The sequence below is a fragment of the Acinonyx jubatus genome, chromosome B1 (assembly GCF_027475565.1).
Source record: "Acinonyx jubatus isolate Ajub_Pintada_27869175 chromosome B1, VMU_Ajub_asm_v1.0, whole genome shotgun sequence".
Taxonomy (NCBI): domain Eukaryota; kingdom Metazoa; phylum Chordata; class Mammalia; order Carnivora; family Felidae; genus Acinonyx; species Acinonyx jubatus.
Genome location: NC_069382.1, coordinates 43,749,821 through 43,821,520, shown reverse-complemented (window position 1 = coordinate 43,821,520; position 71,700 = coordinate 43,749,821). Strand labels below are relative to the sequence as shown.

The window sequence follows — 71,700 nt, the reverse complement described above, 5'->3', positions numbered from 1 at the left end:
CATTGCACTGGATTCTTACCTTTAGTCAGGACTGTATACAGGCAGTCCATAATACTGTACTGGAGCAGCACTATTATTTTTAGTAGATCTGTTATTACGACAGAAAGAACTGAAGTCCAAATTTCTAGGATGCTCGTATGGTTGACTTCTCTTTACAAAGGAGAAACCCTTATCTCCATTCACATTCATCTTAACTTCATGAACATAATTAGTTACCAAGCCTAAAGATTTTCTCTCTTTTTTTTTTCTGGCAAAACCTTTCACAGACTGACAATATATATTATGCCTATTATCTTTTGCTTTAATCAGTTTCAAAAAAACTATCCCCCAAGCTCTATTTCTATTGTATTTTCCTCAGGGCTTTGAAGAGGAAAAAAGCGAAGCAAAACAGAACTCCGTGGCCCTGCAGACTGTTTCTGCAGGGTCATGGAGTTGAATACGAATGAATATTCATATTTACTGACTAGGAACGGGCAGGAGGACTTCTTTCCTAAAAGCTGTCAAACCCGGCGTCTTCGATCCCTACTGTGTGAAAGCACCGAATCAGGACACACACAGTAAGCCTTTGTTGTACGGAGCATACTGTTCAACAGACATCAGTACCGGGCAGGACGGTTTCCTGAACCTCTACGAAGAGGAAATCACTCTGCTATGCACACCCGTAGTAATAGGAATATGTACGCTTCTCTGTCTCTCTGTCTCTCTGTACTGTCTCTTTCTGTCCCTTGTCCTCTGACCACAGACCAGTTGCTCCCGACGAAAGGCTGCCGGGTCATATCTCATAAGCGCCTGGGGCAATAGCCTGAGGTTTACAAAGTCTCATAATAATGTGGTTCCCAAGAGGAATAAACATCATCCTCCCTCTCCCCGCCTCCCAGCCTCCAGGCACCCCACTCCCAGGAGGCAAACACAAGCCGGATTGCCCCCAAGAAAACAACTCCCCTAAGATGACAACATTTTCAATTTGCAATCTGATTTTTTTTTCTTTAATATGTGCGTTGTGTGCTTTTTCCTTTGTCAAAAGAGCACAAGCCTTTCATTTTGCCTTTTATTTGTCTTGCTGCCGGTACAGTGAAAATGTATTGGCTTTTCAGTTAGTGATTACACATCATCACATACCCAATTTATAACACCATGCCCCAAAGAACAGATGTAATAAAGCAAGGGCAGGAAGTAGCAACCTTATAAAACAGAGCTGCCGACTCAAAGGTCTTTGCATGTGTGCAGGAAAGAAAACAGGGCCGACACCAGGCCTGGGAACTTGTATTTTGCAAGTGATTACAGATGTTATGGACTCAGGTCCAGCGAGTGGGTGGGACAGGAAGCGAAGAAATCAGGAGATCCAGTTTCCTGGCCCAAGGACAGAAGACTAGAGCCCCAGTGCAGTGCAGGGAAGAACAATGCTAACTTTGTAGCTATGTCCATCCCAACCAAACCAAAATGTGCAGGACCAGCCTCCTGACATTAAGGAATCCTTGGCTGGGAGGTCAGTCCACCTCTCTAGCGGTGTGAGGTTTTATTCAGTTGTTTCAAGAGGTTCTATGGGATTAGGGTCTTGAATAGGGCTTTTTGGTGGGCACCTGCTAGTGAGACCTCCCCCGGGTCCTTCACAGAGACCCCCAGACTGCAAAGAGGATCTACCACAAAGATCCCAGGAAATACTCCCTTGGTTCAGTGACCATACGAACTGAAATTCTTTCAGTGGTGTCTAATGTAATTCTTTTTTAATGAAGACAATTAATGAAATATATAGCTATATGGAATTTATTTGCATGTCTGGAGTAAATCAGAAAGTCCTGTCACAGGAAGGGGCCCTAGTTTGTGGTCCAGAAACCATGGTCCCTCCAATGGCTAACAGGAGGTTAATGGGCCCCATGGTGGCGCCATTCCAACAGTGGCCTCTTGGCTTCCGTCAGGGTGGCCTCAGACCTCACCTGCAGAGCAAGGTGTGGAATCCAATCTGCCTCTAGGCCCAGACTCACCTGATGGAGGTGCTTAGCCCTCAGACCCAGAAGTCTGGTTGCCTGCTGAAAACTGGCCACCAGCCTACCTGGGCACTATGTCAGAGAAAACCATGGATGCAAATGCCCTCCACACTTGTGCACACTCAGTTCTCTTCCTTCCCTCTTACCTCCAGAGTGAGCACCCTCACCTTGTATCTCAGCCAGAGTCTGAGCCATTCCTCAACTCCTCTGCTGCTCTAAGTTTGGGGTTCCCTGGGTGCCATTCTCTCTCTCTCTCTCTCTCTCTCTTTCCCTCTCTCTCCATTCCTGTCCTTCCTCTTCTCCTTTCAGGGGAGACCAGGGAGGTCCTATGCTCTTCTCTAGCACAGGACCCCTATGCTTAGTTACTTACTGTCACACACGCCCAGACACTCACACATGCACACTCATGCTCCCAGGCTCACTCACATATACACACTCGTTCGCTCACACACACATGCACACACTCACTCACTCACACATAATCACACATACACACGTAGAGAATCGTTTTCCGACTGCTCCACACACACTGATTTCGGAATTTAAACTGTGTGCCACAGTGTCTACTCCATTATTGTATAAATGTTTTATGTGTGGCAGCCATACATTACATCCCCCTAACTCTGTCCCGAAACTCCATGAAGGCAAGCCAAAGGCATAGGCTTCCTCCAGCCCTCGCTCCACAGTTTTTAGCAAAGAACTGGACTTAAGGCAAAAGCTCAGCAAAATTTTTAAATCACTGAGCTGAGAGAGGTCCTGGATACCACCAAGTCTCCCATTTCCCCACTCCAGACTAGATATGGGGATGGATGGATGGGTGCAGGGATGCAGGGATGCAGGGATGGATGGATGGAGGGAGGGATGGATGGAAGCATGCATGCATGCATGCATTGATTGATCCATTCATTGACTAGCAGGACTGAAATGATCCAGACTCCAGAGTCATGCTGGGGTTTTGGTTGTGTACTTGGTGTTTGGGTGGAGTACTGGGCTCTAGGGACCTGCCCTGGATACCCTATTCTGTCCCCCACCTAGAGGAAGTCATTGAAGTCATAGTAAGAATTCTGACCTGGCCTCAGACCAGCCTGGGTTCCAAGGCTGTCTCTGTCACTCCCTTTGTGACCATCAGCAAGTTCCTCTAAACCTCAGTTCTTCAGCATGAAATGGAAATATTGATAGGATCTATTTCATTGAGCTGCTGTGAGCATTGGTGGCTCAGTTAAGCGTCTGACTCCTGGTTTCATTCAGGTCATGATCTCAAGGTTCATGAGCTGAAGCCCCACATTGGGCTCTGCTCTCAGCACAGAGCCTGCTTGGGATTCTCTCTCTCTCCCTCTTTGTCTGCCCTTCCCTTGCTCGCTCTCTCTCTCTCTCTCTCTCTCAAAATATATAAATAAAACAATTTTAAAAAGAGAGAGATAAAGTAGGAAAAGCATTCCACACAGGGCCTGGCACGTAGGAAAGACCTAATACACAACTGTTACCTGATTATTAAAAATAAAAAGTTAAATAAAATAAAAGTTAATAAAATAAAAGTTAAAAATAAAAAGGAGGGGTGGTTTTGAGTCCTGGACCATCATCAGTTACCCTTGAATATCACTTTAACCCCCCTAAGCTGGCTTCCACATTTTGTTGGAGGGTTAGCAAAATGAAGATGATAAAATCTGCTTCACCGGGCTATTGTGAAAGGTATATGAAATTTCAGGTGCGCAGCACCTACTACGTCTCAACTGCGTGCACACCTAGCGTGCAGGAGGTACTGGAACCAAGTAGTGGCTGGCATTATCTGTAAAGCAGTGGTGCTTACCTTGGTGGTTCCTGAAGTCCCCTCCAGCTGTGGCCGCCTCTGTCCCTACTGGCCCTCCCCTGCCCCATGTCCCACTGACAGACCCCTTCCAGGACAGAGTCCTCAGAAATGCCCTCCCCAGCCAGGGTTGCTGGAGACAAGCTTCCTCTTGGAGATCTCAAAGTACTTTTAAAGTCTGGTGCCACTCGCTTCCCCCACGTTTTTATAAACCAGATCCCACTTGGCCCTATAACTGCAGACCTGGAGTCTCATCCTCTTCCACGACTGGGAGAAACAGCCATCCTGGGCTTCACACAACCTGAAGACAGTTGGGGGGGCTCTTCCAAGGGTCTGCGGGGAGGCCTCAGCCAAGGGCTAACTGGGGAGGGGTCGTCTAAGAAGCCCTTGATTGCAAATGTTTCAAATACCCTCATGTATGCAGGGCAGGAGGTTGGGAATTGAGAACCAAGAATAGATGTGTGAGGGAAATTCCAGAACAGATTTGGGTCACATTTCGAGAATCTGAGTAAAGAGCTTATTCGTTTGTATTTTAATTGTAAACTTTTTGCTGGATTATTAAAGTAATCACAGAAAATAGCAAAAGGCAAATATATGTGTAACTAGTATGCATGTGTGTATGACTACTGTTAATAGTTTTTACTTCTTTATTTTAGCATAGTTGAGATCAGGGTGCCTGGGTGCCTCAGTCAGGTAAGTGTCCAACTCTTGATTTCAGCCCAGGTCATGATCTCACAGTTTGTGAGTTCAAGCCCCGCATGGGGCTCTGCACTGACAGCACGGAGCCTGCTTGGGATTCTCTCTCTCTCTCTCTCTCTCTCTCTTTCTCTCTCTCTGCCCCTCACCCACTCTGTCTCTCTGTCTCTCTCTCAAAATAAATCAATAAACTTTAAAAATAAAAACAAACATCGTTGCGATATACCTACAAAAAACATTTTACATCTGTTTTCCAGTTAATGTTACATATTATTATACAATTAATTTCCCATATCATTAAAAGCTTCTTTAATGACATCATCTTTAACGACTCCATAAATACTCCCTCATTTGGAGACTACTAATTTATTTAACCATTCTACTCTTGGCCGCTTGGGTCGTAACCACTGCTAAACCCCAACAACCTCTGAAGCGTGAGGTACACAGCCCGTGCTCAGAGGTGAGGAACCTACAGCCTGGGGCCTCGGGGCCCCCCTCCCCTCCCCAGCTTCACAACGGAGCCCTGCGATAATTACAGGGTGAATATCCAGAAGATGTCTCCATGCTGCCTCTTTGCCCACATATCCAGAATTAACATTTTAATGGCTAAAGAGCAGCGCTGTTATTCTCACAGACATAATTCCAGTCGATAAGATAGGCGATCTAAATTGTAGAGGAATCCATTTTTTACTAGAATTCTATAAAGTTTATTGAACGAAATACAAACCCATAAATCTTTTCTTTTCTTTTCGTCTTACCTTTGATCTGGACTATCTCAGTCCAAACTCTTTTGATTGCAAGGATCAGAAACCACTCAAATGAGCTCAAATAAAAGGTTAGGGTTATTACAAGGGTACACAGAGGCCCTGAGGGGAACCAGGAGGCATCGAATCAGGCCTCAAGAAGGACAGAAACCGGGGATTTGCTCTTTGTCTTTACTCTCACATGATTTCTCTGCTCTTCTCTGGGCCCCCACTCCCTCCCCCTCTCCCTCCTGGCTTCTTTGAGTCTCAGTTCCTTATACATTTGGCAAGTGCGTAGCCCCAAAATGGCTCCCCTTGTCTCATCTCTACGCGGCCTTTCAGCACGTGTGCCCAGCATCAGCCCACAACATCCTTCTGAATCCCTGGTTCAGATTCCGCCAAGAGAGAATCTTACTGGCTTGGAAGAACATGTGTCCCAGTTCACATAAGCCATTGATTATTCTCTGCCCAGCCCACAGTCAGGCTCCCCTATCAACATCTGGCCCACTCGGCTGTGACAAGGGAAGCAGGGTCACACGGGCCCTGCTTACTCAGCAAGGCCTTGGGAGGACAGTAGGTTCCCCGACAAGGGAGTCTGGGCCAACAAGAAACTCCTGTGTCTGATACCCAGACCAAGGACTATAAGCCTATTCAGAGATTTCTTTTTCCACAAAGGTTCTAAAAACACAGTCTTCAGGAAAGTGCCAAGTAACGCTGTCTCTTCCCATAATCACGTGAACAAATAACGTGGTCCCTGGAAATCATAAGCCCCGGGTACCCTTAACTGAGCCCCTGATTTCAGTCCGGAGCCTTGATCTGCCAGCAGGTTCTTCAAATCAGCCTGAACCTGTTTTACCACAAGCTCAGGGATGTTCCACGAGCATCTCGAGCATCTCGAGCATCTCGGGACTGAACTGAAGGTGTCCTGGCAGGCAGGCTGCTACCACGAGTCTTCCCCAGGCTGCTCGTCTCACACCCCAAAGATTTCATCAGTACAACAGAAATCGAGGCGCTAACAATAAGAGAAAATGTTGACATATGAAACTATGTCAAAATTAAAAACGTCTGTTTGTGATAATATAATAGGAAGAGGGTGAAAAGGCAAGCCACAGAACAGGACAAGGTTATGTGCGGTAAATACACCCAATAATACATTGCAATTAAAATATAATAAGAACTCTTACAAATTTCTTTGAAGGCAATTGAAAATGGCCAAAGGACTTAAACAAGCACTTCACAAAAGAGGATTTTCAAATGGCTTGTGAATGTACGCAAATGGGCTTAACCTCAGCAGCCACCAGGGAAATGCTAAGGGAAAACACAATGGGACAACGCAGTGCTTCCTCAGAACGGCAAAACGAAATGGAAATGGCGGGGAGGGGGGGACCCGCTCACATACGGCTAAGTGGGAGTGGAAATTAACACGCCCATTTTGTAAACCTGCACGACAAGATCATTAGAGCAGAGTCATAGACTTTCTCTTTTTTTAATGCTTTTTTTTTTAACATTTATTTATTTATTTTGGGAGAGAGTGCAAGTTGGAGAGAGGCAGAGACAGAAGGAGAGAGAGAATCCCAAGCAGGCTCCATGCTATCAGCGCAGAGCCGGAGGCGGGGCTCGAACCCACAACCGTGAGACCATGACCTGAGCCGAAATCAAGAGTCGGGGCTGCTTAACCGACAGAGCCCCCCAGGCGCCCCTGCAGCAGAGCCGTATACTTTTTTCTATAGGACTTGGCATTAGATATATGCGCAACAGAAATACAGGCAGCATAACACCAGGTGAAAGGGCCAAAAAACGAGAAGCCACCCAAATCGCCATCTACAGCAGCATGGATCCGCTGGTCTGTAATCATACCATGAGATAGTATGTGGCAATACAAATAAATAAACTACTGCTACCTGAGGCAAAACCGATAAATCTAACAAAAAGAAGACAGACACCAAGAAAAGTATACATTGTCTGATTTCATTTTATAAATTCCAAAAACAGGCAAAACTAATCTATGGTGTTAAGAGATCGGATCACGGTCCTTTTGGAGAAGGAGGGCTGGGGAGTGGCAGGGAGCGGGGCAAAGAGGGGATCCTGGGGTTCCGGTGATATTACAGTTCTTCATCTGGGTGGCGGTTACATGAGTGAGTTCACTCTGGGATAATTCATCAAGTTCTATACTTACGATTTGGGCAGTTTTCCGAATGTATGTTACACGTCAATGTTTTTAATACTCATTGTTTACAAAGGTGATTACTGTACATTGTGATACATGTAACTGTCCCCAAACATTATTATATTCCATATATGTGTATGTGTCCTGTGGACCAGAGAGGTTAAGTGATTTTCACAAAGTCACACAGGTAGTTAGTGTTGTGCCAAGTCTACCTAGGTTGTAAGACTCCAAGGCCAGTACTCTTTGTACTATGCCCCGATGCTTCCATCTATCTGTCAAAGCCTCAGCCCTACCCCCTTTCCTGGCAAGACTGATAAAATACGCCTACACCTCACAGAAAGAAGAAACAATTGATATTCAAGACATCTTTTGAGTCATGAACTAACCTTGATGTAATGACAGCTCTCTAGTGGGCATTAGCCAAACTCAACACTCAATTCTTTCGCCTTGCGTATATAAGTCATTCCTGCAGAAACACCTCATCAAGAAGGCACCAAACCCAGGTGGCCCCCCTTCCAGCGGCCTCGCCAGACAGCTGCTGGGCTGCTGACTTCATGTCTGATACTGCGGCTTTGGCGAGAACGCCACCGTACTGCTCTTCCAGAGCCACTGTTGCTTTAAGGATCTCTTTGGTTCAACTTAAAACAAAAATTAAGGGGAGAGAGAGAGAGAGAGACGATGTAAAATTGCACCAAATCAAAAAAAGGACAGAGCGTCAGCTCACAGGGGCACACCTGGACTCCATGCACTCTTGAGTTTGTGGTGTCTCGTGGGAAAAAAGGAGGGAGAGCTTTGTCCCAGGAAGAGTTTAACATCACAGAATTCACCGTCGAAAGAAACTTTTAAAGTTCATCTTCTAAGAGCAGAGGATAATAAAGACAACACTTGGAGAGTATTTTGACAGGTTCCAAGGGCTTTTCAAATGTCTCTCTTGATTCTCCAGACAATCATTTCAGGTAAGGTAACATTATCCCCCTTTTAGAGACAAGGAAATCAAAACTCGGGCCATTTGCAGAGGTACTAAGTGGTGGCCTCCCATTACTGGCCTCAGGTTGGTGGAGTCCAGACCCCAAGCCCTTTCCACCCCACCACCGTCCACGCTATAAACCATACCTTGCTCCGTGGCAACGCCTGAAATTTGCGATCACTACTTCTCAAGAAGCCTTGGGGCCAGAGAGCAATGAGATCCAAGAAAGCCAACTAAAGAACATGGGATCCCAAGTCTGGCTGCTTCCATGCTGAACGTCTGTGGATTTTTACAGAGATGCCCATGCATCTGTAACACGCTGCATTATACGGTGTCCTTCGGTCAGCCCTCTGAGCCACTCTGGTTTCTTGTGGGGGCTTTTCGATGTGTCTTTGTATTTGAGAGAGAGCATGAACGCGAGTGGGGGAGGGGCAGAGAGAGAGGGAGACAGGGGATCCAAAGCGGGCTCCATGCTGACAGCAGCAAGCGTGATGTGGGGTTTGCACCCACGAACTGCGAGATCATGACCTGAGCCGAAGTCGGACGCTCAACCGACTGAGCCGCCCAGGCGCCCAAGTCAATAAGGCTTAACCGCGTCAGGAGCCTTATCCATTTTGGTTGGTTGCTCCCCGGTTGGCATTAAGACCAATACAAAGTTATGGAGAGCAAGTGGAATCAGCATAAAGGATGCAACACTACCGTCCTTTGTAATTTGTCTCCGTAGATGCAAATGCTGCCCCCGGAGTGGCCAAGATCTGCGCTTAACAAAGGACCCACTCTGCTCCTGAGCTGACTCCTGCAAAGCCACAGAGCGTACCAGTTGGAAGGCATGTCCCTGAAGATGGGCAGTGAGCACACAGCACCCACAGGAAAGGGATGGGAAGGCCCCATGAATCCCCCGCTTCTCCCCAGAGCACCTCAGAGCTTCCCAAGGATGAGCCCACTAAGAAGCACCTCAGACCAGAAAGTCCTCTACCCAGATTTCTCCCCGCAGTGGAAGCAAAACCACCAGGAGCCCATTAGGAGATCCTTCGCTTCCCACGTCCGCCCACCATCCTGGGGAGGGAGCCTGTGCTGGGACGAGGGAGGCCTCCACAGTATTTATAACACGGGGTGTGTGGATCAATGCAAAAACCAATTGCATTGTAACAGTGAGCTCTCTTGTTCACGGTCTAGCCCTAAACAACAACAAAGGTGAAAGAGACTGCTGTTGACAGACATGAGGAAGGAAAACTCAGAAGAACACCCTCCCTTGTGTTACCAAGCCAGCTGCCATAAAGAACACCCTGTTTTCAGAACTACCTTTCGTGGCTCACACGTTCCGCTTGCCTGTAACAAACTTTCTCCACTGGGGCATATCGGAGACAAGCAATGTTTTCAATATTGCTGCTGCTGCTTCTGTGCTGCCACCACGACTTTTAAAAGTGTGCCCGCAGAGCCAGTTTGGTGGGCATGGCCGGCCGGCTGGAGGCAGTTCAGGCCAGGAGCCAAACCCCAAGTAGCCCACTCATTGCCTTTTCCTCCCCGAGTTTCCTGAAGCTCCGCTGATTGCGCCCAAGAGGCCCCCAGCTCTTCCTGGACGTAGCATGAACTCACACAGCAGCCCTGGGCAGGCCACGGGCTTGGCACAAGGGGCTCTGAACCAGTGGACCTGTTCCCATGGCCAGGAGAACTGTGCCAGGCTGGTTTTCCAAGGAGCCAATCCGCAGAGCTTGGGTTCCAACCCTTTGAAAGTCTTCCCGATAGTAACACGACTATGGGCTGCTGATTCCCCTGCCTGCCACTGCCTCTGCGATCGAAAGAAAAATCAGGGCCTGGAAAAGTAGTTGCCGTGGGCTAGAGCCCAGCACACAACGGCAGACACCCAGACATCTGTCAAGAACAAGTATTGACATTTATTGACTGCCTGCAGACAGCGGTTGCATCAGGAGCTCCAGGGGTCACCAAGGATCAGTCTCAAAGGAAGGCCCAGAAATACCTCATTACCTGTGCAGCACATTCTTCAAACCCCAGCCCTGTGCCAGGGGCTTGGCCTAAACACTGCAGTCACACCAGACACAACACCAACCCAACATAAACGCATACCAGCATCAAGTAAGCGTCCCCTCGTCCAGTGCTCTCAATCAGGGCAGCACCCCCCCCCCAAGGGCCATTTGGAAATTCAGGGAGTGGAGTCAGCTTGTCAGAGCACCTGGAGGGTGCTCCTGGACTTTAGACAGTAAGAGCCAGGGATGCCAAGCCTCCAGAAATGCAGGAGACAATCCTGCACTAAGAACTGCCCTGCCCAGAAGGCGGACACCTCCCATCCCTCAGCCCTAATTCCCAGCCTGCTTTGTCTTGTCTCCCTTGAATAAGCATCACAGTCTCATGTAGTGCCCTGCAGTTTGGGGGACTCACTAGCATCCACGGAAAGGCTGTTTCTTCAGGCGTGGTGCCAGCCAGCACGAGGAGCTGTGTGGTACAACGTCATCAGCGTGGGCTCGGGTGAGTCCTCGCGGCTGAGTGCTGCCTGTGTGACCGCAGTCAGCATCGCATCTGTACGTGTGGGTGACACCTTGCTCTTCCTTTATATACTTGTTATAAGCGTTCAGTGAGATAATGTGGATAATGTGTTTACAGGCTGTGCTCAATAAGTATAGTGGTTACTATTTAAGAACTGTCACGGGCACCTGGGGGGCTCAGCCCATTAAGTGTCCAACCCTTGATCTCAGCTCAGGTCTTGATCTCAGGGCTGTGAGTTCCAGCCCTGCTTTGGGCTCTCCGTGCCGGGTGTGGAGTCTCCTTAAAAAAGGAGAAAAAGAAGAAGACGAACTGTTAGCCCAAGACTCTAGATTTGAATTGGTCAGTAGCAGACACAGTGGGGTCGAATGGAATGAAGATTGATTGAAATTTAGAAAATCTGTCAAGTCCCAGATCTACTTTTCTAGCCATAATGTCTTTCGGCCAGTCAGTTGACCTATTCAGAGCTCCATCTTTTCACACCTGAAAACATTCATACAACCGTAAATCCTTCGCAGGGAGACTGTCAGGATTAGCTGAAATTAGGAACCGAGAGTGGTCTCCCTGCTGTAAAGAGCAGGACTAAGTAAACATCACATATCTCGTCTCTGGAGAAGCATCTAAAGCTAGACTATCACGCCCATAGCTGGGTGTTTTCTCCTTCACTTAGGATGACATCATTTCCTCCGTGATGAAAAGTAATCAATGCAAAAACATCCAGAAAGATGCTCAAGCTCGCTAATAATAAAAGGTGCATATTAAAATATCAAGACACCATTTTTCACATAACACACTGGCAGAGATTCAAAAGAGAGATGATGTTCAGTGTCGGTGAGGGAAACAGGCTTCTTATATATGAACACTGTGGGTGGAAATATTAATTGATACAATATTTCTAGAAGACAATATGGCAAGACAGACCAAAAATTATATACATGTATACGTATATACACACACATACAGTATATATATAAAGGAAATAATTCATACTTACAGAATACTGTACAAAAATGTTTATTGCTGCACTCCTTAAAATGGATAAAAATTGGGAATAGCCTAAACGTTCTTTAACTGGAGGCCAGCTAAATAAATAATGCCATGTCCATTTATTAGGATATAGGCAGTCATTACAAAACATGAAATAGAGCTACATGCAGTCTCGTGGAAAGATGTTTGGATTAAATTACTAAGTGATAAACAGAAAATTATTGGACAGTAGTAACTATGGTACATTCCCATTGTGGCAAAAAAATGAAAAGAGTTTATAGCTACCTGTCATGAGTCTGATAGAAAATATGCTAGATTCACCGGTTATCTACGAGAAAGAGACTAAGGGTTGGGGAAGAAAAGATTTTCAATTTATATCTAGAAGTGCATTATATTTTTTAAGATTTTATTGTTAAGTAGTCTCTACACTCAATGTGGGGCTCGAACTCACAACCCCGAGATCAAGAGTCTCATGCTCCACCGACTAAGCCAGCCAGTAGAGGTGCATTATGTTTAGAGATACGTTCCACCTGAATTCTGAGAGGTCAAGGGTTAAAATTCAGTCAAAAAGGAGGCCAAACCCTATACACAATTTTCTATTAAAACTTTATCACAATTTTGGGGCGTCTGGGTAGCTCAGACAGTTAAGCGCCTGACTCTTGATCTCAGCTCAGGTCTTGATCTCCAGGTCATGAGTTTGGGCACCACATTGGGCTCGGCGCTGGGCATGGAGCCTACTTAATTAAAAAAAAAAAATTATTAAACCAGAGTGAAATTTCGAGGGCTGCCATTGCGTGCAGAAACCCTTCTTCTGGACCATCAGCTCAGAGGGATGCCCACTGCCCCATCACTGGCCATTCATGTCGCTGAGATGGTCACTTTCAACCAAGGTAGGAGAGAAGCAGCATAGTCTGAAGGGAGTGTCTGATTTTTCTCTTTTTCTTTGTTCTCGTATTCTCTGTCATGTCTGAGTCAAGGATCATTTATCGTAGATGCTGTATGTGATTCTGGAGCGTTTCCTCCTTTTTGAAACGCTAAGGTGGTAAAGTTGACATCCTGTCTTTTGTTCATCCTCACAAGATGTGAAGCCTTCTCAGATGAGGCTTTTTCTTGAAAGACTCGTGGCCTAAATAGAAGTAAACATTTCAAAGTTAAAACCCGCTCTGAAAGATTGTTTTGTTTAATGTCATGAATGTTATTACAACAAATAATTCTGAAAAATGAGACTTAATGACAATCTAATTATCGTCATCAACTGCTATCACAAATTACCATAGACTTAAACAACAAACGTTTCTTTCTCACGTTCTGCAGACTGGAAGTCCAAGAGCAAGATGCCAGAAGATTCCACGTCTTGTAAGTCCCTCTTCCTGGCTTGCAGAAAGTGCCTTCTTGCTGTGTCCTCACTCAGCAGAAGGAGAGAGCTGGGTCGCTGGTCTCTTACAAGGGTAGTCATCCCAACATGGGGCCCCACCCTCATGACCCTAGGGACCCCCAAAGACCTAACCTGTAAATACCATCACGTCAGGGCTGAGGGTCTCAAAGTGGGGGAATACAAACATTCAGGTCATAGCATTATTCTACTTTTTTGGTCTTGTTATTTTTCAGGATTCCATCAAACTGTTGATTCCTGAAAAGGATGTGGGGATATAATGTTTTCTTCCCAAAGTTGTCTAGCCAGCATAATGTTTCCCACCATTCATATTGTCAGCTAGCCCCCTATTTATTTAACAATTCCAAAGTTCATAAATGTGCGCTTAGAATGAACGGCTTTCATTCTCGTGGTTCCATAGCACATCGCTCTTACGATAATAAATGCACATTTGTACTTCAGCTGATTGATAACATTTTCAACATATAAACCACAACAGGGATTCCTGCTCCAAGTTACATCTAGAGGGCTTGCCTCTATTTCAAAATGGATGTTTAGCTATTAATAAATGTGAATGCCATGTCTTGTGCAGATCACCGCCATCGCTGTGATCGGATTCGATGCAATCCCACCACCGTGGATCACACACAGGTTCGGGGATGCCGGAAATGATGTTGAAGTCGGCATCGACTATCTGGCCTTCCAAAGGCCAAGCCCAAAGCTGAAGCAAAATATCAGATTTGCGCCAAATACCAAGGCCGAAGTTGGCGTTCAGCGCATCTCAAACTTATTCTAATCTACATTGTTTGATTTCCTTACACACACCAAATAAACGAGCACCCCATCCCTGAAAAAAAAAAAAAGTATGAGTAGGAACACTGCATTGGACCTCTCAAGAGTTCCCAACCTCTTTGAATAGCGCTTGTTTGATTATTATTTGGTTGTGGGTACAATCTTAGGGTTCACAGCCTCCTCTGAGATCACCATGACCCAATGTGCCTCCCACTCAAAAGTCCCTCGCCGGGGCAGCTCTTTGCCCATCACCACTGTCCCTCACTCCCACACGCTGCAGAGGCAGCTGGCTCAACACAGATCCGACTACGTCCAGCCCACGCAAAACTTTCTAGGACTTCTTTCACTGACAGAGTGAAACCTACTCCTTAGGGTGACAGCATCTCCCAAAAGATGACCCCACCTTACCTTTTCCAGGCCACCCTTCCCTCACAAACCATGCTCCTGGCACCCTGGACTGTGATTCTCCTGTTCTCTTCCCCTCAGTACTGTCTCTGGTGAATTTTTACTTGACCTTCAAGATCCAGTGTCGTCATCACCCCACCCATGAAGTCCTTTTCTGCCATCTGCCAGCAGAACTCGTCTGTCGTAGCTGCCAGCGTGGACAGAGTGCCCGCGCCACTAATCTGAAAACAGGGGCCACATCATGGCCACCTTCAAGCCCCAGCCTCCTGCAGAACTGGAGCAAATAAGTCCTTCCAGCAAATAGAAGGATCTCAGCAAATGGGGAGAGAAAGGATGAATGAATAAGCACATAAAATTAGTCCCAAATCTTTCTGTGAATTTTACACCCACTCCTTCATATTAATGTGAATGTTCTGAAGAGATTGCCAAAGCCAGAGTTGGAAATCACTGGACCATGGATTTTTAGACCTCATTCTCTAGAGACCTCAAGTTCACAGCAGAGATTAAGGGCCACTGTGGTTTCAGGAGAAGCAGGTGCCCTACTCATCCCCACTGTGCACAGAGCAGAACCTCTGGGCTCGGTACATCCAGGTTCCCAGTGATGATGTGTTGGCAAGGGTGGGGGGGGGTGGAATTTTGTGCTACCAGAAAGGGGCTGAGAACCACTCCGGTGAGCAGGCGCAGTCTGAGAAGTTCACCTATAACATGAGAATGTCATCGAAATAAAAGGTATTGGCTTGACAGTGGAACTAGACAGTGAAACCGACTGTGTGCCCTTGGATAAGCTTCTGCCTCAGTCTCCCCACCTATAAAGCAAGGCTCTGAAGCAATGCCTGGCTGTGTGCAACTCTGAGTGGGGGTCAGGGGGAAATGTTGAGGTATTACAAATACGAAGTTTGTAAACTGCACTAACCTTAAACTTACAGTGATGGATTTTACTTATGCATATGCCGTATAATCTCCACTCAAATCAAGGTATAGAGCCATTCATTTCTAGCACACTGCAGGACTCCCGTGTTCCTTTCCGCTATGTCTACACACACACACACACACACACACACACACACACACTCTGACAAAGGTCAGCACTATTCCAACTTCTTTCCCCATAGATCAGTTTCGCCTGCATTTTTTTTAATGTTTATTATTTCTAAGAGAGCGCAAGTGGGGGAGGGGCAGACAGAGGGGGACGGAGGATCTGCAGCATACTCTGCGTTGACAAGCTGACAGCAGCGAGCCCCATGCAGGGCTCGAACTCACGACCCGCTGGATCATGACCTGAGCGGAAGTCGGACGCTCAACCGACTGAGCCACCCGGGCGCCCCACGGTTTTGCCTGTTTTGAAACTTCATGGAAGTTGAATCCTATGGCATGTATTCTTTTGTGTCTGTCTCCTTTTATTTAACATAGTATCTGGAGTTTGAATCCATGCAGTTGTAGGTTTTCTTTAGTTGTCGAAGCAGCCAAATAAAATAGCAAAGAAGAAAAGAATTTAGGAAGCATAAAATACAAAAATATGCAAAGTGTAGTATTATTAGCTGAGTTTCAGACAGTCTGTAGACTGTAAGCTCCTTGAGAGTGAAAATGTCTTCTCCACTGTTTATACTTCCAGCCTTTAAAATTATGCCCAGCTCATAACAGGGGCCGGATAAATTTTGCTTGAATTGAAAATTGTTATTATTGCATGGACCATCTGGCCTTTTATATGCTGTGGGTTTTTTTACCCACAGCCCAATCCACTCCCCTCACTGGACTCTGCCTTTCGTCTTTCCTCTGTGGCCTGTGTGCAGAGTATGTCCTGTTTTCGGTTCAGTTGCTTTCCTCTCCAGACACTAGCATGAGTCACCGCGTGGAGAGAGGGAGCTGGGTGGGAGTGGGGATAAGTGGCTGAAAGATCTAGACAGAAAACTGTCAGGAGACGCTCTCTGGCCAGGCCAGGAACAGAGCTGGAAGCACAAGCCTGCATGCCGTGGTTAGACAGGAGACAGAGGCAGACCCAGAGGGGCCCCCGCCTGGGCTCGAGCCCCCGGAGCCACGGAGGCCCCTGGTCTCCCTCTGAGGCCCACGACCTTCTCTCCTCCATGTGCGCACCGTGGCCAAGTTCAGAGCTCACCCCAGCTGTCGGGGCACACTGTCACTCCAGCTGTTACTGAGCAATGGATTCCTGTTGCCAAGATATGGATTTGGTTTTAATAACAGTTAGTGCAAACACTGTAAATTTACTGCTGCGAGAGAGAGTTTTTGAAAACGTCCACTCTGGCTATAATTTTTCAGCCGCCCAGCTGTTTGTACTCAGCTCATACCTGACATGGTGCTTTGAAATAGCAATCACTGTATTTATAAGAAGGCAAGGACTCATAAATATGTCACAAGTGGAATATACAACGCCATATTTCACCATTTTCTATTTTAAAATTGTGAGTTATGGCTGCAGAAATGCACACCCATTAAAGGTGATATGATGTATTTTCTGCCCTGTTCAGGAGTCCATCCATCATCGAGACAATAAAGAAAACCGCACTTACTTTTTTCCTGTCGTCTGTAATTTATGATCCCCAAAAAGCTGTAACCTTTTGGCAGGCTTTGCAGAAACCACTGCACTGTTAGCAACTAAATAACCTTTTATAAGGTTTTAAATGTGTTGCTACAGTCTCAATGCACTTGCTGTATTGATCCAGAAGATCTTGGGGAAAGAAAAAAAAAAAGAAAGAAAGGTAGGGGAGGGATGGAAGATGATCTATAACAAGATCGATAACGGCATATAGATTGTTGAAAGATGCTTCTAATGATTTTTGCCAGCCATCATCTTTCAGCACGCCACGCCCTATCTCTTAGGCTTTGGTCTTGACTAGAATTGATTGACCTTGCTTTCCTGCTGCCTCCTCCCTCCCTCCCTTCTGTCGAGCAGCCAGACGGGGAGAAACAGAATGTATTGGCCACCACAGGCTATTTGCAGAAAAGCTCTGAGAATCACAGAGCTGGAAGGTGCCGGCAAGACTACCTCAGTGCACAGATGAGAAAACTGAGGCCCAGCAAGCATCTGTGACTTGCCCAAGGTCAAAAGGCAATTTGGGGGCAGAGCTCAGACTCAGATTCCTGGTTTTTGGTGCACACCGTCCCCCAGTCTACCGCTCCACATCCCATGTTTGCCCCGAAGGAAGAGGGTATGCACCAACCCAGTGGATGCATTTCTGATGAGCTTTGCAGACCCAATAAATCTGCCTTGCAGTGAGGCGTGGCGGGAAGATGACAAGCTTGGGAATCAGATGGAACGACGCTGAATCTGGACCTCCCCCTTCCCACCCCCGTGGGCAGTAACTAACCTGTCTGGATCTCTGCTACTTCACCTGTAAGATGGCTATCAAAATCCACCTTGTAAGGTGAAGAAGATTACATCTGGTGTCTGGGTGACACAAAGCGCAGAGAGCAATTGGCTGCCATTCCGCCCCATTGCTAGCATTTTCTGGATTCTTCCTCGCCCTTTGCCTTCCCCTCCTGCCCCCTACCCTCCAGGACAACAGCAGTGGGAACTTTCAGCAAGAGCCAGCTATGGAGGAAAGTAGGACAGTGTTTTCAGCCACAAAATCTTTGGTGCAGAAGGCAGCTAAGGTGGATGCAATTATTTCCCTTTCTGGACGCATAGGCTGAGCCAAGCTCTGGGAGGTGTAGAGACCAGGCCAGTGCAATTCCCTTTGGGGGTGCCCACAGGAGGCCATGGCTAATTGAGCTTTTAACACTATATTCTTGTTAGGGAAAATTTGCAGGTAAAAAAAAAAAAAATGTCCTTGTGAAACAACCAGACTGTGGTTCCGTAGATGTGTCTCGGGGGACTTTCCTCCCAGACAGCCCTCCGTACTTAAATTCAGTGCTCTTAGCCCTGGGAACATGCCGCTTTGAGGCAGGAGTTGACAAGTTACGACCTGCCGGACAAACCCAGCCACAACCTGTGTTTGTAAATAAAGTGTCGTTGGAACATAGCCACACCCACTCGACTGTGTACCGTCAGTGGCTGCCTTCAGCTACACCTGCACAGGTGAGTCTTTCTGACAGAGACCGTGAGGCGCGCCAAGCCTAAAATCATTACTAACCGGCCCTTTCCCAAAAAAGTCACAAACCCCTTCTCTAGAGTCTACCCAACAACGCCACGTGCCAGAGAGGACTTCTCGGTAGAAAGCCATCAATAATTATGATATGTATGACAGCTCGTAGTGCACAAAATCTTTCACAAACATGACCTTGGGTACATCACCCAGCCAATCCTGTGAGATGGAGAGTCTGATTTGCCCAGTGATCCAGAGGAGCATCCTGAGACTCAGAGAAGCAAACTAATTTGCCCAGGGTCACACAGTCAGAGACAGGGCTGGGAACGGAGCCCAGGCTGGACAGATCTAAGAGGCCAAGCTTCCCCACAATCCCACCCTGAAGTGGGAGTGCTATGCCCCCACCCCCGTGCTATAGCTCACCAGCCGGTCACCTGGGAAGGTCACCTGGCCCCTCTGAACTTCTTTTTCTCCTATCCAGAACGAGGAGTCACTAAAACACTCATTTGGAAAGACGCTAAGGGACTTTCCAGCAACACAGGTGCCCTATAAAACATTTCCTGGGGGCAAAACCACTGTTTCCTTCCCCCAACCTGGCACCCATTCCACCCACGGACAGGCCATAGGAAATGCTAGGGAGGCGCATCTGAGGTGGGAAGGAGGAGGAGCCTACTGTGTGAACGGGCCCTCCTAGAGCCCACCAAATGCCCCGGGAGCCCACATGCCACTTCAGAGTGTGGAGACAGTGACAGCAGGCCCAGAGAGACTGCCCGACACATGCGGGACTCCTCTCTGGCTCCTGGCCATTCGGCCCCCAGAGAAAGAACAGTGGGCAAGCCCAAAAAAGCCGCGCTGCCTGGGGTGGGGATTGGCAGGGGGGGGGGGGGTTGCCCTTCACACCTGTTAGGTGGGTGGGCAGGGGCAGGATAATAGGGCTGAGAGCAGTCATCCCTCAGCCCCATGTCATGTCCTGCCATCTCTGTGTCAAAGTCCCTTTCTCTCTCTCTTGATCTCTCCCTCTCTTTCCTGCACTCTCCCAGAGCACCCCCCCAATCATTATTAACATTATAAATAACAACGAGAGGCAAGTTATTAAATGTAAAATATGCAGTTCCTCCCAGAACTCGCCGGGCAGTTCATAAACGTGACGGCTTAATTTTGCTGCTGATCCAGGCAGCTGATGAAGCATCTGCAGCTCATGGGCTAATTGAAGCTGTTAACGAGGTGGAGGCAACAGGGAGAGTGGGTGGCTTCTGTCCTGCCTCCCGGGGATCAGAAGAGCGGCCATGGACGCAGATGGAGCCCACAGCCTCCACCATGTCACAGCCATCCACACCAGGGACCTAGGAATTCCCAACAGGGGAGCCCGCTCACTGCATTCACACCTCTGCTCCTCAGCTGAGCTCTCAGAATCTCCACCTAGCCCGGGTTAAGAGCCAAGGGGAGTTCTTCCTTCTCACCTGGAGAAAAGTCTTTTCAAATAGAGACTGGGATAGGAGCCAGATAAGGTTGATTTTTCGAGCAACCAGAGTGATTCTGGCTCTAGGGGCCCTTGCCCTCAAAACCCAGGCTGAGCGGCAACCATCCAAATGGCCATCAACAGACAAATGGATGAATAAATTGTGGTATATCCATACAATGGAATATTATTCAGGCATAAAAAGGAATAAAATACTGACACATACTACAACACGGATAATTTGAAAACATTGTGCTAAATGAATGAAGCCCAACACGAAGTCACATACTGTGTGACTTCACATATATGAAAAATCCAGAAGTAAATCCATAGAGTCAGAAAGGAGATATATACAGGTTTTATTTGAGAGTGATGAAAACGTTTTGGAATTAGATAGAAGTGGTAATTGCACAATACTGTGAATTCCTAAATGCTGTAGAATTGGGAGTTTTTAAAAGATTGATGTTATGGTATACGAATTCTACCTCAATTTTAAAAATGGGGGAGGGAGGGGCGCCTGGGTGGCTCAGTCGGTTAGGCAACGAACTCTTGATTTCAGCTCCCCAAGTCAGGCTCAGGGCACAGCCTGCTTGGGATTCTTTCTCTCTGCCTTTCCCCCGCTCATGCTCACTTGCACTCTCTCTCTGAGTAAATAAACTTCAAAACTAAACTAAACTAAACTAAACTAAAATAAAATAAAATAAAAATGGAAAAAGAAAGCAAACTCAGGCTGGGTTTAACTGGATGGTTCGAGATCATGAAATTGGCTCCTCTCCATGGGTTTCAGATTTTTAAATCCAGAAACTGAGTCAAGACCCAGCTCCACGATCCTGGCTCCCTGTATGAAAAGGGTGAGCAGAAGGCCTTGGGGTTCCAGCTCTTCAACCCACCCAAGCATCAAAATCAACAGTCACCCTTTTGTCCCAGGAAGGCATTGTAGGGCAGGAGCAAGGGAGCCTATGGGAGAAAGAGCTTGGTATAGCAGACAGGACCAAGAGTCTGAAGTCAAAAGAACTTTACCACAGTTCTGATTCTGCCGTGGCCTCGCTTGAACACCCTTAAATTCCCTGACCCTCCACTTCCTCATCTATAAAACAGGGCTGATGATGTGGGCCTTGCCTTCTCCACAGAGCTGTTGTGAGCATCCCATGAGATAGTTTGTATTATTATTGGTAACTCCTTAAAAACCAATGTATCAACGAACAAAGTATGTATTAAACAACTCCCAGACTCCCAGCAGTGAGCTAAGTAATGTGCAAGAAACAGGGGAAGTGAGTTGGGCGGGAACCAGATGGGGTAGAGAACAGGTGTAAGAAACAGCCCCCGCCCTCCATGTAGGAAGGCCAAACCAACACAAATGACAACCTTGGAAAGCAAAGAACAGCGATACACAATCATTAGATCATCCCCGAAGGAAACATTGAGAGCCCGGAGCCCTCATTTCTAGGCACGCTCTGCTTCCGACCCTTTGGGCCATTGGAGAATCACTTACATATTTTGGTTTTCGTTTCCTAGTTTTTAAGATGAGAATTAAAACCCTCAAAGATATGGCTTTCGAGTTCTGATACTAAGCAAAATTAAAGACAAAACACACACAAGAAATATACTTTTAGTACCTATGTCAGAAGATGGATGCTCTTAATATGTAAAGGGGCTTTACAAAATCAATAAGAAAAGATGAATACCCCAAAAGGAAAAGCAAAAAATAAGCAAATAACACACAACTTTGTACAGAGATTTTCCCGTTAATTATAACGGAGAAAAATTGGAAACAGTCTAAATCCAAAGCAATTATGACTAGTTTTCATTTTAATCGTGGTACAGTCATATTATAAGTCACTGGCAATCATATTTTTCATAATATATGATGATAAAGTATTCAAAATAAAAGAGGAAAAAGGAATTAAGCTCTCAGGATGCCAATTTAATGTTTTGTTTTTTCCAGGAAAAAAAAAAGACACTTGTAGATAGATGACAAATAGGCTAGAAGAGCATACACCAAAAGGGTAACGGTAGTTATCTCTGAGTATAGGTTAATAATTTTATTTCTCCTTTATACTTTTATGTTTTTCTGAATTTCTATAATGAGCACATTATTTTCTAATTTCAAAAAAATACGTTTAATCTATGATGCAACAGAATAGCAAATTCAGGGGTTTATATTCAGCTCCATTAAAATTTTATTCTAGCACCAACGTGATAAAACCTTCACTAAAATAAATTTTCAAAGGTTAATAAAAACGGCCTTTATTATTCTGCGACTGTTTTTCTGTAACAGCATCTATCTTACTTAATTGTTGATTAACCTACCTATATTCTCCACTATTCATAAAATTTCTTGAGGACAGAAACCTAGTCAAATTTATTCATAGCACCAAATACTATATTAGGTGCTCAATAAATGTGTGTTGAATAAAGACTAAGAAAAATTGAGAGCTCATTGGTCTGGAAGAAATCGGGCAAGAGGCAACAGAAAGTGAGGTGGGACTTAAAGAATGGAAACAAGATTATTTATAAATCTGTCCATCTATTCAGTGAGCCCGCTGGGCCCCAAGTACTGTGCTGGACACAGAGCCTCTCTGGAAGGAACTCACAGCTTAGGGATAGAGGCAGATGCATGAAACAAAAAAAAAAAAAAAAGATGGCAATAAAAATAATAAAGTTAGAACAGGAGGCACAAAGGAAGAAGCTGTCCATGCTGCTGGTGCTGAAGGACACGGGGAGAAGAGACAAGGCTGTGAGGACAGTGTTTGAGGGACAGGGAGAAGGAGGACAGCCATCAAGACCAAGGCTGGGATGCTGGGGACAGGAGCAGGTGTGAGAGACAGCACACTTCAGAACACCTCCTAACTCCGCATCCTCCCCTGTCACCCACGTCCACACGAAGTTCACAGGTGGGAAGCCAAGGCATTAGACACACGCACACCTTCTCAGGAGGGCTTGCCCACGTATCTGGACCCGGGGTGGTGTCCCAGGGACCCAACCCAGGGAGCTCTTCCTGTGACTAACTCTGCAGGAATCCTGTTTCCCCACATGCTGGTCTAGGGATATGGGTCCAACTCTATGTGGAAAATGATTTTAACTTTGAGAAGGGGCAGTCTTTAAACCGGGGAGCCCATAGCCACACTGTCTGCATCACAATGCCATCACTTTATGGAGGGAGAAAGGAGGGTAGGAGGATCTTTCTTTCATGGCTGGCTCCCTGGTCCTAAATGGGTTTACCCAACCAGGTGAGCTGGAGGAACAGTCCCCTGCACACAGGAAGGCGGGTTCTTCCAGCCAGGACATGCCTACCTCAGTGTCTGATCTGAGGCTGTATCTGTAATGCATGGTCTGAACACAGGCAAATGGAAATTAATGTAGTCTTCAAGCTGGGCTTCTCAGCAAGGTAACAAAATGTTGACATCAGCCTGAAAGTCAAATTAGGCCTTGCATTATGTGGTGTGACCTGAGGTGTTGACACCCTGGCCGTCTGCCTTCCGTGCTTCAGGAAGGCATGTGATCGGGAACAGAGCTCATGACTTCAACTGCTTCCCAGAACGCCCCTAGACGGTGAAGAATCCTTGGTGAGCAAACCTGTGATGTTGCTTCAGCCTCTTCCAGGAAATGTGCATCATGCATTTAGTCATTCTTCACACCATTAGGGAATGTCTACTATGTGTCTGATACTGTGATAGGTACTGGGGGGCAGCACATGACCTCCAGAGGTAGAACAGATACAGATCCAGCCCACAAAATCTTCCCAGGACCATGATGCTCTCTAGCTACCACCCCATAGCTCTCCTCCCCTTCCTGGCCAAGTTGGTTTTCCCATGTGTCCTCCCGGCCCCACCCCCAACCACCCTTCCATCCACCTCGGGCTGCCTGTGCCCCCACCTGTCTGTGAAAACTGCTCCCACTAAAGACATCATAAATCTCCTCACTGTCACACCCACTGATGGGACTCTTTCCTCGGGTCACCCGACCTCTTTTGAATGTTCACTGTTGACACACCACGCCTTTTTGAAATTCTTCCCTCTCTTGTCTTGTGTGTCACTGCTCCCTTATGGTTTTCCTACGACCCTTCGGACATAATTCTCCTTAAGCCCTCGAAACTCTCCCCATCTCCTATAACTATAGAACCCATGCTTGGTGGTAGAATACCTCTTGTGCTCCAGCTGCTGTCGGCTTCTCCAGACTCGTCTCCACCTTGCTCACCCTTTTTCCCCATCCCCAATGCTACAGCAACCCAAGACCACACATGATAGCCCTCCCAGCCTCATGCTGCCTCCTGCTGCATGTAGGATGAGTGCCTCCCGCCCCGGGGAAGTCTTTCTCCTCCCCACGTAGCCATCCACCCAAGGAACCTGGGCCGTTCTTCAGACCCTAACCATTGACCACTTCCTCGGTGAGGTCTTCCCTGACCAGCCCCCACCCCCATTTGCTCAAGAAAGAGTCAACTACCCCCTCTCTGGACCACCTCAGCTCCCTGCACTCATTTCCACTATCGTGCTTGTCCCGTTGTATTGTCACTGTTTCCGTGTCTGTCTTACCCACGGTTTCCAAAGTTCCTGAGGGTAGAGATTATATCTCACTCCTCTCTGCCTCTCTAGTTCCTTGCACACTGCCTGGCATTTAATTGAATTTTGAGAAATATTCAAGGAGCAACTTTAAGGAGCTTTTTGTATAAGGGAAAAGATGCCCTTAGAGCTGCATTTTTGAAGGATTTGGATTTTAGACATGAAGGAAATGGGGGATCCAAGTGCTGTAGCCAGAGAGAAAAGCAAGGAGAAAAGTACAGAGGCTTGAGGTCCTGAGAACAGATGGGGATGTGGGCTAGTCAGCTTCTCTCTGGTGTGGAGGGTGCAGGGAGTGTGTGGCAAACAGAAGAGAGCACTTCCTTGTTCCCAGGCTCCTCAGCCCCTCCCCAGCTGAGGGTGCATCCCATTCCTCAGAAAGGCTGGCCCTTCCCCAGCCCCCACTCTCATCCCATAACCAGACTCTGATTTTCTCCCATGAATTCACTCCCTCTCCAGCACCGCGAGCCCCTGGATGGAGGTTGGCGTTTATAGCCTGGCTGCTCAGACAAGGCTTACCCACAGGAAATAATTAGAGAACACAAGACAATACACAGTATAAGAGCTAACTGGCATATCACTGAGTGCCAAATGTATATTTTAAGCAATAACTGCAATGGGAGACCAATGAAAGGCATCACTGTTGGCTGTTTTTTCAGGGCAAGTTTATAGAGGAGGTGAGACTCCAGGGGTGCTCTGAAGAAGGGGAAAGCTTCAGAAATAGGCAGAAGGCATCCAAGCAGGGGATCCACATGGACCAAGGGACAGAGGAGGAAGAGGCTCAGCACCATAGTCCCTTCAGGTGTGTAAGTAGATGGAGTGTGGTTTCCTCAGCCAGGAAAGTCCCTCCAACACCTCCCGCTGTTGAAAGGGATGCTACTGTCATTCCTTCAGCTTCTGCCTAGAAGCAATGGTGTGAGATCTCTTGCTAAACCCACTTAGAACTCTTGCTGTTGGCAATGTCTGGAGGTGAAGAGGAAAACCTGAAATAGAAATGATATCTACCTTCCATGGAGCCCGTTGGGCAAAATGAAGACTGTGGGAAAGCATCTCTTCTGAGCTGTGGGCAGCCACCTCTGTGATGCTAATCCACTTGGAGCATGTTCCTCTGTTTCAGTGCGGGAAGCACCACAGTCAGGGGAGAGGCCCGATCACCGGCACTCAAGTGGCCCTTCCCGTCTCTGCTCAGATGCCAAAACAGGAAACAAACCAGAGGACCACACCACGGCATGTCTAGGGAGCACTCAGGATTTCTTCTTCTGGTCTTGTGTCTCAGCCTATTTGGAGAGGACAAAGGGGGACCCTGAGGTCCAAGAAAAAAGTACGATTACCCAGGAAGTGAGTTAGTTGATGAGCAAGGAGTCCATCCCAAGCCCTAAAATATCTGAGCAGAAATGGGGAGTATGGGTTACAGATTTCTTTGGCATGGCGGTCATAGGTCCTTGCACAAGATGGAAGGCCAAACGTTGGTCAAGTTATAACAAAGAATGCATAGTTTGTCTTCATTTCTATTTTCTATCTTGATGAAAATTTTGTTTGTTCGTTTGGTTTTTTACTCTGCCACAAGCTAAACAGAGCCATAGGGGCACCTGGGTGGCTCAGTGGATTAAGTGTCCAACTCTTGACTTCAGCTCAGGTCATGATCTCACGGTCTGTGAGATCGAACCTCGGGTTGGGCTCTGTGCTGACAGCTCAGAGCCTGCTTAGGATTCTCTCTCTCCCTCTCTCTCTGCCCCTTCCCTGTGCATGCTGCTGCTCTCTCTCTCTCTCCCTGTCTCTCTCTGTCAAAGGTAATTAAATAAACTTTAAAAAAGATAACTAGAACCATGACTCATATTTCACAACTTGTACAGTGATTTTATGTGCATTTGAGAGTTGGGGCATGTATCCTGTGGCTGTAATTTTTTTCCCATCTGGAAAGATGGCGGGGGTTTGTGTTCATGCACCCTGCAATGGTGGCTCCCCAATGTAATGTCTATGCCATGCTTGCTCTCCCAGCCACCTCCCAGCCCACTAAAGGACGTAAATCTTAGAGGCTAAGCACCATTTTCACGTCAGTCCCTGTCCATTCCCTTGGGGCAGGAACCATTAAGAAATAAAACCAGCTGTGCTCAGAAGCCCCCATGTACGGAAGGATGAACCCTCTTGCCTTGGTCACACTAACGCATCCTTTTTCAAACCTCCTTGAAAGGGTAAAACCTTGAGCTCTGCAAAGAGGCCAGATAAGTCGAGACGTGAAGAAGGGCTTCTCAAAAGTGGCATGGGAAGTGGGGGTGGGTGGAGGGGAAGTGTAAGAGCCCAGTGCATAATGTTATGTTTTAAACCACATGCCTTTTTCCAGACTGGGTTATTAAATTAATTCAGAACTTATGCTCACACTTAAAAGATTTCTGTCATATTTTATGAACACGATGATCTCAGAGTAATTTGCACTGGAAATGTGTCATATTAAATCAGGGGCACTAATAAACTTTATTACTGAAACTCCACACGGATCAGACGTGGCAGATAAACCATCCTACTTTTGCACTCATATTCATGCCATTGAAATATGGCTCTTCCTATGGGAAAACATAAATAAAGTTGATAATATTCTCTCTGCTGCACCATAAATGTACCTATTCTAACCAGAGGGGTCATTGGCCAGTCTCGCCCTCCCACACGGGAGCTTATTCTAGGAGTGGGACAGATTGACCCAGGTAGAGATATTTCTTTGGGATTTTAAAACACTTTGACTTCTGCGACTTTATCACCTTCCATTCACACTGGCATGGCCCTTATGCCGGACCGTGTATAACTGCTAAGAATTGTTTTACAGGTACAAGTGCGGTATAAAAAGTATGGAGTGGTGACTTATGACACCTGAGTTCTTCTGGGTCTGCTACCAGCCGGCTCCGCAATCTGAGCACACATCAGACAGGGCGGTGTAATAGGGAGAGCTTAGGCACTGGGACCGGAGCTTTATGTCCATTCTACAGATGCTTTTTGAAAGCTTAACGTGATCCAGGCCCTGTATAAGGCACCAGAGATGCAAGAATGAATAGGAATTCACTTAGAATCCCAACAGGATTATTTGAGAAACCAAATTAAATTATTATAAAATATGTACAGGTTTGTACAACTCTGTAGGAAGACTGATTTTTTTTAAAAATCCCTATAAAACAATTAACATCTAGGAATAGCCAAGTAAATTCAGAAGGGTGGGAGAAAGCTCACCACACCAGACAATACAAAGCCAAAATGTTCAAAATGATGTGGTGTTGGCCAACTCGTGTGCAAACTTTCAATGAACAAAGCCATGGATGTCAGAATCAGGGTGGAAAGAAGGGACGCAATTGGAAGTCTGTGTCGGGAGGATATGGACAAGTGGTGAAACATCTAGCTTCCCTACTACTGGGAAACCAAAAATCTTTCCTCTGAAAAAAAAAAAATTAACCAACTAGGTCTGAAATCGGGCAGATGAGGCCATCATAGGACAGGAGCTAGGGACAGAGTAAAAATAGGGAAATTCAGTGATGGTCTACTCTTTACATGGTAAGGCATAAGACCTTCCACCCGCCCTATTTCTAGACCGTAAGTGGCCAAGTACACCCTCACACGCATCAACAGAATTTTGAAGCAGGACACTGGATGACACTTCTCGAGTAGGGGGAAAAAGACCTCCCAAATACTGACCCTAGAGGGATGAGGTGCCAAGGGTCACTGCAACCTGATCTGCACCCGCCCGGGTGCAGCCCCTCCCCCTACCCACAAACAGCCTCCACTTAAGTGCGAACAGAGAGTCAAAGATCATCAGACCCTTAAGGAAGTCCTTTTCATGGAAGATACAATCAAACACAAACATGAAAAAAAAGAATTTCGAAGAAAAGCAGACCAAACAATAATATCCACAGGAGAGAAGATGATTTTCCAACCATAAAGCAAGAGTCAAATGCTATTCAAAACACTCAACCTGAAAATAAGAAAGAGGGACCCCTGGGTAGCTCAGTTGGTAAAGCGTGAGACTTCAGTTCAAGTCATGATCTCACGGTTCATGAGTTCAAGCCCTGCATCAGTCTCTCTGCTCCAGCACAGAATCCAAATCCTCTGTCTCCGTCTCTCTCTGCCTCTACCCTGCTCACGCACACACCCTCTCTCTCAAAAATAAATAAACGTTTCAAAAGATGATGGTGGATCAAGGTCTTAAAAGTTAGAAGGGGAGTACAAAAATCAGTTGGATCTCCATACTCTAACAACAAAAACTCCAAACAAGAAACTAAGAAAATAATTTTATTTACAATGACATTAAAAAGAGTAAAATACTGGGGCGCCTGGGTGGCTCGGTCAGTTGGGCGTCCGACTTCGGCTCAGGTCATGATCTCGTGGTCCGTGAGTTCGAGCGCCGCATCGGGCTCTGTGCTGACCGCTCAGAGCCTGGAGCCTGTTTCAGATTCTGTGTCTCCCTCTGTCTCTGACCCTCCCCCGTTCGTGCTCTGTCTCTGTCTCAAAAATAAATAAACGTTAAAAAAATTTAAAAAGAAAAAAAGAAAAGAAAAAAAAAGAGTAAAATACTTAAGAATAAATTTAACCAAGGAGGCAAAAGACTTATACACAGAAAGCTACAAAACGTTGCTAAAAGAAAGTAGAGACAAGGGCACCTGGCTGGCTCAGTCAGTAAAGCATGCAACTCTTGATCTCAGGGTTGTGAGTTCAAGCTCCACATTAAGTGCAGAGATTACTTATTTAAAAAAAAAATGTTTAAGGGGCGCCTGGGTGGCTCAGTCAATTAAGTGTCCAACTTCGGCTAAGGTCATGATCTCACAGTCTGTGAGTTTGAGCCCCATGTCGGGCTCTGTGCTGACAGCTCAGAGCCTGGAGCCTACTTCAGATTCTGTCTACATAATCTACACCCTCTCTCTACACCCCTACCCTGCTAGCACTCTGTCTCTCTCTCAAAGATAAATAATAAACATAAAAAAATTAACTCAAAATATATTAATGACCTAATAAAGAAAAGATCTAAAACTATAAAACTCTTAGAAGAAAACATAGAGGGAAAGCTTTATGACACTGGATTTGGCAATTATTCTTGGCTATGACACCAAAAATAGGCAACAAAAGAAAAAATAGATAAGTTTAATTCATCAGAATTAAAGCTTTTGTGCATCAATAGACACTATTAAAAGAGTGAAAAGAGAACCTACAGAATGGGAGAAAACATTAGCAAATCTTATATTTGATAAGAGATTGATATTCAAAATATATGTAAAGAACTCTGACAACTCAACAACAAATCCAGTTCAAAATGAGCAAAGGACTTGAATAGACATTTCTCCATAGAAGATCTACAAAGCGTCAATAAGCACATGAAAAAATGCCCAACATCACTCATCAGTAGAGAAATTCAAATCAAACACAATGAGATACCCCTTTCACCCATTTGGGTCGCTATTATTTTTTTTTTAAGTTTTTGAAAAAACAGACAACAGCAAGTGTTAGCAAGGACAGAGGGCAATCAGAACCTTTGTGTACTGCTGTAGAAAATGGTACGGCAATTCCTCAAAAACATTAAACACATAATCACCACGTGAGCCATCAATTCCACTTCTAAATATATACCCCAAAGAAGTGAGAGCAGGCACTCAAACAGACATTTGTACACCCAGGTTCACTGCACCATTATTGACTGTAGCCCGAAGGCAGAAGAAAGCCAACTGTCCATCAACAAATGAATGGAGAAACAAAACATGGTACAGCCATATAATGGAATAGTCTTATTCAGCAATAAAAAGGAACAAACTCCTGTTACCTGAAACAATATGGATGAATCTCAAAAAAGTCAGGCTAAATTAAAGAAGCCAGCCATAAGAGAGTAAATAGTGTATGACCCCCTTTATGTGGTATTTCTAATGAGGGAAAATCTGTAGAAACAAAGTCGAGCAGCAATTGATGGGACTAAAAGTGGCAACGGAGACTGACTTTCACTGGGCACCAGGAGACTTTGGGGGTGATGGACATGTTCTAAAACTGAGTGTGGGGATGGTTGTACAACTGTATAAGTTTACTGAACTCATTAAACTGTACAATGAAAATGGACGCATTTTATGGTACAGAAATTGTGTCTCAATAAATTTGTTTTTGAAAAAAAGTAGTGTTATTCTTCCCAACACTTACTGTATTAGCTAAAAAGCTTTGTTCTGAAATTCTGAAAGTGAGCAGGGAGGGGTTGCCAGGGCAAGGCAGGCAAAATGAAAAAGATCAAACTGTCCCCCTGAAGTACTTTATGACACCCAAAAGAAAGGCGTTGGGGAGCCACTCTGTCCTAAGACGGCCAGGAGCCAGGGTGGAGCCAGAATTCCTCTTGGTACAATGGGAACAGGCACAGCCTACCCTGAGAAACTCCCAGGTGCTTCTCTCAACCTCTACTTGGGACATTAGAACACTGGTGCAAAGTGAAGTGAGCCCTGGGGACAGGGACAGTGTGCTTCTCCTCACTCCCTCACTGCCAATTTGCAGCCTGAAAGAGAAAGAAGAGAGTGTTTATCATAATAGTCATAAGAGGAAAAGAGAGGAGCTGAATGTGTATGTGTGTGTGAGTGTGTGTGTGTGTGTGTGTGCGCGCGTGCACGCAGGAGCACGCAGTGAAACCCATCTACAGAAACAGACTCGTTTGTGTGTATGACATAAAACACAAAGTTTCAACAAAATGATATTACATATTTTTAATTATAGGGAAAGGAAAAGATGGCAATACTCTCAAATACTATTCTTAGTTGTTAATTTTTAACTAGGAAATTAATGTTTAAAAAAATTTTTTTCCCTTTCTACTTGGCCCACATGCAAATCCAAGCTTTTGTGTAATGAAATGAATGCTAATGTAAATAAGATTTTTAAGATAAAAAGAGCCTAGAATGTTACTTTCAAAATGAGCACTGTTGGGGCACCTGGGTAGCTCAGTCGGTTGAGCGTCTGACTTCGGCTCAGGTCATGAGCTCGCGGTTCCTGAGTTCGAGCCCCAAGTCAGGCTCTGTGCTGACAGCTCAGAGCCTGGAGCCTGCTTTGGATTCTGTGTCTCCTTCTCTCTCTGCCCCTCGGCTGCTCACAGTCTGTCTCTCTCTTTCTCTCAATAATAAATAAATGTTTTTTAATTTTTTTTTTAATTTTTTTTTAAATGAGCCCTGTTGTTGAAAGAACGGACATACTAGAAAAAGAGGAAACAAATTACAATCATTGGGTTAAAACAAAAACCTTCACTAGCTTCATTAGTTCGGAAATCAATGTTCTCTAACACACCCAGGGCTGTATGGTTGCTACTGTCCTTGTCACTAGTTCGCGTGCAAGAAGATGAGGAAGACCAAGGAGGCGGAAATAAACTCTGTGTGGATGAAACGCCCAACGAACGTGGGTCGCCAAAGATCATTCTTGTGCTTGTATTTCCAGAGTGGCCAGTTCCATGATCAGATGAGGCAAATATTTATAGAATTTCTACTTTCCCATCATGCTTTACAGACATAACAAACGGTGTGATTCGTTTCTATGGAAAAGTTCATTGGAAGCAAATGTAGAAACTATGCTTGACTCTGTGGCTCACCGGCCGTCAACCTATGCATGTCCTGGTTCATGCGTGTTGGAAATACGAAGAATCATTCTTACCTCTCAAGATTGTCAACAATCAAACGGTGCAGTTGCCACAAAGAAGCCATCCAGTAAGTGGCAAATCTTTCTCCGTTCGGTTCCACCTCTCGCCCACTGCTCACCATCCTGCGTGCTCGCGTGCGCACACCCACTGCACACGTCTTACCCTGAGAAGCTTTGCAAGCATTTCCCGGGGGGAGACAGAAAGGGATCATTTTTAAGAAGGCCAAGCAAACGCACACAAGATTAACACTGTAAAGGGCAGTTCTGCTCCCAGGAAAGAAGTGCCGGTTGCTGGAGGCAGCAGAAGGGATGACTTATTAGTCCCCTGCCCCGTCCCAGTTGTGATAGGAACAGGATAAGGGGGCGCCAGACCACCCAAATGTGGCCAGGCATCTGCTGAGTGAAAGGCAGTGCCTGGTAAACGGGGCTGATTATGAGGCCAAGGTTTCATATTCAAGCCCCATCAGGAGATTTATCCTGGCAACAACCTTCCTCCTGGCCCTGACCCGGGCATACATGTGTCCCATTGGATGGAGAACTATGTCTGGGCATTGGGAGGAGAAGCCACTAAAATGCAGTCTGTTCCCATTATCAGGAAGGAAAACAACAACAACGACGACAACAACAAACTCAAAACAGTGGTCCTATGGACAGTAAAGCCAGATATCCTTTTCAAATATCAATATCTGACAGGGGCTGTAACAAAGGAGGACTCTGGAATATAGAGAACTGTGTTCCTTGGAGAAAATATTCAGCTGCTCTAGTAAAAGTCAAAATAATAGTGACTTAAGCGTGATAGTTCATTTTCCTTGCACCTAAGAATCAAAGTGTAAATAATCCGGGACAATAAGGCAGAGTCACATTATCAGGAACCCAGGTTCCTTCGAGCATGTGGCCCTGACAGCCTCAACACGTGGTTTGCATTTTGCAGTCTAAGCTGGCTACTGTACCTCCATCATTCTGCATACATTCCGGCCAGAAGAAAGGGGAGAGAACAAGGCAAGGCACCATTTTCCCCTCGTGGTTAAAGGCACAGCTAGAAAGCTTGGCCCATTACTTGAGTTACATCCCAATGACAAGAACCAAGTAACAATGTCATGAACAGTTCCATCCTGCACCACAAATCTGACTAACCCCCCAAATACATTTCATCCCACACTAGTCCAATCTATTATTTCCTGATGCATTTAGTTTCCGCTCATCAACATATTTGCTAGGATGACTGACTCATCCTCGGTTGCCCAGAACCTTTGTGGTTTGGTCACTGAAACTCATGCATCCCACAAAACCCCTCAGTCTCAGGAAAACCGGGACAGTCGGTCAACCCATAATGATATCTAAGTGTCATCATCTTCTGCTGACATTTATGTGTTTAGACCAACAAGATGCAAAACGCTGAAAACAATTTTAAAGTCGCCATTGTAGTTCTGGAAAGTTCAAGTGGAGAGTCGAATGCTACAGCTCAGCAAGAGGTGCCCAAGCAGTAAATGTGGCCAAACCAGGTCCCCCTGGCTTTCATGGCATCTTCAGTGTGGAAAGGAATGGCTATGAGTCAGCTCCCTCTTTTCTGGGCTCCCTGGAACAGTCTCTTCCAGAAATATTTTAGATGAATTGCCAAAGGAAAAAAAGGGATTTGGGCTGTGGTTCTCAAACCACAGTGCACTTAAGAACAACCTGAGGAACTTGTTAAAAGTATGCTTTCCTGAGCTCTCTCCCCAGAAAGTTTAGCTTGGGAGAGTCCAAAAAGCAGTCTTTGTAACAGGAACCCCAGGCAATGCCGATGCATGTAGTTAGTGGGTGGACCGCACTTTTCCAAACTCTGGAGTTGGGGGGGTGAGCCCCGAGAGTTGCCCTCCGCTGTCTTCGCAAGTAAAGCAGAACCGGGGGGTAATGAAAAGGGAAGCACTTAGTGGCAGGACTGCTGTTATCTAAAAAGATTATCTAAAATGTAAAAGATTTACATCCCCGTAAATCTTGAGATTGTTGGAGTACCTAAGACAGAGCACAGCTCAGCTAATCAAGACAACTATGCTTTACATACATACATGTGCTGTGTCACACATTTAGCTAAAATGTATACAGGCGATGGCATAAATGAGGTAACAGCCACTAACGTGACAGTATATAACAGGCGTCCAATAAGCATGGATTCGTGTGTATACCACAAGTGGTACGTTTACCATATATATATATATATATATATGTTAACAAACCCACAGTCCCATTTTGACCATGTTAAATCTGAGATGGCCATAAAATAACCAAATACAGTTGACAAATGGGACATTGGATATAGGAGCTTACAGCTCTGGAATTTGGTCGGGAGTCAGGTCAGGGCTAAAGATACAGATTTAGAAAGTGATCCACATAAAGCTTCCAGAGTTTCAATAAAGCACAAGCCATGGGGGCTGGGGTTTTAATGCCAAGTCAAGGTCAAAGGCCCCATGGCCTCACTAGCATGAGCCAGGCTCTCTACATGAAACCAGGAACCAGTAAAACTTAGGCTATCCATAAACAGAAATTAGAATGTCTGTTTATCAGCTCAGGATATAGTTCCAAGGCCATGTGTGGAAGTCCTTTGCCTCTTGAGGTAAAAACCCTAATTCATTATCCCTCAGTACAGAAACGCATAGGTCTCAGGCACAGCCAAGCACGGGATTATCCTATAACCTAAGACATCAGCAGGAAAAACAATTCTCACAGACAACATCACCAGGGGAAGATGCACTCAGACCAAAATCATGAAACGTGTAAGGAAGGCCGAACCAGGGTAAGCAATCTATAAACCCCACACTGCCACACCCATCACAAAAAAAGAGGGAAGAAATTACATCTGCAGAGCCAGAGATAATAGAACAATCTGAAAGGGACTTTGAAATTGGCTCAGTGGAAAATAGAAAATCATTTAAGGGTTTTGAGAAAAACCTGGTCATGCTGAAAGTAGTGTTTTAGAATGACTAGGGTGGCAGTGACATGGAGAAGTTTGAGCCTGGAGCAGCTGGAATAGCGAAGTGGATTTATAACATCTACCGGCAGGTAGTGTTCTCTTCCTCTTCTGAACTCTCCTGAAATTAACGGGCATATCTCTTATGACCCTATGACCTCACCACTTTATTCTGTGTTTTTATAGCTACTTTCACATATATAAACCACATAAAGGAACTCAAAGCTCCTTGTAGCAAGATACATAAATAGAGAGTTACATAGATAGAGAAGTAGATCATAGATAGATGATAGATAGATAGATAGATAGACGCCTTTGTATATACCTCATAGCATTTAACATAGCGTTCTGGGCACAAGGGAGATGTTCATAATGTTTCATTAATAAACAATCTGAAAATGAACAAAAGCTATGTTAGAAACTGATTGATCAGAACCTTGCTCTAACAGCAGCTGGAGCATAAAACCAAGGTGATGGCACATGATTGGTTCACCTCCCTAGGACCTGATAGGCTCCTAAACTTGTTCTCTTCTTAGCCTATGTGTACATCATCTGTCAATGTATTAAAAAGTCAGCTGAATTCAGTGACAGCTTTAAGCCCTGTAGCACTGATGAAAATCTTTTGCTATGTGTGGATTTCCCTGGTGCAGATTGCTATGTAACCTGTCTTCCTCTTGAAATTGATTGTCAGTCCATAGACATTTGACTAATCATTGTAGTAGGCCTTGCCCTAAATCTGACTACCCCTTTCCTAATTAGTTAGAACACTTCTCCTTCCCTCTTTGAGGAAAAGGTCCTCTGTAATGCCCAAGCCCTGGAAAACAGCAAAAATTAAGAACTTGCATAGGGACACAAACCTGCCACATTGACTAGCATAATACCAAAGATTTTAGGACCTCTTGTGAGGCCCAGAGTTATGCTCATTTCCAAAGCTTTCCTCATTATGGTGGTGATGATAATAATGATGATGACTGTGATGCCAAAGACACAAAGCTATCTTTTATTGAACACCTGACATTTCCAGGCATGATACTAGGCATCTTTAATACAATTGGCATGTAATCCTCACTAGAATCCAGTTAGGAAGGTACTGGCATGTCCATCTTACAGATGAGAATATTGAAGATAGAGAGGTTAAATGAAGTCACTTTTTGTAAAAATCTAGTAGGCATCAAAGCCAGGATTCAAACCGAAGTCAGTCTGAATGTAGTTTGCATTCTTTCCACTTCCCCACATTGCTTCCACTATAGATGCCCATGCTCCAACAAAACACCCAGGGGCATCCAGACACTTTGAATAATTATCTCAAGGACTTCAGACGATGTACATGTGTTTTAGAGTTGGAACTGTTTCCCATGAGACTGGAAACATGAATAGGCTCCAGCTTTGTGAGTTTTTATTCCAATTCCATTCATGGCTCCTTCAAGAGAATGATAAATAAATCTGGTCTTATTGTGCTCCTTCCATTTTGCTCCACAAAGAATGAGCTGATCCAGTCCAGCTCTTGATTTTTGTGTTCCAGTTTTTTAAAAAAATTTCTAATGTTTATCTTTAAGAGAGACCACACACATGGGGGGAGAGGCAGAGGAGGGGAGACAGAGAGTCCAAAGCAGGCTCTATGCTGTCAGCACAAAGCACATCACAGGGCTTGAACCCATAAACCAGGAGATCATGACCTGAGCCACAGTCAGCCACTCAACCAACTCAGCCATCCAGGTGCCCCTGTGTTCCCATTTTAAAGCCAGTTACCCACCCACATAGCCAAAACAACTGCAAACAAATAGTTCTGAAATGTTAATGGACTTCTTTGGGGATACAGAGTAAGGCCATAATAGAAAAATCATATTCATGGCACATTCTAGTACTTTCATCATTGAAATGGTGCACTGCCAATGTGGTCCAAACACATTGTACTGGCTTGCTTTCTAGACTCAAAGTAACTGCAGAATTAATTATTTTAAATGGTTTCAAGAATCTTCAAAAGAGCGATTTTTTAAATTATTCTACTAACCACATGACCATCAATAAGACAAAGGAGAAATAAACTGTGGTCAATTCACACTGCAATATTATAAATTAGTAAAAATGGATGAATTACAGCTACTTCCAACAACATGGATGAATCTTAGAAACAAAATTACCAGGTATGCCAAGAAACAAGATCAAGTGACTCAAAATCCAAAGGGGGAAAAAAAAAGCAAATGATAGAAAAAATAGTGATGTAGATTAATTAGTTATTGAATAGCAAATTTAAAATAACTATTTTTAATATGTTCAAGAAATTAAGGAAAAGATAGAAAATTTTACCAAAGACCTGCAATCTGTTAAGGGAAAAGTCAAACGGAAATCCTAGAACTAAAACAATAAAATTATTGAAATCAAGAATTAACAGAGGGGTTCAAAAGTAGATTAGATATAGCTAAAGAGAGGATAATAAAGCACAGAGGGAAAAGAATGAAAAATGAGGGACAAGGGGGGAGCATAAGAGGTCTAGAGACATGGTAAATACATCCAGCATATTTGTCACTGGAATCCCAGATGCAGAGGAGAGAAATAATGGGATAAAAGCAATTTTCAAAGAAATGCTGGCTGAAATTTTTCAAAAAAATGATGAAAGACATCAAGCCACAGAATAAAGAATTTCTACAAACCCCAAATAAGATTAATACAAGGAAGACCGCATTTACATAATCACAGGAAAACTGCTAAAAACCAAAGCCAAAGAGAAAAATCTTAAAAGTAGCCACAAAGGGAGAAAAAAAAAACCACATTTTTTTTCAAAAGGATAAAAATAAAACTGACAACTAAGCAATAGAAAAAATGGAAACCATAAGATAGTTAAAGGAAATGTTTAAAGTGCTGAAAGAAAGTAATTGCTAGCCTAAAATTCTATACTCAGTGAAAATATCCTTCACATGTAAGACATAATAAAGACATTTTTAGACAAAAACTCAGAGAATTTACCATTAGCATATCTGCATTAAAAGAAACACTAAAAGGATTTTTTCAGGCAGAAGATAAATACTTCCAGATGGAAACGCAGTAATGCAAGAAAGGAGAACAGCACCTTTTCTAAAATTTACGGATAAATCTAAGTTCATTGTATATTGTATAAAACAATAATACTAATATTCTGTGGAGTACAAACTATATAGAGAATTAAATATATATTAACAATAGCACAAAAGACTGGGGAGGAGTAAATGGAGTTACAGTGTTATAAGGTTCTTACATTGTCCAGGTGAAAGAAGTACTCATTTAAGGTAGGTTATAACAAAACAATTATACATGATGCAATGTCTGAATAATAAAGAATAATAAAAGAATGTACAAATAACAAACTAATAGAGTAGGGAAATGCAATAATTTTTTTAATTGCCTGATTCATCCAAAGAGAAAAAAAAGGAGAACAAAATTAACAAAAAACACATGGAACAAATACAAAGTAAATAGTAAGAAGATAGGTTGAAACCTTACTATCAGCAATTACTTTAAATATAAATGGACCAAATTCTCCAGTTAAAAGACAAGGATTCTGAGACTGGATAAAAATAAATAAAATCCACCTATATGTTATAGGCATACCTCAGAGATATTGAGGGTTTGGTTCCAGACCAATGCAATAATACAAATATCGCAAAGAAAAAAAAAATCAGATGGATTTTTGGGTTTCCCAGTACATATAAAAGTTATGTCTACACTGTACTATAGTGTATTAAGTATGCAATGACATTGTCTAAAAAAACCAATGTACATATCTTGATTTAAAAAACACTTTATTGTTGGGGCACCTGGGTGGCTCAGTCGGTTAAGCATCTGACTCTAGCTCAGCTCATGATCTCACAGTTCATGAGTTCGAGCCCCACATCGGGCACTGACAGTGCAGAGCCTAGAGTTTGCTTTGGATTCTGTGGTCTTCCTCTCTCTCTCTGCCCCTCCCCCATTCATGCTCTGTCTCTCTCTCAAAAATAAATAAACATTAAAAAAATACTTTATTGCAAAAATGTTACCCATCATCTGAGCTTTCAGTGGTCACAAATCAACAAATATAATGGTATATGATAAAGTTTACATGATAAACTTTGTATGATAAAGTTTAATGATAATGATAAAGTTTAAAATATTGTGAGAATTGCCAAAATGTGACACAAAACATGAAGTGAGCAAATGTTGTTGGAAAAAAATGTTGCTTTTAGGCTTGCTCATCACAGGTTGCCATGAACTTTCAATCTGTAAAAAATGCAATATCTGCAAAGTGCACTAAAGTAAAGAGTAATGTAATGAGATATTCCTGTGTAGTACTTGCAAGTAATACATCTTAACCATAAAGATACAGAAAGAAAAGCTATGTGGCCTGTTCAAAACATGGCCACAAATCCTTTGATTCTCCTCATTAAGAGGTAGTGGTTTAACTCCCCTTCCCAATCTGGACAGGTTTATGACTCTTTCAATCAATAGAGCATGACAGAAGTAACACTATGTGATTTTTAAGGCTAAGTCATAAAGGCTATGCAACTTATACCCTGCTTGAAGAAGCACTCACTCGTGGAGCTCTGAGCCTCTTTGTAAGAAGTATGACTACCCTAAGGCTTCCATGCTGTAAGAAAGCCCAAGCTACATAGAAAGGACATGGGCAATCACTCTAGCAACAGTCCTAGCTGAGCTCAGTCACCAGTTACCCTGGTCCAAGAACCAGACATGTGTGTGAAAAAAATCTCCAGATGATTCTAGCCCCCAACCATTCAAGTCTTTCCAACCACAATTCCAGACATTGTGAAGCAAAGATAAGTCATCTCTGCTAAGCTCTGTTCAAACTCCTGACACGTAAAACCTCTGAGTTGTTGATTTGTGCCACTGTTTTGGGGTGCTTTTTTATGGCAACAGATAAGTGGAAAAATTTGAAACTAAAAGGATGGATGGAAAACAATATACAAGTAGAGATTATTCAAAAGAACAATGGTGTACCTAGACAAGTATCAGACAAAGTTTACTTTAAAGCAAGCAGTTATATTACATTCGCTAATGATAAAGCAATTGGTTCAACAGAAAAATATAGCAATATTAAATCTGTGCACACATAATAACATAGCTTCAAAATGTATAAAGAAAAAACTGACAGAAATAAGGGAGAAAAATACAGATCTACGAATATAGTTGGAGATTTTAACATATGTCTTTGAGTATATTTTAAAGGTTTGACATATTCAGAATCTATTCTCTGATAACACTGAAATTGAACAAGAGATCCAAAATAGAAAGATAACTAGGAAATCCCTAGATGTTAAAAATTAAGGAATATACTTTTCTAATTAACCCATATGTCAATGTAAAAACAGAAACCTACCTTAAAATATCAAGCTTTTAGCCAGCAACAGCAACAAATACCATTAATACCATTAATAAAGAGAAAAGTCATGTCACAGAACAGTATCAGATATTTGCAATACATATGGACATTAAAAAATATTTTTAACTGTATGACAATAAAAATAACATCAAAAATTATTGGACACAACTAAAATAGATATAAAGAGAAACAACCCACTACATCCACCATAGTGACTAAAAAAACTTTTTTAACTGACAATACCAAGTGTTGGCAAGGATATGGAGGAACTAGAATTTTCACACACTGCTGGTGGATATGTAGATTGGTACAGACATTTTGGAAAATTCTTTGGAAGTATTTATTATAACACGTACATAACCTAAGACATAACAATTACACTCCTACTACACCCAACACAAATGTCCGTTAACAGTAGAATGAATGGACTCTCTGCTCCTCCCTGTTCAACAGACAGCCACTTCTGGTTCATTACCAGCCACATCCCCGAGACATGATGGGGAAGGTTGGAGTAAACAGATTTGGCCATATTGGGCACCTGCTCACCGGGGCTGCTTTTAACTCTGGCAAAGTGGTTATTGTCATCATCAATGACCCCTTCATTGACTTCAACTACATGGTCTACATGTTCCGATATGATTCCACCCATGGCAAATTCAACAGCACAGTCAAAGCTGAGAACAGGAAACTTGTCATCAATGGAAATCCCATCTCCATCTTCCAGGAGTGAGATTCGTCCAACATCAAATGGGGTAATACTGGTGCTAAGTATCTTGTGGAGTCCACTGAGGTCTTCACCACCATGGAGAAGGCTGGGGCTCACTCAAAGGGTGGGGCCAAGAGGATCATCATCATCTCTGTTCTTTCTTATGATGCCCCCATGTTTGTGATGGGTGTGAACCATGACAATCCCTCAAGATTGTCAGCAATGCCTCCTGCACCACCAACTGCTTGGCCCCTCTGGCCAAGGTCATCCAGGACAAATTTGGCATCTTGGAAGGACTCATGACCACAGTCCATGCCATTACTTCTACCCAGAAGACCATGGATGGCTTCTCTGGGAAGCTGTGATGTGATTGCCAAGGGGCTTCCAAGAACATCATCCCTGCTTCTACTGGCACCACCAAGGCTATAGGTGAGGTCACCCTTGAGCTGAATGGGAAACTCACTGGCATGGCTTTTCATGTCTCCACCTTCAACTTGTCAGTCATGGATTTGACCTGCCACCTGGAAAGAGCTGCCAAATATGATGATATCAAGACAGTGAAGCAGGCATGAAAGGGCCACCTCAAGGGCATTCTGAGCTACACTGAGGACCAAGTTGTCTCCTGAGACTTTAACAGTGACATCCACTCTTCCACCTTCAATGCTGGGGTTGGAATTGCCCTCAATGAACACTTTACTTGGTCAAGCTTATTTCCTGGTATGACAATGAATTTGGCTATGGCAACCAGGTGGTGTGCCTTGTGATCCACATGGCCTCCAAGGAGTAAGAGCCCCCTCGACCACCATCCCTAGCAAGAGCAAGAGAAGAGAGAGGCCCTCAGCTTCTGGGGAGTCCTTGCCCCAACTCATCCCCCAACACAGTGAGAGTCTCCCGACCTCTACACAGTTTCCATCCCAGACCCCCTGAAGAATGGGAGGGGCTTGGGGAGCCCTACCTCGTCATGTACTATCAATAAAATACCAAGCCAAAAGAAAAAAACCACATAGAATGAATGAATAAATTGTGTGTTTTATTCATACAATGGGATACTACTCAACCATGAAAACAAAATGAACCACCAAGGCATATAACATCATGGATGAACCTTACAAATATAATGCTGACTAAAAGAAAGCAGACACAGGAATACATACTTAATAATTCCAAAACTAATCTATAGTGATGGAAGTCAGAACAGTAGTTACTTTGCAATGGGACTGGGGAAAGAATTGACTGGGAAGGGACAATGAGGGAAGCTTCTAGAATACCATATCTAGAGTGCCATATCTTGATCTAGGTGTGGTTACACAAGTGTATGCTTTGTAAAAATCAGTCAAGCTATACACTTAAGATTTGTGTGTTTTACTATGATTTATATTATACTTTAATTTTTTTAGTTTTTTTAAAAAACAAAGGGATAACAAACACAAAATTCAGGATAGTGGCCACTTTGAAGGAGAGGTCATGGGGTGGGATAGGAAAGAAGTACACAGACACTCTAAGTTTACATTCATGATGTACACAAATACTCTTTTGTATCAAATATTACATTAGATATGAATAAAAATCATTTTAGTAAAAACAAATTATTCAAATACTTTACTTTTTTTTCCTAAATGTTTATTTATTTTTTGAGAGAAAGTGGGGGAGGGGCAGAGGATCCTAAGTGGGATCCTCATGGACAGCAGAGAGCTCTATGTGGGGCTTGAACTCATGAACCGTAAGATCATGACCTGAGCTGAAGTCGAACGCTTAACAGACTGAGCCACACAGGCACTCCACAAATATCCTAAATTCATGTGCTGAACTCAGAAGATTTTCTTTTTTTTTTTTTTTATTATTTCTTAATGTTTATTTTTGAGAGAGAGAGACAGACAGACAGAGTGTGAGCAGGGGAGGGGCAGAGAGGGGGAGAGACAGAATCCGAAGCAGGCTCCAGGCTCTGAGCTGTCAGCACAGAGCCCGACGCGGGCTCAAACCCATGAACCATGAGATCATGACCTGAGCCAAGGCTGGATGCTTAACTGACTGAGCCACCCAGGTGCCCCTGAACTCAGATTTTCTAAAGTGAAATTAATATAAATGACTTTCAGTGATACTTAAATACAGAAAGACAATGCATTAATATAACAAGTGTCCTCCTAGCATTGTGCTGGTTGTACCTTCAAGAGATCACCTTGTATGAGGTAGAGCAATAAGAATGGCAGGCATTACTGAGAATATATACTCTCAGTTGGGCACTGTTGTGAATGCTTTGTATGCATCTAATTGTCACATAACCCTGTGAAGCCGGTACTGTTATCACCCCAATGTAACAGTTGGGGAAACACACACAGGGAGTTCAAGTGCTTTGCCCATGGCCTCACAGCAGGCAGGCCGGAAGGCCAGCATGTGAAGGCTGGTTTTGAACTGCCCTCAGGTTTCAGAGCCTATTCCTTTAACCTCTGCACTGCTCTGCCTCTTGTAAGAAGCGCCCGTCTCTGATTTCTGGAAGTTCTCAACCATACCCAACTCCCGACAAGACCTGAAATGGAGTTCCAGAGTTCTATAACACCTGCCTCATCGGGAGGGGTGTTGTGATGTGTCCATAATTACAAAGACAATGAATTACAATGTCATTAAAGCCAATAACAATAACAATAAACATTAAGCCCGCACTGTGCTACATTACAGAATAGATTTTAAAGTTGCCATCATTGAACAGTTAACGTGTTTCTTAATTCCAGACCTCCACTAAGAAAGAGGTAACCTGGATAAATTATCTTTCCTTTCTGAATTCTCTCCTGTCCTTTCCTGGCTTATGGCACCTTCCACTTTAAACAATGCATCCAATTTATTCAAGATGTGTGCCTCACCTCTCCTCTGGGAGGATAGGATTTGTTTCTGATTCTTCCTCGCCTCCTTGTGGTGCGTGCTACTTAGACATAGTAGGTGCTTAGCAAAAATCTGTGTAATACGTGTATACATAACATATAAATAAAGATTAGTTCAAACACCCCAGTTCCTTGTTAAAGCTTCTATGTATCTCTTGACCTTGTCCATCATATTCACTGCTGTGTCCCCAGGGCTTAGAGAGGAACCTGTAAACTCTAAATACTAAATACCTGTAAATTGGCAAATACTAAACACCAAATTTTGATTGAATGGATGAAAGTATGAAGGACAGACGCTTCTCCCACATTGTAAAGTATCTGTATACCATTCCCCATCTCTGGGAAAGGTCTCACTGACACTCCGGGTAGGTCGACATGTCTATCAGCTCAGAGGAATAAGGAATATACTGCTGCACTTCTGGGTCTTGGTGATGGAATGAATGAGTTTACAACACAGTGATGGGTAGCTGACCTGAGAGCAAACCTGGCACACAGGCCCAACCACGTGCAGTGATGGAGGTGGCCTGTCTTCAGGAAGTGCAGTGGGCAGTTCTTATCAGGCAGGCTCGGGGAAGGCTTGTAAATGCCTTGAGTATCTTTGAGAATTGGGTTTGTCTTCCAGCTTGATTGAGATATAATTAGCATACCACATTGTATAAGTTTAAGGTGATAGACATATACTGCAAAATGCAACATTTACCACCATAGTGTGAGCTAACCCCTCCATCTTATCACATAACTGCCATATATTTTTTGTGGGGAGACCATTTAAGATCACGCTCGTAGCAAAGTTCAAATATACGATACAGCATTTTAATTAACTGTAGTAACAACAGTTAACTAACGGCATTTTAATGTGCTATAAATGTGATCCTTGAAACGTGTCCATCTTATAACCTGAAGTTTATACTCTTTGACCAACGTCTCCCCAATTCCCCCAGCTCCCCAGCACCTGGTTACCACCATTCTGTTTTAGGAACTCAACCTTTTTTAGATTCCACCTATACATGGTTATGAAACATTATTTGTCTTCTCTGATTTATTTCATTTAGTATAATGCCCTCAAGGTCTATCCATGCTGTCCCAAATGGCAGGACCTCCTTCTTTCTTGTGGCTCAATCATATTCCATTGTACATATATACACCACATCTTCTTCATCCATTCATCCATTGACGGTCACTGGTTTCCACATCTTGGCTACTGTGAATAAGGCCGCAATGAATATGAGAATGCAGATTTTTTGGGTTTTTTGGAGATCCTGTTGTTGTTTTTCTTTTGCATCCATACCCAGAAGTGGAATTGCTTGATCATCTGGTAGCTCAATTTTTAATTTTTGAGGAACCTCCACAGTGTTTCCCATAGTGGCTGCACAAATTGATACCCTCCCAACAGTGCACAAGGCTTCCCTTTTCTCCACATCCTTCCTAACACGTTATCTCTTGTCTTGTTGATGCCAGCCATTCTAATAAGCGTGAGGTAGTATCTCTTCCTTGTGGTTTTGGTTTGCATTTCCCTAATGATCAGTGATGTTGAACATCTTTTCATGTACCTGTTGGTCATTTGTTTGTCTTTGTAAAAAATATCCATTCGGTTCCTCTGCCAATGTTTTAATTGGATTGTTTAGAGGTTTTTATTGGTGGTGGTGGTTTTGTTCTGCTTGTTGCGGGGAGGGGGGAGGTTCTGTGATTGAGTTGTATGAATTCTTTATATATCTTGAATACTAACCCCTTACATGATTTGCAAATATCTTCTCCCATTCCACAGGTTGCCCTTTCATTTCACTGGCGGTTCCCTTTACTGTGCAGAAGCTTTTTAGTTTGATGGAGTCCTACTTGCTTATTTTAGCTTTTATTCCCTTTGCTTTCGGTGTCAAATCCAAAAAATCATCACCGAGACCAGAGTCATGGAGCTTACTCCCTATGTTTTCTTAAGGAGTTTTAAGGTTTCAGGTTTTAAGGTTTACATTTAGGTCTTTAATCCATTTTGAGTTGACCTTTGTGTATGGTGTAAGATAGAGGTCCGGCTTCATTCTTTAGAATTTTCTTTCTTTGTCTAGTTAAGAAGTCCGGGAGCCTGGGCATCAAGCTCCACCATAGGGTCTGGGAGGAAGTTCCCTCTGCCCTCGCTCCTGCTCCACATCCATCTCTTGATTCCTTTGGTGTATTATTCTATCGCTGGGGAAAGCATGTGAGGGCCCTTTTTACACATGCAACATCACAAGTCAGGGGAAGCTATGCCTTGGGGCAGCTCTGAACAGCCATTTGAGGAAAGACTGTTCTTTCCTCCCTTGAAAAGCAGGCCTTGTTCTTCTCTTCCGGCTGTTAGCTGGACCTTGTTCCCCACTCAGCTCCTCCTTCCAGCCCAAAATACAGCTGTCTTGTCTCCTCTGCTCCCTACCCTGCCTTTCTTTCTGGTCTGCAGTGGGGGTAAAGCCAGAGCTTGCTCTCAGGAGCAGGAAGAATCCACAAAACCACCCCCAGAACCTAGGAGAAAGGCGCCGGGACCAAGTGTTTCTTAGGGATTTGCTCAGCAGAACTATCAGAACCTGACACTCTGGTCCAACTTGTCTGTTCATATCCTTATATTGCAGAAGACCGAGTTCTGGACATCACCTATTTTGATGTCCCATACAAGGCTGACTTAGCAAAGCCCCGAGCTTCTGTGTCCACCCCACACCATTCCCTTGGCTAAGTGACATTTGGGGGCAGACAGTGGGAACAGGCGGGGAGCTGCGGAGACTGCAGCCTAAACCGCCCTCGCTCTCTGACTCTGAGACTGAAACCCCAGCGTCTGAGAAATATCATCCAGACACCTCCTTGTCTTCTAGAAGCATCTATCCGTTCTTAACACTCTGGGTGAGTTTTCATGGCACCTGTCTCCACCACTTTGGGCCTCTTCTTCCAGTGATCTCCATCTCGGCCTATTTTCTCAGGCTCTGTCTCCTTGGGCTGCTGTCTGCCTCTAGGTCTTTGTGCGTCCGTCGGGCGCGGGTCCCGCGGCGCCGCCCCGTCCGCGCTCCGGGGGCCACGGTGGAAAGGCCTGGGTGCGCCCCGCCGGCCGCGCCAGGGCTTTCATCCCGATCCAGGTGGCTGCAATCCAGTACAGGATTTACGGTGCCCTGACCCTGAGCCGTCAAGAAGGAACAGCCAGATTAATGGGGTGGGCGGGCTGGGGTAATAATCGTTTGTTTGATGTGACAAGCCTGATAGGCGTTGATTTACTTACAGACTGATGGGCTTTTAATTGAGCACCTCCATCCCAGTCACTTCAAAGGCAGGGGAAGTTGACAAGGGGCCCCTTTCACGGAGGGTGCGCGGTGACTGACAGCCCCCCTCTGCCGACGCTCCGCGCGGCCCACGATCCGGCCCGGCGGCCTCTACCCGGCCCTCTGGCAAAGTAACACATTTTCTGTGTAACTCAGAAATGGCCTTTTGTCTGCTGCCAGTGGGGGCAGGCCCTGCTGGAGGGCGGCGCGGCTCGCGGAAGGGCGACGGCCGGGAGCGGCGGGTGCGCGCGGGGCGGGTGCGCGCTCGGCCAGGGCGCGGGCTGGGCACCCCCGGCCTCCCTCCGGCGGCCGCTCGGTGCTCACGGCTCCTCGCGCGCCCGCTTCCTCCCTCCTCCTCCTCCTCCCTCCTCCTCCCTCCTCCTCCCTCCTCCTCCCTCCTCCTCCTCCTCCTCCTCCTCCCCCCTCCTCCCTCTCCTCCTTCCACTCCCGCTCCTCCTCCTTCTCCCCCCACCGCCTCCTCCCCCTCCTCCTATCCCCTCCTCCTTTCCCTCCTCTTCCTCCTCCCCTTCCCTCCCCTCACTTCCTCTCCCTTCCCAAACCCCAGCTCGCATCACCCTTCCCGCCTCCTCCCACCCCTCCCCTTTCTCCTCCCACTTCCTCCTTCCTTCTCCCTCTCGAGAAGGACCCGAAAAGCTGGAGTCGGCTTCTGCTGTCCCTGGAGTGGCCTGTGCACACCAGTCCCCTCCCTGCCCCTGGACAGCCACCCTGCTCCTGCCGGGCTGCAAGCTGCGAGGCCTTCAGATCGGGGCACCCTTGGACCTGGCCTCCTTCAAGAGGCAGGGGCACAGACCTCCGCGACTAAGGTCCAGCGGGACTTGTATCCCGTCCTCGTCTAGACGGTCTAGAAGAGGCTTCCGTAATATAGGCTTTATTCTGTTCGAAGTAATAGGAAATATCCTTTATCAGGGAAGTTCTGTCAAAATGGATTTGGGGTTTGTTTGCTTTGGGTTAAGTTCTGATTGACTGGCTGCTGAACTTGACTTAGGCGGGGAGGAAGACAAGCCCAAAGCTCTCTGGGCACCTGCTGCTGGCCTGGCTGGGGTGCAGGGAATGGGGAGCAAAGAGTTGTGAAGGCTAGGAACCCACCTCCCCCCACAGGGCAAAGTCCCGGAACTCTTAAGGGGTGGGGGCCTCCAAGCTTCCTCACTAGGTTGGGGAGAGGAGGGGTGAGACCCCTGCCTGGAGGAGCTTCAAGCTCTAAGTCAAGCCGAGGTTAGTAGTGACTGCCCCAGACGGCGGGCTAGGCCCATCCCCTGTGTTTTTCTCTTTTTCCCCTGTAGTAACATGTCCCAGCTCATGCAGCCAGGAAGGAAATGAGAGAGCAAGCACCTGGCTAGAAAGACAACAATAATAACTCACATTTGCATAGCATTATTTAGTTTGGAAAGCACTTTCACATATATTATCTTAATTGGTCTTTTAACTGTGTGAGGTAATAAGTATGTTGTCCTTATGCCCATTTAGACAGATGATAAAATTGAGATTCAAAGGATAACATGCTCCCAAGAGGCAAAATCAAGTCTCAAATTCAAGTTTTCTCGCTCCAAGTCAGCTCCTTCCTTCCTTCCAGGAACCTCACTGCATCCCAGAGACTATTGCCCCGTTCCTTTTGAAGCTGCATTTTCTTACACCAAACAGGTGGTTAATCCCTGTTTCCTCCTTGTTTTCTCTCTGCAGGCCCTTCCCTGGCTCTCCACTCTCCTGCTTTGGGTGTCCAAGGACAGGACCTCCAGCCTAGCTTCCCGAGGCCAAACCTCTCCCTCTCTCTCTGCCCCAAAAGCCACCTCCCAATCTTCCTGAGAGCCTGATGCTCCCTTAAAATCTGCTGCCCCCAGCTCTCCACTGTCCATTGTGAATCGGCCACAGGTGAGGCACCCGTTCTCAGCTATTAGGACATGTTCACTGAAGTTGTCCCCTGCCTACCATTTGAAGGTCCACTCAACAGACTCCTCTCAAAGCCAAGAAAACATGTGCTTCTCCTGACCTGCTGGAGGGGGAGTTTCTACCACAGGGCTGAGCACTAGGACAGAGGCTTCATAGAAGCTAATCATCTGTCCCTTCTCTCCCTCTGTGCCTTGGATGTGTTTCCACTGATGCACTTAAAACCTCAAGATGTGGTTTTGTTTACCTGTCGGTCTCCTCACTGGAGTCCAATCCTTTAGGGCAAGGGCATATCTTTTCATCTGACATCCCCAGGGCCCAACACTGAAATTTCGTGGAAATGAGTGTTGCTGGGACGGTCGTTGAAAGGCAGTGTAGCATAGGGGTGAAGTCAGAGGGCCTAGGATCACATTCCCAGCTCCACTGCTTGCCAGCTATATAGCCTTTGGAGGAGTCATTTAAATGTGGTATGCCTCAGTTTCCTCATCTGTAAAACGGGACAAAAACAGCACCCACCTCATAAAGTTACGTGAGGACTGAATGAGTTAACAACCTATCTCCTCTCACCTACAGTGCGCCATGATTTTAGATCCCACAAAGAAAGAAGGAAAGGCTGCGACACAGTCTGTGACACAGTGCTTTTTTAGCAGTGTCAGAGATGATAAAAAAAAATGTTTAAAATGTCTGCATAAAACAGGAGAGTAACTACATACAATCCATGCTATCTACGTGACAGCTACTGTCACTGTTGTTGAACTGCTTTCTCACAAAAGCCCCATGATGAGTGAGTTAATCCTCACTTCACAGATGAGGAAACAGAGATTTGGAGAGATGAAGGCTCTTGGGGCCAGTGAACCCTCAGCAGGCATTTAAACCTGCCTTTGAGGTGCAATAATCTACAGTTATTACAATAGCTGGCAGTCGCCCACCAAGCTACCAGGGAGTTAGGAGCTGGGTTTTGTTCTCAATTGCATTAGCTTTCCTTAATCTAAGTTTCTTCCCCCTCTGGTATAATAACTCTGCTTCTTCCTCCCCCTCCTCCCTTGTACTTGGCTCTGATCTTGTTACTTTTCTGTTAATGGCTCCGGGTTTTACTGTATCTGCTATTTGAATGGTAAAGCAACCTCGAATCTCTTATGGAGGTAGGAGGGGTATAAATAAATAGAAAGGTCAAAATTCGCTTTTAAAGATGACGCATCGCAAGAAAAAGTGAGAGAGAATATGCCCACGGTCGCACATGGGGATGTATATATGTGGACACCCTGAGTATCCACACCCGCAGTGCTCTGATGCTACCGCTGAGAGACTCTGATGCTAGGTGTCCCGACACAGTGCAGAACTCGGCTTGCCCCTCAAGCTGACTTATCTGTCACCCCAGACTCAGTTTTTTTCCCATAACCCAGTGAGACGCTATAGAGTAAAGAGGTAGAGAGGAGCTTGAGAGGTTATGGGGGCTGGAGATAGCGAACTCTTCTAGGACCTTCTCTGGGGGCTGGAGGTAGCGAACTCTTCTAGGACCTTCTCTGGCTCTCCTTGGTACCTACCCCCCAAAAGAAGTATCCTCCTGAACAAGTGTTAAGTTTCTAGCTCACTATTGCAATGAGTCTGAGGCAAAGGAGAGCATCCCATTAGCTCCAAACTAAAGCAGTGTAAAAGGTGAGTATCACTGTTTTAACATCAGAAAGGGATCCACCAAGATGTATTTTGTTTAGGGTTTTGCGGTCTCCCCACAACCGAGGCAGCCGAGGACCCATGGCTGTCAAGATCACAGAAGGATTCCACTTGCCACTTCTGCCCATCGCTTCACCAAGTGAGGAACCCCAGTTTTCTACCTCTTCCGCCAAGCTTGTAATGTTCATGTTAAAAGATAACCAACAGAACAGGGCACAGTATTGTCCTGGGTTTTTGCCTCCCAAAAAAAAGTAGGGAAGCCACGGGCTGGCCAGAGAGTTGTATTTTGTGAATTCGCGTAGGTTTTTCGGGAAGGGATCAGGGTGGAAGGGGTCTTTCCAAAACCTCTCTCAACCCTCCCACATGACCTGAGACCAGAGAGGGGCTGCAAGCTGGGTGAGGAAGGGAGTTTGAGAAGGGCGATTGCACAGAGAGCTTTGCCACGGGAAGCAGTGAGAACATGCCATCCCTCAGTACCCCTGAATGAAGCCTACTGTTCTTCCTCCAAGACTGAATAAAAATGTATTCTACGCTCAGATCCACCAGACAAAGAAGGAATATAGCAACAAAGCAGGGGAGAGATGAAAATGGGCAGTCGGCTGTTCATTCACATACATGTAGTTCATCTGCAAGGCTTCCAAGAAAGCAGCCGCACACCAAATCCTTTCCGACGCTGCTGTATCTGAGCCTCCTGTGAGATAATCCTCTTAATGGAATATTTAAGAAATCGGATATAAATCACCAACCTTTTATCTCACCTGAAGATCCATACTCCATTGGACGGATGGCGTATATGTCTCTCTCCATACGGATGGGTGCAGGTGACTTTTCGAGCGGAGGTGGCAATCTCTGCTTTTTTTATTTTGAAGATAGGGTTGTAAAGTTATAAATTTTAGAGATCAGAGCCCAGAAAACAGCTGCACCTAGAGACAATTAAAACACACATCCCTTGGAAAAAACCTTTTTTGTCATTTGCAACCAACAGAAATGCCTGTTATTGTGATGTGCTCATAAATAACTTGATTTTGGCATATGCTTTTGTACCAAACAGAAGATGAATAAATTAAATTTGATTTACAACCTTTTTCATTTTTATTAGCACTGCTCTGAAGAGTTTATGTAAGGGACGTGCCAGAGCAGTTATGCCAAATGTTTTAAGGCGTTGGTATTGATATTATATAAATTAAGGTGTTTTAATTTGCATTCTTTAATTAACTAAATACTGGCAGAAAAATAAAACACAAGGGCAGCGCTGACTTATTGCCTCTGTTAAACTGCTGACGTCTCTGAAAAGATGCTTTAAGTAATCCAATTCATGCAGAGTGGGGGAGGAAGGGGTATTAACACTCTCTTATTTGGCAAAACACATTGGAGTTGAAGAAACCAATATCCTGCTTTGTTTGCACAGTGGTTGAGGTGGTGGGTGTGTTTTTAGACAGCCTGCGTTCGTGTCCCCAAGGAAGAAGTTGACCAAATGTCTTAACTATGCACCCTGCCCAGGTCTGAGCGGAGGGGCCAAAGGGGAGCCCAGCCCTGCCACTGGGTATAAGCAGGTTCCTGGGTGCAGGGTCCTGCAGACCTGGGCTATATCACTGCCATTCTAAAAAGAGACAAGCTGGTTGAATTAATACAGTAGATCCCATGTCAACATGATCATGTCCAGAAACCAAGGAGAGAAATCGTCAGATTCTTCAGCACAATGAGCTGCTTCTGATCAATGCTTCCAGTCACACATAGGCCTCAAACTAAAAAAAAAAAAAAAAAAAAAAAAAAAAAGTTTTCTAAAAATATATGCTGGGAGTACTTCAATTCTTTTCCATACCCTGGGTCCTGTCGTCAGCTCCAGAGACTTTCTTTTTTTTTAATTTTTTTTTTTTTAATGTTTACTCATTTTTGACAGGGAGAGAGAGAGAGCATGAGCAGGGGAGGGGCAGAGAGAGGGAGACACAGAATCCAAAGCAGACTCCAGACTCTGAGCTGTCAGCACAGAGCCCAACCTGGGGCTCGAACTCACAAACTGTGAGATCGTGACCTGAGCCGAAGTCGGACGCCCAACCAACTGAGCCACCCAGGCACCCTTACAGAGACTTTCTTAAAACTCACTCTTACAGTGAGGACGGTAGCTTCTTTCTCATCAGAGTTAGGATAAATTTTTCCCTTCTTTACCCTTCATTTTTGCTCTCTGTTTCTCCTCTCCTGGAGGATCAGATCAACCCTGGTAAGGTTTCATCTCCTGTGATTCTCCCTCCAGACTTGAAGAGAGGGGGATCACAATTTCCCACGTCAGCCGTAGGAAAGAGATTTCTCCCAAAACACAGGTGTAGAACATGTTATTTCTCTTCCCTAAAGCCACAGGAGAAAGAGCCATCTGCAAAACAGACAATACTGTTCTGTCGACATTTTTAGGGTGTCCAACTTGCATTCTCTGCCTGGACCACGAGTCATCATGTCAAGGCTGGAGGTCTCGGGGTCTCACAGACACCTGTTGAGTTGGCGGGAGACATCATACAGGGAGAGGGGAGGGATGGGGAGCAGGGCTCACCTCTCTCCTGGTCCCCACAGTGCACACTCACATACAGCATAATGTCTTTTGAGGAGCAGGTCAAGGGCAAACCCCAGCCCAACTATCCCGGCCTCCAAGCACTGTCGTGAGGCAATGTCCCCACCCTAGTTTTCTTCCTGATGCTTTTTCTTGACTTGCTCCAGAAATAAAGGATGAGTTCCAGCTTTGAGGAAGGAAACTCCTGTTCTCCTTTGCCAGCATCCTATCCCCTCCGGCCCACCCCCTCCAAAAAAATCGCACTTTCTTGTCGTTTCCCATCTTGCAGCTCTGTCAGTTGTTTTAAAACAACTGTTTTAAAACATGTCTCCTGTCATAAATAAGATTGTCATTATGCATTTTGACTGCAGTGGTGAAAAATTCACCCAGCTTCGAGAGAGGGGAGGGACCTCCGAGAGCCCCTTCAAGCCTGACGCAGAACAGGAGCGAAGGAACAAAAAAGGAAAAGGACACAGTCTGCTCATCGTTTTGAACTATGGTTGTTTTTTTCTGGGTTTGGCTGTTTGGGTTGGTTTGTTGATTTGGGTTTTGTTTAATAATGTGTTTGTTTGTTTGTTTGTTTATGGAAATTAATGAGAAAAACAAAGACAGCCTGGAGGAAAGGGGTTGTGTTGAACCTATAAATGACAGGCCCTGGGAGATCTGGAAGAGCTGCCTTGGGATGCCTGAGGGAAGTTCTTCAAGATGTTAGAATTCTAGGGGCTCCTGGGTGGCTCAGTCCATTAAGCATCCAACTTCAACTCAGGCCATGATCTCACAGTTTGTGAGTTCAAGCCCCACATGGGGCTCTGTGCTGTCTGCACGGAGCCCACCGCAGGTCCTCTGACACCCCCTCTCTCTGTCCTCTCTCTCACTGGCCCCCCCCTCTCAAAAATCAATAAACATTAACAAAAACAGAGAGATGTTAGAATTCTACTTTAGACATCCCGAAATGTAAATGTATCCGGATTTTAAGAGCTTATCAATGGTCTGGTCCCGATGGTTCTTCCTATTGCCACCATGGCCATACGGTCAAGGTTACTAACAAAAAGTGAGCTTTGACTCAGCCACCCAAAGGAGCCCAGGCCCAAGACAGGAAGTGAGGAGACCAGACTAGGGCTCACTCTGTGAGCCTTTGCAATGAAAAGCTGCACCCCTTGTTGAGAAATCACATATACATGCCCTTCTGTACCTTTGAATTTGGCAGGTAATACCTATTCAGAGACACAAACAAAAAATAAGAATAAAATGAAGATTACCTATCTGCCTTGGTGAGCACTTGACTAACAGTGATTGATTTCATGATTCAATTTCCTCCGACGCGTCACGGGGCTCATTCTGGAAATTCATGGTTGGGACTGGAGATAAATCTTTACTGATGTTACCAAAACCATTTCATGTATTGTCTTGGACACAGACCTTTGCTTTTCAGTGAGCATAAACAAGAAAGGTCTAGACGATACAGAGCTCTTAGTAGGGCTCACTTACTGGAAAGTTTGCTGTATTAAAAGACGTATTGGTCAATGCCTTGGACTCTTTTAGGCCGGACTTGAATATCCTGCTCCCCCTTTTTCTCCTACTAAGTGAGGGAGCAGGTGGGAAAAGGAGAAGGCAGAGTCACAAGAAGCATGCACGTTTTCTTAAATCCAAAGATGGAAACAAGCCTTTCAAGTTCTCCAAATGAATGTAAGCAGAAGGTCGGGGGAGTGTCCCCCACATTTTCTTGCCTCAGCTGAACTTCTAATTCACTACAAGTCTGACCTCCGAGCCTTCTTAGAGGGAGCTTGGTTTCAATGCATGTAGCAACTCTACTCCTAGGAATTCTGCACTATAGTTATATTAGCACACATGGAAAGTGATATATATTGTATACACGGTAATTCACGACAGCAGCAAGACCAGAATCCATTCACATGTTCACCAGTAGGGGACCAGTCACATAAACTGTGGCACATCCATGTAACAATGCCAGGAAACTAAAAAATAAATAGATGTGAGGCCATCTCCAAAATATATTAATTAAAAAAAAAAAAAAAAAAAAGGCGGGTCACCTGGGTGGCTCAGTTGGTTAAGCGTCTAACTTTGGCTCAGGTCATGATCTCACGGTTCGTGAGTTCGAGCCCTGCATCGGGCTCTGTGCTGACAGCTTGGAGGCTGGAGCCTGCTTCAGATTCTGTGTCTCCCTCTCTCTCTGCTCCTCCCCTGCTCACACTCTGTCTGTCTCTATCTCTCAAAAATAAATAAACATTAAAAATTAAAAAACAAAAAGCAAAGGTGGAACGGTTTTTTAATAGGTCACCATTTGTGTATAAGAGAAGGAAGGAATATGCAAGTATTTGCTAATATACATACAAAATATCTCCAGAAGGATGGACCATAAACTCATAGCACTGATACACTGGGAAGAGAAATCAGATGGGGGGGGGGGTACATTTTCACTGCACATTCTCATAGCTTTGGAATTTGGTGCCATGCTTCATCGTAAATAAATAAATGCATTTTTCAATAAAATAAAAAATAATTTAAGTCGCTTTTAAAGGGAGTTCATTATGTAAATCCCCACTCTGAATGGACCACTATACTTGGATACCTCTGGCCACGGGCTCAGTGGGGACCCCGCCTCTCAAGTTTCCTTCTCTGAGCTGAGGCTGGCAGAGGGCCATGGAAATAAACACTCCTTGAAATTGTTCTGACATCTTGGAATTTGGTTTCATCAAATACAACCAGTGATAATTGAGCCACTGCCTGAGCGGCTCTCCCCTTTTCTCTAATTGTATTTGCTGAAATGAGTTTGAAGCGGCACATCCGCCAGCTGGGAGACCAGCTTAGAGAGGGGCATGCTTTGGGCACGTTTAAAGGCTTACCTTCCAGAAGTGGGGGCCCGTAGAAGCATCATCACCTTCATGGCTGAAGCACAGGGAAGGGTCAGAAGCAGGTGTGACACCAGACGCTGTGCAACCAAAATTCTCACAGTCAGCTACTTACCAAGCAAGACCTTCTGGAGGGCCTGAGGTGCCCATTGGTTCCAGTCAGGGAAAATTCCGCACATAGCACTAGGACGTGTGGGTGAGCATAGTCCCTGCTTCCCTTTCTGGGGGCTTTGCTCTCCTCTCAAACTCCCCTTATACCTAAATAAGTACACGAACATTCCCAGGATGGTGTATACTGAGTGCTGGTGCTCAGTAAATGTTAGTGGATCTGAATTTAACTGAGCAAACGCACTTAAGAACAGTGGGTAACTAAACTATGGGGTCCTAAGCAGGATTTAAGGTCAGCCCTCCTGACTTTTTCTTTTTTTTTTTTTTAATCTTCAAAAGAAGCACACAGATGCTTCCCTTCCCTTGCTCTGGTCCTTACCCACCTGGGGATCACCACAGGCCTGTGCCTACCAAGTGGTTAGTAAACAGCCATTGAATGAATTAATTCAATCCAATTTGATTAATCGAATGAGTGTTCCCCTCACTTCTTTCTCTGCCTCAGTTTCCTCTCCACCCGATTCTCCTTCCCAGAGATGAAAGGAAAATCCTCTTTAAGAAGACCAGCACTCCGGAAAGTAAGTAGTCACTGGTTTTCAGTTTCACCCTGCTATAGGCCTCCTTCTCCCTCAGTTCTGCACATAGATTGGCTCAGGAAACGACTACTTGGGTTTGAATCCTGGTTCTACCACGTTCTAGCTGTGTAATTTAAACAGATTACTTCACCTCTCTGGACCTCAGTGCCTCGCCTATAAAACAGGCCCGCCTAAATGAGTTACTACCTGTAAGGAGCTCAGCTCAGTGTCTGGCACACGGTGAGGGCTCAGTAAATGTTATTACCCTGGTTGGTACACTCACTGTCTGCTGATCATAACTGAGGCTTTGGCTGATTATTGAAATAGGATTCCTCTCAGCAGTATTTGCAGTTTGAGAGGAATCTCTAAGAAATCTGAAGGCCCAAAGGGTCAAAGTGGTCAAGGGTGAATGCCCAGGGCTGAGGCTGATGCCTGGGCGGGGCAGAGGAAGGGAGTGGAGCTTCAAAAGCACACCTACTCCCACTGCTCTCCCAGGCCAGCCCTTCCCATCTCCCCGGGGGCTGATAGCAGATAAATGAAACCACTTCTTCAAAGCACCCTGCTCAAGGACCCGGATCAAACACTAGGGCTTGAAGATAAGCTTCAACCTACATTTCCTTTTGTCCATTCCTTCCCACCACATCTCCAAAGGAAATTCTAGGGGGAGGAAAAGTCGTTAATTCCTCCTTTTATCAAAAGGAGTTTACCTCCCCATCTACACTGCCATGGGCCCAGATAGGAGAACCGGGAGGCCTCTTCTCACGCCCTGCCAGCCTTCTCTGTATGACTCCGAGCCTCCCCCATAAAACTCTCAGAACCTGTTTCTTCATCAATCCAAAGGGATGAAAACACCTGCCTAAAACAACTCAGAAAATTGTTGGGGGGGAGGGGTGGATGAGGAGCACAAACACAGATTTGAGAAAAGATTCTTTCACACGTGTATATGGTTGACATTTTGAAAAACACCTTGAGAGGTGCCTGGGTGGCTCAGTCGGTTAAGCGGCCGACTTCGGCTCAGGTCATGATCTCACAGTTTGTGAGTTCGAGCCCCAGGTTGGGCTCTGTGCTGACAGCTCAGAGCCTGGAACCTGTTTCGGATTCTGTGTCTCCCTCTCTCTGACCCTCCCCTGTTCATGCTCTGTCTCTCCCTGTCTCAAAAATAAGTAAAACGTTAAGAAAAATTAAAAAAAAAAAAAAAACCACCTTGAATCTTTTGGTGAGTCCAGTGAGGTGAGATGTAAAACATAGGCGCTCTATAGGTAAAATTCTCATCCATTCAGCAGCAAACATTCGCTGGGCACTTACGACCTTCAGACGGCCTAGATTCATATCTCAGTCCCACCTCTTACCAGCTGGACTTCGCAAGTTCCTTAACCCCCACATCCTCCCGCTGTCATGAAACGGGATAAGAGAGGACTGCATAGTGCTTCTGGATTAGGATTAGGTGACAAACTGCGTGCAAAGTGCTTGCAACAGCGCTTGGCCCTCCGTGTTGGCTACCGTGAGGCTATTGCTAGGCAATAAGAATACAAAGAGGCTGCTGCAGACAACTCAGAAGCACTCACAGTCGCAGGGGACAATGGATAGGTAAACAAACAAGGGCAGATGCTATGTGATAAGAGTAATAATAGAACACAATAGGACTGTGAGGACACAGAGGAGGGAGCTACTTGCCTGGGCTCCTGGCAAGGCTGGCTGTTCTCACCCCTCGGGCCCTCTCTGGCCCCGGGCTGTGTCTGAAGCTGGGGACAGGGCAGACGGCGGAAGTGCCTCCTGGTGCCCTGAGTGGGGTGCTCTAAATCAGGGCTCCTGGCCAAGGCAGTAATTGCCAGCCGCTGAAAGATACTAAGCGCCAGGGAGGAAAACCAAGTTCTCTATGAGGCAGACTTCTCAGAGTTCTTACAGCTTGTAAAAAAAAAAAAAAAAAAGTAAATAGTTACCCAGTGAGATATTATTTCATATTGTTGCCATTAGGGTTTGAGTGTTATGCAGAGAGAGGCGATCATTCAGGCAATTCCGCCTCAGCGAGGACTGAAAACTTCACATTAACCCCACACAACAAATCCACCACCTCCAGCTCTCAACCTGACTCAGGCATTTTTTCCTGGGTGGCGAATGTTATGTAAATTGAAGGAGTGAACACAAGCCATAAATATTCAAAACTTCCTAAAGGATTTTCTTGATGGCTTCTGGGGGGTGGTTGTTTTTTCTTTTTTTAAGACATGTTTGACAGGAGGCTGGGGGAGGGGTACTTTCATTTTGGTCGAATTCTGGAACAGTTGGGGTCTTCCGGGCAATCTCCAGTGCCTAGCCGCTGGGACTGCTCAAGGAATCAGTGGGTACACGGCCATCCTTTACCTGGGACTCTCCTTTGTACCAAGCACTGAACACGTGACACACATTGTCCACTTTTGGCCTCCTGACCCCGAGGTGGCCACTCATATATTTTACACATGGGGAAACGGAGGGAGGTTGACTTGCCTTGACCTACCACAGTGCATAGCTCAAGAGAGACCTGGCTCTGAGAGACCTGATTCCAAGTGACCTCTCTGCCACTCAGACTTTGGGGAAGGGACTAACCTCTCCAGCCTCACTCTCTTCTTTGGAAATGGGGATGAATGATAACCGTAGCACCTAATGCTTCTCCAGAGCCTGACGCACTGACAGTGGCAGGGGGCATTCCCCAGCGCCTTCCCCCCATCCTATCTTAATGGTGGATCCTGGAGACAGGGAGGCTCCTTAACCATGCATCAGCCACTTTTCTGCCAGGCAAGGACGGTGTGCCATATGTCCCGTCCAACATCTTGCATGGACTTTTCAACCGCTCGCACTTTTTTACAATGCTCTGCCCACAGCTGACCCTCAAGAAATACGGCGCAAATGAACACTGAGCCTTATTCTTTCCCAGGTGGCAAGCCATTCCTTTGAAAACTGTCCCTGCTTTAGGCCACTGGGGCCCCATTTAGGGCTCTATAGGCTAGCACTTCAGCCAAGTGAATGTCAAATACTGATCGTAATAGTCATCTAGTAGTGTTTTAATTAGGCCTCTGGCCTGGTTAAGTATGATTTTCCATTTTCTCTCCTAAGACAACTGGATGGATTCAGCCAGAGAAGCCATTCTGTGCCAGCACCCTGAAAGGGAGGGTGTCCCTCCTCCCTTGCTGGCTCTTTCTAGGAGAGGGAAATAGGCCTGGTCTGGCTTTAAAGCTGTCAGGCATCCACTGTTTCTATCTGTGATCACTGCTGTAAGCTAAGGGCTTGGGTTGGTTTGTTTGGGTTTTCGTTTGTTTGTTCTGTTGTCTTGTTGTTATTGTTGTTTTTATGACAGTGTATTACTACCTAGGCAAAGGGCTCACCTTCCACCCTGAGCCTGGCCATTCTATCCTTGCCTCCTCCTTTCTCCTTTCCTTTCAATCACTCATTACCTTTTTCTTCTCTTGTCTTCTCCAAACAGAGTAAATATTCCTCTCCCCTCTCTCCTGTCTGCTGCCTTCTGCCCCTCTTTCCCTTCTAAATACCTCTTCTCCCTCCCCTCCCCTTTGCTCCCAACTGATTTCCCATTAATCATCCCTAACACACATCTGCTTGGGTCCTGGAAGGATTTCTTGGCTGGCTCTCACAGCTGGGCTGGTTATAATAATCAAGGAGTTTTTCATCTCTCTGCCTCCTAGGTCTCCTCTCTCCCCAGCCCAGCCTCCTCAGAGTGCCTATAGAGTCCCACCCCTTTCCCACCTTGCAAGGCTTTCTTCTGTTCTCGGTCTGTGTAGCAATCTCCCCAAGGCCAAACAGCCCTGTAGGTTACAGGAGCCTTGCAGTGGACTCTTAGATGTGGTATTGGCAGCAGCAGTGATGTCAGAAAGCACAGAAGCTGGCATGAGAAAGGAGGGAGGTGGCACAGAGACCACCACGCCAATGGGACTACCCCCCCTTCCTGTCCCCCTCTTGCTGCAATACGGAATACACCTCCCAGCCAGGCCATCCCTTAGCATTCACTTCACCCTGATTCTACCAGGATTCAAACTGGGGTAGGAAGAGCCTGTGTCATTTCTAAGAGGTCTTAAACGTACTGCCCAATAAACAGCAGGGATGCAGGGAGTACATTTAGTTTAGCATGTGATTGATATGGCCTGGGAGTGGTGCCTGCTGTCTTCTTTACTGAGCATGATACATGTACGTGACTGCTATTTGTTATTTCCGTGAGAGTTATTTCGTTCTGTTTGAAGAACCCCTTTGAAATCACCTATCCCCGTCTTGGGTTCTAATGTTGTCTCAAGGCGTAGATCAACGCAGCAGAGTCAGGGACGGGTAGTCCCGGAGCAATATGCCCCCACTGACAGGCCTGACAATCAGAGTGATGGATTGGGTCTAGGAAAGTGGTACTCGAAGGCAGGCAGTGACACCAGCGCGCCTCCACTGGCCGCTGAGAGCACGGAAAAGTGGTCTCCCCAGAGGCCTGCGCACAAAGGGCCGGCTTCACCTTCTGATGATCGGCCGACCGGGAACTTTAATGTCAGTACTATGACTATGTAAAATCTCTGCCAAGCGCGAAGCTGGCAATACACATTTTATCTAAAAGGCGGGGGGGGGGGGGGAGGAAAGGAGTGTATTGTTATTTTTAACAAAAAGTTTTTATTCCAAAATGTCCCTGGGAAAAGCTAGTGCATTTTCCCCCACTAGAAGAAAAGATGGGAAGGCGCATCTCTGAATTCTGCATCGACGTACAGCACGTAGATTTTCCCCCTTCCTCTGGGATACTGGCCTCTCCAGTGATCCTGGGTGTACCCCCAAAAATAGCAGCTAGGCACGGTGCAGCGAGAAAACGGTATGCCTCTAAACAGATACTATAAGAAACCTGAAACGCACCCAAGACCGAACCTATAAATCAGTGTGCAGGCAGCGCGCTCCAGGCGCGTCAGGGCAGCGAGCACAGCCTAGAATACCGCGCTTCGTCGCGACCATCTCACCCCGAAAGGGAGTCCTCAAACTTGCAGGCTTCGAACCGGACAGGCTCAAAGTAGTTGGAGCGGCTACGCCGCGTCCCGAGAGCCGTGGACGCCTGCAAGGCTCGGGCGCTTCAAAATGAGCACACCAGGGAGAAGCCAGTTAGGGAAAGAGAGCTGGACCGGGGCAGTGCCGGAGCTGAGCCGGAGCAGAGCCCGAGCAGAGCCCGAGCAGGGCCGGAGCTAGGCCGGGGCTCCGGAGGCGCGGCCCGCCCCCAGGCGGCCTCCTAGAACGTCTGGGACTCGGCAGCGGCGGAGCCAGCTCCCGGCGCTCCTGCCCCCCACCCCACCTCAGTCCGCCCCACCCCACTCTCGGCCGGCGGGTGACTGACCCAGCCAGCACCACCTCCCCCAACCCTGGCAGTGTGAAGGGAGGGGAGAGAGACAGGAAAGCCAGCGGAAGGTAGGGTGCAGAGCCCGGGGTCCCGGAGGAGTCTTGTCCTCTACGGGACCCCGGGGCAAGGGCGGTCCAGCCGGGGGTGGGGGGGGGGTGTGGGGGGGAAGGGAGGAGTGCATCGGGAGGTAAAGGCCGAGGCGGCGGCGGCGCGCGGGCGAGGCCCCTTTAAGGCTCTCCCCTCCCACCGGCGGCGCCGGCCTCCGCCCGCCGCTCTCCCCGCCCCGGGGTCCCGGCGAGAGCTGCGATTGGGCGGGCGCGGCGATCCCTTTGAAGTGTGGCTGCCGATCGCGGCTATTTGACGTGCGACTCTGGGAAGGCGAAGGTTTTTGTGTTGCTCGCCGGGGCTAGCGGCGGCGGCGGCGGCTGCGGCGGCGTCGGTGGAGGAGGGGTGGAGGTGCAGCGGCTGCTGCACCGCGCTCGACGCTGCGGAGCGAGCCCACCCGCCCCGGGAGCTCTCCTCCCCGGTGCTCCCCCTCCCTCCCCGCCCCCCCAGTGGCGCTGCCTCCTCCAAATGAGCGATTCGCCCGCTGGATCTAACCCAAGGACACCCGAAAGCAGCGGCAGCGGCAGCGGCGGCGGCGGGAAGAGGCCGGCGGTGCCAGCGGCGGTGTCCCTCTTGCCCCCGGCGGACCCCCTGCGCCAGGCGAACCGGCTTCCAATCAGGGTCCTGAAGATGCTGAGCGCTCACACCGGCCACCTCCTGCACCCGGAGTACCTGCAGCCGCTGTCCTCCACCCCCGTCAGCCCCATTGAGGTCAGTCTCCTGGTCGCTGCCGGCCCCATTCCGCCCAACACTGCGGGGCCCACGGCCCTACTCCCTGCGCCCCGGGGCTCAGTGCGACGCCCAGGTCCCGCCACGCCGGCACACGGGGTGAGGAGGGACCGAGGGAACAGGGATCGGAGTCCACCCAGTTCTCCCCAGGCTTCTCCGTGGAAGGTTTCCCAGTCCACACTCGCCTTTCGGAGCTACGTATTTTGGACTGGGTTTGCTCTTGGAGTCTCCGCTGGGTCCTTTACTTTTCCTGTGGCACCCAGTTTTCAGGCTAGAGATGATCTATCTCTGCCTTTCCTGCCCCCACCTCCCCGCGCCAACACACACACACACACACACACACACACACACACACACACACCCCACCCCGGTCTGGTGTCTTTGGAGCCGCATCGCCCCCGTCCCACTCCGCCTCTGTCCCATCCGGTTAGAGCGCTCTACGCCCAGGCACTCCCGATCCCAGGTCTTTCTTCCTCCCACTTCCCTGCGTGCCCTCCCTGGGAGGGAGGGGCTACAAGGAGAGCGCCAACGGCAGCCCCTAGCTTCAGAAGGCGCTTCGCCCGGCTCCTGCCTCGCGGCGCCACCGCCAGAAACCCGTCCCAAGCGAAGTTCCCCAAACTGAAGGAATAAGTTTTTTCCTGGGCACTGAGGAGGGGGAAATTAGAGGGTAGGGGGCGAGTCACAGCCCCTCCCCCAGCCCCGATTCCACAGCAGTCACCTGCTCCCGCGGCGGCCTCTGGTGGACCACTTCGACTGCCCCATTCCCCCCGGCCTGTGCCGCACTCTGGGACGCGGTGGATTGAGGGACCCCACCCCGGGCCCTGCGCGCGCAGTTCTGCTCAGCTGCCCCGCCCCGCCCGCACTCTCAGACCCTCTCCCCAGGCCTTCCCGCCCCGTCGCGCCGCCGCCCGGGCCCTCCGCGCCCACCCTGCTCCCCAGGCACCCCGCTTGCTCCGTCAGTTTCGTAGTCTCACCCCCTTCTCCCTCCCCTTGCCGCTGTCTCCCACAGCTGGACGCCAAGAAGAGTCCATTGGCGCTGCTGGCCCAGACTTGCTCGCAGATCGGCAAGCCCGACCCGCCGCCCTCGTCCAAGCTCAACTCGGTAGCGGCGGCCGCCAACGGGCTGGGAGGGGAGAAGGACCCTGGCCGCTCCGCCACGGGTGCCGCCTCCGCGTCTGCGGCCCTCAAGCAGCTGGGGGACTCCCCAGCCGAGGACAAGTCCAGCTTCAAGCCCTACTCCAAGGGCTCCGGCGGCGGCGACTCCCGCAAAGACAGCGGCTCCTCCTCCGTGTCCTCCACCTCTTCCTCATCTTCCTTGTCCCCGGGAGACAAGGCGGGCTTCAGGGTCCCCAGCGCCGCCTGCACGCCCTTTCCCCCGCATGGAGCGCCCGTCTCTGCGTCGTCGTCCTCGTCCTCGCCCGGTGGCTCCCGGGGCGGCTCCCCACACCACTCTGACTGCAAGAACGGCGGCGGGGGTGGCGGCGGGGAGCTGGACAAGAAAGACCAGGAGCCCAAGCCCAGCCCGGAGGCTGCGGCTGTGAGCCGTGGCAGCGGTGGGGAGCCCGGCGCACACGGGGGTGGTGCGGAGGCTGGGGCCTCCGGGCGCAAGTCCGAGCCGCCCTCGGCGCTGGTGGGGGCCGGCCACGTGGCGCCGGTGTCACCCTACAAACCCGGCCACTCGGTGTTCCCGCTGCCACCCTCCAGCATCGGCTACCACGGCTCAATCGTGGGCGCCTACGCCGGCTACCCGTCTCAGTTCGTGCCTGGCCTGGATCCCAGCAAGTCTGGCCTCGTGGGAGGCCAGCTGTCGGGGGGCCTGGGCTTGCCACCCGGCAAGCCCCCCAGCTCCAGCCCGCTCACCGGGGCCTCCCCGCCCTCCTTCCTGCAGGGATTATGCCGTGACCCCTACTGCCTGGGAGGTTACCACAGCGCCTCGCACCTCGGCGGCTCCAGCTGCTCCACTTGCAGCGCGCACGACCCCGCCGGGCCCAGCCTGAAGGCCGGGGGCTACCCACTGGTGTACCCCGGGCACCCGCTACAGCCCGCTGCGCTCTCCTCCAGCGCCGCTCAGGCCGCGCTCCCCGGCCACCCGCTCTACACCTACGGCTTCATGCTGCAGAACGAACCGCTGCCACACAGCTGCAACTGGGTGGCGGCCAGCGGGCCGTGTGACAAGCGCTTCGCCACCTCGGAGGAGCTGCTCAGCCACCTACGGACTCACACGGCCCTGCCCGGCGCGGAGAAACTTCTGGCCGCCTACCCCGGGGCTTCCGGCCTGGGCAGCGCAGCCGCAGCCGCCGCAGCTGCAGCCTCCTGCCATCTGCACCTCCCCCCGCCCACCGCCCCGGGCAGCCCCGGGTCGCTGTCCTTGCGGAGTCCACACACTTTGGGGCTAAGCCGGTACCACCCCTATGGCAAGAGCCACTTATCCACAGCCGGGGGCCTGGCCGTGCCGTCCCTCCCCACAGCCGGACCCTACTACTCACCGTATGCGCTGTACGGACAGAGACTAGCCTCAGCCTCCGCACTCGGATACCAGTAACTACAGCTCTTGCTCCCACCCAACCCTCCTCTCCTTCCCCCCCCCCTCCGCCTCCCTTCCCCCCCGGCCGCCTCGCCGCTGCAACCTCCACTACTGCTTGTCCCTGCCGGGATTCCCCGCCCAGACCCTCCCCACCGGACTGTGTATTTATTTACTATAATGTTAGCTTACAAGCTGGGAATATAAGTGCATTAACGGCCCACACGAGTCAATGGTATGCAAAAAGTCTGTGTTCCCCAAATAATAATATTAATCACACAAATAACTACATGTTCCCCGCCCCTCTTCCTTTCTTTTATTTTTCTTTCCTTTTTCTTAGATGTAAGTGGTTTATTTTCCTTTTGCCTTTTTTTTTTTTTTTGGATTGGTTTGGTTTTAGGGGGAGGAGGGAGAGTTGGGGTTCTGGGGTTCTTCTATTTGTTTTCCCTTCGTGGGGAGTTTCTTGCATGCTTCCTAACCGTTAAAATGACATTTGCCCCTTCTCTTTTCCCCTCGTTCTCCTTCAGTTCTTGTTTGAGGTTCTGTTTTATCCTTTGTACAAGTAACAGAGAGGAGATATTTTTTGTAACGCGTTTGGGGGCGTCTAGGGATCCGCCTTGGTGGCAAGAGGTCTTGTGTTCTATTGACCCAGAACTCTGCTCTGTGATTCCTCCCCTGCAACCCTCTCCTCCTGGGGTCCTTGGTCTGCACCCTGGCCCCCAAAATTAGAGCCTTGCTGCTCCTCTAGCTTGCTCTGAGCACTGAGAGCCCTGACCCCACCAGCAGGCTCTGCCCTGAAAGAGAGGCCCTAAGGCCTCTGACAGCCTTTTTACCTTTCAGATGCTTTGTGGCCCCAAACACCCAGTAGTCCCACTGCCTGCTGGTGGGGGTCTTGTACGGCTAGTCTTATTCAATCAAAAGTCCTAGAAGGCTCTGCTGGTGTAAAACGTTGCTCTTTATATTTTGCAAAGTGCATTTATAGTCTTGTTTTTCTCTCCATTGTTGGGATCCCTCTCCTGATAGGGGTATGGTCAGTGATGCTTGCTAGATCCCTCCAAAGCAGACCAGTGGCAATATCAGAGGGCAGTACAACCTTGTTAGCTCCATTGGGGGACAGTTGGGGAGGCAGGGAGTACACAGATCACAGGAGCCCCATCACCCCCTTCCCAGGCCTGACCCAACAGAATCCCCAAAGTTCGCCGTGGGCTTCCGTGGGCTCCCTCAGTGACTGGGATTGAAGACTCCGCCCCTGGGTCTTCTCCCCACACCTACCCTCCCTCCTGGTCTCATGCAGCAGTGCGGGGGCTGTGGGGCCTGTTGGGGATGAATAGAGCTCTCCCTTGGTAAGACTTATTTTGTTAATAAATGGAATACTTGGCTATATTCACACCGTGGTGTGTTTCTCTCTTGCCTCACCCACTGTCCTGCTTCCAGACACCTAAGCAGATGTCCTTTTATTCTTGCTTAAATACCTTATGGTTTCCTTCTGAAATTTCCGTTCAAGGACGAATTTAATGCCTTTCCTCAAGAAAGGGGGAGGGGAGGGGAAAAAAAAAACTTATGCCAACGCATTACAAATAACATGCAGTCGTCTTTATGGGTTTGTTTGTTTGTTTCTCCCACTTGGTTGTTGAGCTCCCAGCCTCGCTTCAAAGTCCTTGATATTTCCTGGGGACAGGGTGAAGGGAGTGTGTAAATGCGGTTTTTCCTCTGGACCTAGATTCGAGGTACAAGGGGCTGAGCAGGGAACCAGGACGCGGGGCTCAGACTTGGCAGCACCGTCCCCAGAGCCCTGTAGGTATGCAAAGTCGACGTGCCTCTGGCGCCACCTAGTGGCAGAAAGACAGGTGACTGGCGCCGGCCCCGACGACACCTTCCGCGCTTCCCACTGGAAATGCGAATGATTTCCTCCTCTTGACTGCCTTTTCTACTCCTTGAAACCAAATGCACCTGCTGACATGGGTGCTTTGCAGAGCTTGGGGGCTCCCCGAGGCGCTGAGTTGCCGACCCGAGTCATTTGCGCCCCCAGAGACTTCTCTGGAGGGGTTTCGGTTTTGCTGAGAAGACGCGGTGTTTACTCAAGACTTTGAGACCACTCTTCGGTCCCTGTTGTCTTGAGCTCACACGACTGACACCCGCTGGGGCATCCCCGGGCAGGCGATGATGGGGTGCCCTTTGCCAGGATGGTGGGACCAGGGTCGGGCACCTCCCACTGCCCGGGTTTTCCGCGAGGCCGGAGGAGAGGACGGACGGCCTTCACGTCTACCCTGGGCGGTGAGCGGCCAAGGCCGCTGGCTCCCCGGTGCACCCGGCCAGGGCGCGCGGGCGCTCGGCCTGCTCCTCTTGGACGCGACGGGCCTCCTGTTGGGCGCACTTCAAAGTGGTCTGCCTCGCCCCCTCCTGGCCGCTCTCCTCTGCGTTGGCCCCGCGCCGCTTTGGGGATCTGCTGTTGGCGCTGCTGTTTTGCTTTGCTTTCTCTGTGAGGATCGTGACTTAACTAGGCAGTTCGTGCTCCACAAGCTTCGTGCGTCTGAAACGTCCGTCCGTAGACCCGAGGTCAAGGGCGGAAGGTGGGGTGGGAGGGATGCCTTCTCTGTCCGTCCGCACTGTTTGGGAAGACACCACACCCCGCTAGAGAATCACAGGGGGGCCTCCCTCACCCGGTGTCACGCTCTCTGGACTTGACAAAGCCTCAACGTTAGATGTTCTTGGGAGGTGGCGGTGGGGGGGGGGGGTGGTTGATTAGGGTTCTTTGAAGTTTTGCCACTATATCTTTGTTTCTGGCCAAAATTCCTTTCTCTGTCAAGAGGACCTCAGGCTTCTTCTGCAGAAAATGTCCGTGCTGGCCACCAAAAGAACTTAGGTGTGTCCCAGGGGAAGGGACCTCGGCTGCTAGTGTCTTTGGGCACGTGGGGGAGGGCAAGTCCCGGAGAAGCAAAACAGGCTGCGGAAGTCACCCTGGGACCAACTCAGGACCTTCCTGGGGAGTCGTCATTATCTGCGTTCTCAAAGTTCAAATTGGTCAGAATCTTTAAATGACTTGAAACTGTAGGGACTTGCTTTGTCTTTCTTTCTCTCTGTTGTTTTGTCTGCTGTTTGTTATTTCCCACTTCCCTTCCTCTCAAGTCCTCTTTCCTTCAGATACCTTTTTTTTTTTTTATGGCTGCTAAAACTTCTGGAAATTGCTCCCCCTGCAGGAAGACTTAAACTTTTCTCTTTTCTTTAAACTTCATGGGCTTCAGACCTCCCTAGCTAAGGACCACAGCGTTCCTCTTGTTGGGAAAGAGAAAGGAATAGACTCACTGTCTCCAATAGTGAACTCTCTGTATAGCAAAAGTCGTGTTTCTAAAGCTTCTTGGCTTATGCATGAGCTTAGAAACCCCCAGACCATTGAGTTTCCCCAGAAAATGTATTTGTGGCCTTTGCAGACTGGGAAGGATGCCCTTTGCGTAGTTGGAATAAGCTGCCCCCAACTACCCTTGTGACATCAAAGGGCAAGCATTGTGGTCTGGAGTGTCCCAGTTCTCACCCTGAAATGTCAGCCCTCCCCGCCATAAATGGGTGCCAGTTCCAAAGAAATGTGGCTGTTTTAATTAGCTGGTGGGGAGTTGCTTACTTTCAATAGCTAAATTCTCATTAGACAAAGTTGCTGTTTTAATAGAGATAATACTCCCCACCCCAACTGCTTATTTGCATAATTAATTCATCTAGCCACTCTTTTCTTTGAGAATCACCTCTACCTTCTATTTCTCCACCTCATTCTCTTCCTAGCCCTCCTCCCCCTTTTCCTCCTAATCTCTCCCAGGCGCCAGAAATGGGGCCTGTGTTCCCAAGGCACCAGGAAGGGTGGAAGCAAAGAGCTGGAACTTGAGACACTGGACGTTCCTGGCCCCAGGTCAGATTTTCACACCTCTTGCCTGGTTATTTTTGTGGCCTCGTGGGCAGCTGCGGGAGGAAGGGAGGAGGAGAGGGAGGGGAAAGGCTCCTTCTCAGATACAGGGTTGACACGAACAGAGTGGCATGGCGTTGGGTTTTTAACTTGCCAGTCGTCCCCCCCGCCTCCCCTCCGCTAACCCACCTCCAGAGAAACTGGGGAGCTCAGGAGGTGTGGCGCCCTTCTTTAGGCAGCCACAATTGCCTTGCCCTACCCGGCGTACTGGGACGTGCCTCTCGATATATGAGCTAACTCCTGCCTGATGTATGTCTGGGTTACCGTGGAATTCGTCTTGCAATAATCCTGAGGCTCTGTACTTTATTAATCATTCTGTAGGGGAAGCTGCACTCCAGTTTTCTGTTTGATTTGATTTCATTCGTCCTGTCTTTTTGCAAAATAGATGGTTGAGTGCATCCGATAATGTATGGTTTAATTTGGAGCACTATGGGTTTGAATTACCATTTTCATAATGTGCTGTGCATTAATGTGTTACATCATTTATAGAGAGGAATGCGCTGGGTTTCAAAGTTTCTCCTGAAAGCCAAAGTCACCTAAAGGAAGCAAAGCCAGATCACATCGACCCATCTTCTTACCTTGCTGCCAGAGAAACTCCTGCCTCCCAGCCTGTGGTTAAATCTGCCAAAGCTCATAAAACCCAACATGAGGCTTTTGTGTTTCACATAATGCAGGTGGGTGTCCAGGTTTGGGGGGGAACTTGCACATGGCTGCCCGGGAGCCATCGATGGCAGTACAAAGCTCCCTCTCATTATTGCATAACAACGGCTTTTGCAGCCGACCCGGTTTGAGGAGACCGCCAGTGGATGGCTCTCCGTAGACCCTAATCCCAGCCCTCCCTCCCCAATGGCTGTAATAACACCAGCTGTCTGTTACTCAAACTCTGACTGAGGAGGAAAAAGCACTGATTATCCAAATACAGTCATTAAAGGGGAAATGTGTTTTTAGGACTGTCAGAGTGATTAATGAGGGCTAGCCGTCTTTGCAAATGCACTTGTTTAGTCTAACTGGCAGCTTCTATTTTCCTATTGATTTATTGCAGCCGTTGCCGGGCCTTGGTGTGTGCGGAGTCAGGGCACTTCACAACTGCGCCCTGTTTAAACAGGAAAAGCATGCACCATTTTGTCCGGGAGGGAGGGAACAGCCTAAAGTCTCTCCCTTCAGTGCCGTCTCCAGGGGCCCAGACCAACAAAGGAGACATTAAAAACCTGCAGCCTGGAAAGGGAAGGAAGCTGCCTCCCCTCACTTGTCCCCAGTCACTCAGTTCCAAGGTCAGTGAAGACGCACCACGGCCCCTGGACAAAGCCTGTCCTATTGTAACACTTGGCATGCCCACGTTTTCTCCTCCAGTCCCCCCAAAACAGCTGTCAGCCACTGGGTCCAAGTACAGGAAAGGCACCCAGCAGAGGGGGAGGCTGCAGAGGCCAGAAACAGAGAACTGAAGCATCCTCCCACCCCAACACACACACACACACACACACACACCCCTACCTCTGCCTGGGTCCGGGATGGGAGCCAGGCCAGGGGATTCATGGGGAATCAATGGAGCCCAACAGTTGATTTCCACTTTTAAAAAGAGGTAGGGGGACCACAAAAGTGATATCTACTTCTTTCCGCTGATACAGTTAATGTTTTGACAAATGATGCACCTGATGACAAAAATAGAGAAATGGCAGCTTGAAATTCGAGTGCTGGTATTTGGGGATTAATACTTCCAGGAGGTCAGTCATCAAAGGGACAGGATTTACAGAATTCCTGTTTATGTGCTGGATGCCATAAGACACAGGAGAAAACTCAGACGAAATTCTTGTCTGATTTAGTTGGGGGAGATAAGACACACCCGTGAGTCAGGGAGCAAGATAGCGTTACATATAAGCGCGTTTATGCTGATCTAATAAAGTGCTAACTCGTACTGTGCAGACAGTGGAGGATAGGACAGGATGTAAGGAGGTGCTAATTGTGTGGACCAGATGGGTGGGCTGTGGGAGCCGGAGGGGGAGACCACTGGGGCTGATGGGGGGCACCTTGCCATGGAAGCTCCAATCTGTTGGGAGGCTCCTTGGAGGCCCATCCTTTTTCTGAAGGCTGAAGATGGATGAGGCCTTCATTCCATAGTGATAAGAGAGCTGGAACTTGAGCCCCTGAGCCCATAATTTCCATTTCTAAAGCAGATG

General features: G+C 47.1%; 1 protein-coding gene, 1 long non-coding RNA gene and 1 pseudogene across 3 annotated transcripts; all 3 read left to right on the top strand.

Annotated features, from left to right (window-relative positions):
- The first annotated feature begins 40,858 nt into the window (after window positions 1-40,858).
- Window positions 40,859-41,873, top strand: LOC106978413 (glyceraldehyde-3-phosphate dehydrogenase-like; annotated as a pseudogene).
- Window positions 41,874-47,790: 5,917 nt separating this feature from the next.
- LOC106978389 (uncharacterized) lies at window positions 47,791-52,476 on the top strand. 2 transcript variants are annotated; one of them, XR_001430787.3, is made up of 3 exons: window positions 47,791-48,102; window positions 48,924-49,112; window positions 50,840-52,476. It is a non-coding gene; the product is annotated as an uncharacterized LOC106978389 (long non-coding RNA). The 2 variants fall into 2 exon arrangements; XR_001430788.3 differs by having other exon boundaries at window positions 47,791-48,049; window positions 50,840-52,475.
- A 9,336-nt stretch (window positions 52,477-61,812) lies between these two features.
- ZNF703 (zinc finger protein 703) lies at window positions 61,813-66,964 on the top strand. Its single transcript, XM_027070337.2, has 2 exons — window positions 61,813-63,038; window positions 64,066-66,964. The coding sequence occupies exons 1-2, from the start codon at window positions 62,796-62,798 to the stop codon at window positions 65,596-65,598; spliced, it is 1,776 nt and encodes a 591-aa protein (XP_026926138.1). The 5' UTR covers window positions 61,813-62,795; the 3' UTR covers window positions 65,599-66,964.
- The last annotated feature ends 4,736 nt before the right edge of the window (window positions 66,965-71,700 follow it).

Excerpts from the sequence above, each read along its gene's own strand:
- ZNF703 (XM_027070337.2), top strand. The coding sequence starts at position 62,796 with ATGAGCGATTCGCCCGCTGGATCTAACCCAAGGACACCCGAAAGCAGC. Across the intron at positions 63,039-64,065 it reads CCCCCGTCAGCCCCATTGAG|CTGGACGCCAAGAAGAGTCC; the intron begins GTCAGTCTCCTG and ends TGTCTCCCACAG.